The 60,948-nt window shown below is 37.7% G+C and overlaps 1 protein-coding gene across 1 annotated transcript; it reads left to right on the forward strand.

Annotated features, from left to right (window-relative positions):
• The first annotated feature begins 9,032 nt into the window (after positions 1 to 9,032).
• On the forward strand, positions 9,033 to 59,795 carry RUNDC3B (RUN domain containing 3B). The gene is made up of 11 exons (XM_086614664.1): positions 9,033 to 9,136; positions 15,937 to 16,052; positions 23,699 to 23,832; positions 25,409 to 25,494; positions 29,594 to 29,683; positions 32,845 to 32,925; positions 34,355 to 34,523; positions 40,420 to 40,577; positions 56,592 to 56,738; positions 57,109 to 57,224; positions 59,650 to 59,795. Exons 1-11 carry the CDS (start codon positions 9,033 to 9,035, stop codon positions 59,793 to 59,795), a joined length of 1,347 nt encoding a protein of 448 aa, XP_086470790.1.
• Positions 59,796 to 60,948: the final 1,153 nt, after the last annotated feature.

Genomic DNA, 60,948 nt, shown 5'->3' on the forward strand with positions numbered 1-60,948 from the left:
GTTCATGACTGTCACCCAAGTATGCTCTAAAAAGGCATATGGTAATCTGCTTTCTTCAATTTCTTTCATTCCTTCCATAGAACTAAGCATCAGCAGGATGTCAAAAAAGAAGGTGAGTGGAATTCCATCTTCTAAAACATCCTCAAACCTTTCTTTTAAAGAATACTGTAAAAATTTCTTGTAAAACATACGGATAAGCAATAATGCTGAAGTGCAAGATCTACAAAAAATTTGACAAATTTACTTACACTGAGAATTCATGTAGGAAAGAGTGATTTGCAAAGGTGCAACTGAAACTCCAAATGGTACCCAGCAGGTTTCACTACAAGGATATTGGTAAATAAAATATACACAGATATGCAGATGATGCTGCCAAAAACAAACAAACAAACAAAAAACAACAACAAAAAAAACAAACACGAAAAAAACCCACAACACCCCAAAAACCCCAAAAGAAAACCCCACAACAAAAAAATCCAAAAACCTTTCCAAACACAAATTTTTAAAACAATATGCCTTATACATATACACAAAGCTAAGCAACTGACTGAAATCCATGAGATGTGCTCGAAACTATTAGTACACTCAAAATTATCCAAAAGTGCAATAGTGGAATGTATCATATCTCATACCAAATGCACCACAACCAGTTTGTGTCCTGCTCCTAACTGAGGAAGTCTTACATGATATCTGGACATCGAGTTCGTTTTCTCCTACTGCAAATTACAATACAGCATCAACTTACTGCAGGTTAACCCCTGCCAGCAGCTAAGCCCGACACAGCCGCTTACTCACTTCTGCCAATTGGATGGGAGAGAGAATTTTAAGGGCAAAAGTGAGAAAAATTGTGGGTTGAGTTAAAGACAGTTAAATGAGTGGAGCAAAGCAGGGCATGCAAGCAAAGCAAAATAAGTAATACGTTCACTACTTCACATCAACAGGCAGATGCTCAGCCGTTTCCAGGAAAGCAGGGCTCCATCACTCGTAACAGTTACTTGGGAAGACAAACGCTGTAGCCTCAAATGTCCTCGCTTCCTCCTTCTGTCTCTGAGCTTTCACCACTGAGCACGACGTCATATGGTGTGGAACATCCCTTTGGTCAGCTTAAGTCAGCTGTCCTGGCTATGTCCCCTCCCAGCTTCTTGTACACCCCCAGCCTACTTGCTGGTGGGGTGGTCTGAGATACAGAGGAAGCGTTGGCATTGTATAAACACTGTTCAGCAAGAGCTAAAATATTGCTGCGTTACCAGCACTATTTTGGTAAGAAATCCAAAACACATACTGGCTGCTATGAAGAAAATTAACTCCATCCCTGCCAGATTCAGTACACAACTAGTACAGTAAGTTTGTTCAAGTGAGACTAAACCTTGTAAATATTTAAATTGTTCAGAAGTGAACAATTTAAAGTTGCAAACTGTGCTGAGACACAAACTCACTGAGAATGGTATAAAAAGTCTGACTCTTAAACACAGCAAAATCGAAAGCAGCACTCAGCAAGGCACGTAGCTGCGGCAATCGTAAACTCTGTGGCTGAGGGCTAGATCGAGGGGTAGGAGGCGTGTTCCTAAAGCCAGGGAAACCCAAGGAAGAGCCAAGAGCCGACAGCTCTCACGAGAGAGGCGGACATGGCTTGGGTGTTGCCAGCAGCAACCGCAGGAGGTTTAAGCAGCCAGGGAGTGCGAGGGACCAGGAGTGTTGTGTGCAGGGATCGAGAGGACGTAGCAGTTGGCACAGCAGGGCTGCACACCCTGCTTGTGGACAGCCCAGGGAAATGCTCTAGGTCTCTGCCATAATGGTGGGCACTCGCCTCAGTTAAAATCAGTGTTTCTACAGAGAAAGCCCTTGAGATGTCTGACACTTCCACCCAGATGGAACTGGTAAGGAAGGAGACTTCAGTACGGATGGTCAGTTGCAATGAGTGTCAGACCCTTCTCCTGGAGAAAAGGTAAGTACCTGCAAAAGATGTGCACAGGTCGATGAACTGTTCCATCAGGTGGCTGAGTTGCAGGAAACAGTTAAAAGGCTGCATAGTATTAGAGGGGCTGAGACGGAGATAGATAAGTGGTTTCAGAACTATGCTCCTGTGGTGACACCACAGAAAATGAGGTACCTTGGACCCTGGTGACCCACAAAAGCAGGACTCTAATTCAGTCCCCACCCTCTAGCATTACAATCAAAACCAGATATGAAGCTTTAACAGCTGTAGACACCTACGAGCAAGGTCTGCAAAGAGAAACTGTACCAGCAGCACACAGTGGATACCACAAAAAGAAATGATGAGTACTTGTAGTGGGTGACTGTCTGTTAAGGAGTACTGAGGTGTCCATCTGCCAGCCTGACAGGGAGTCACAAGAAGTGTGTTGCTTTCTGGGAGCTAAGGTCTGAGATGTTGTCAAGAGGGTGGCACAACTTGCCAAGAGCACAGACTGCTATCCATTGCTGCTCTTTCCTGTGGGCACAAATGACACAGCAAGCCAGAGGTCTCAGAGACAACTATAAATATGAGTGCACTATCAACATTCTTCTCATAGTGAATCCCAGACTAAACCCAAAACACAGAGCTCCTCTAGCTGCTAAAAAGAAGAACTGACTCTATCCCAATTAAAAACAGGACAATATCATAGGAATAACTGAAAGATGGTGGGACAACTCACATGACTGGAGGATCACAAGGGATGGCTATAGCCTGTTTCATAAAGATAGGCAGGGAAGAAGAAGAGGAGGAGTTGCGCTCTTTGTGAAGAACCTTGAATGTATAGAGGTCAATGATGGTGATTGTGGAAGTCCTATTGAAATACCTGTGGATCAAGATCAGAGGTGTCATCTCCAAGGGAGATCTTATAGTAGGCATCTGCTACTGACCTCCAAACCAAGACGATGAGGCCAACGAAGCTCTATTTGGGTCACTTAAGAAAGCTTCAGGTCAACAGAACCTCGTTCTTATGGGTGACTTCAACTACGCAGAAATTTGTTGGAAGAACAATACAGCAGCCCACGTCATCCATCAAGTTCCTGGAATGCACAGAGGACTACTTCCTTATAAAAATGTTAGATGTGCCAACCAGGAATGAGGCCCTGCTGGGCCTGCTACTCACAAACACAGAAAACCTGCTCTGTAACATCTCGGTTAGTGATAGCCTTGGCTGCAGTGATCACAACATTGTGGAGTTTGGGGTCCTGCTGAGCATGCTGAAGGTTAGTACTAAGACAAAATCTTTCAGATTTCAGAAGAGCAAACATCAGCTCTCTCAGAGCTCTGCTGGGAGACATTCATTGGGAAGCTTCCATGGAGGATAAAGGAGCTAGCGAGTGCTGGGAGTTTTTCAAGGACACTCGGCAGGAAGCACAAAACCAGTTCATCCCTTTTAAAGGTAAGGGAAGTAGGCAGAGAAAGAAATCCCCTTGGCTTAACTGTGAGCTTGTGTCTGCTCAAAAACTAAAAAGAAGCATACCAGAGATGGAAAAGGGGATGAATACCCATTGAGTACTACAAGGGCTTTGTTGGGGTGTGCAGAGACACAGCTAGAAAAGCAAAAGCTCAGCTTGAATTGAAATTGGCCAGAGATGTCAAAAACGACAAGAAAAGGTTCTTCAGGTACATAAACAACAAGCAGAAACAGAAGGAAAAATCTGGCCCTCTGTTAAACAGGAGAGGTGAATTAGTCACCAACAACGTTGAAAAGGCAGAGGTTCTTAACACTTTATTCACCTCTGTCTTTACCAGCACTGTTGGTTCCCCAGGCCTTGGGGAAAAAAAATCTCAGGCTTAAGCACACACAAACCCACCATCAGTGAAGGAAGAGTTGGCATGTGAACTATTACAGGAGCTTGACTCCTAGAAATTGATGGGCCCCAACAACGTCCATGCGAGAGTGTGAAGAGAACAGGCTGATGTTGTTGCGAGGCTGCTCTCCATAATCTTTGAGAAGTTGTGGAGATCAGAGGATGTCCCAGAAGACTGGAAAAAGGCTAATGTCACCCCCATCTACAAGCAGGGCTTAAAGGAGCATCCAGGAAATTATAGGCCGATCAGTCTTAATTCAGTCCCTGGGAAACTTATGGAACACATCTTCCTGGGGCTATCACAAGTCAATTGGAGCACATGACTGCAAAAAGCCTGCAGGGGTTCACCAAGGGCAAATCATGCTTGATAAACCCCCGACCGCCTTCTATGACAAAGCAATCTGCTTGGTTGATGTGGGATGAGCAGTAGAAATTGTCTACCTGGTTTCCCACAGCCGCCTCCTAGAAAAACTGATGCATTACAGTGGTCTCTGCGGTGGGTGGGGAACTGGCTGACAGGCCGCACCCAGAACGTGGTGGTAAATAGCTCCTTTTCAAACTGGCAACCTGTCACAAGTGGAGTCCCCAAGGGATCAATATTGGGCTCAACACTGTTTAGTATCTTCATAAGTGATCTGGATTATGACATCAAGTGTACACTGTTGAATTTTGCTGATGATACCAAACTGAGTGGAGAAGGGGACACTTTGGATGGGAGAGCCACCCTGCAGGAAGATCTAGATAGGCTGGAAGAGTGGGCTAACAGGAACTTCATGAACTTCAATGAGGAGAAGTCTTGCACCTGGGAAAACTTAATCCAGGAGTGCAGTACAGGCTGGGATCTACCTGGCTGGGGCACAGCTCTGTGGAAAGAGACCTGGGGAGTCCTGGTGGACAAGAAGCTCAATGAGTGAACAGTGTGCTGCTGTGGCAAAGCAAGCCAACAGATGCTCGGTTGCATCAACAAGGGCATCACCAGCAGAGATAAAGATGTCGTTATCCCACTCTACTCAGCACTTGTCAGGCCACACCTGAAATACTGGGTTCAGTTTTGGTGTCTGCTAAACAAAAAAGATGTGGATAGGCTGGAGAGGGTCCAGAGCAGGGCCACAAAGATGACGAAAGGACTGGGAAGGCTGCTGTGTGAGGAAAGGCTAAGAGAACTGGGCTTGTTCAGCCTTGAGAAAAGAAGGCTTAGGGGAGAGCTTATTGCCATGTTCCAGTATTTAAAGGGTGTCTACGAAGAAGATAGAGACTCCATTTTTACAAGGAGTCACACAGAAAAGACAAGGGGTAATGAGTATAAGTTGCTCCTGGGGAGATTCCAATTGGACAAAAGACGAAAATATTTCACAATGAAAACAATCAGCCATTAGAATAACCTCCCCAGGAAAGCGGTGGATTCCCCAACATTGGACACTTTTAAGATTCAACTGGACAGGGTGCTGGGCCATCTTGTCTAGACCATGCTTCTGCCAAGAAAGGTTGGACCAGATGAACCTTGAGGTCCCTTCCAACCTGATATACTATGATTCTATTCTTCTATTTTCCAATATGCTTATGCCTTCAGAAAATAATTCAAGTGAATGATTTCTGTCAAATTTGAAAGGAGAGCACATATCACAGCTTTTTTAATTAAGAATATCCTTAATAGAATTTTTGTCACTTCGGTTACTCAAACAATCTGTTTAAAAGGCATCTTCTTATTGACTGAAAGCCAGTAAATCTGGAGAAACAGTTCTGAGTCTTCTTTCATTGAGATGTAGTGATTTTCATAAAGGATTGCTATCTGTAAATCCAAACCGATTTCAACCAATTAATATTCCTCATTGCTGCTAGACCAGTCATAGCTGCTGTGTTTATTCATATAGTGACACTTCAAATTCCTGCTTCAGTAATACTGTTTCTGAATATTTTAAGTAATGCATTCCAGTTTCACACAGTTAAAATCAAGCAGAAGTGAGTTCCCAGTAGGTCTGATTTTGGTTGAGTTTTTTTGTATACTTTTTTAGGATCACTTACTACTCATGCCCATGCCTTACAGAGGCTGACTTATAAGTGAAGCTGTATTCTGACACACAGAGCTATTGGTATCTTATTAATGTTTTAAAGCTAACAACACTGTTAGAGGGAACCAGTTGAAGTCTGTGCATCAACTCACACAGACACGGCAGCGTCATTAATACCGTGCATCCATATTATGCACTCTGTATTCAGAAACTTTAGAGCTGAAAGTACTTTTTCTTCTGAAATTAATTATAGGAATTATTCTATGATACAACTGTCAGATGTGAATCAAAACAGTTTAGGCTAGAAGTGGTCAACAGAAGTAATTTCTCTACCTGCTCAAAGCAGGACAAACTTTGAAGTTAGATCAGGGCATTCTGATTCTTCATCCAGTTAAGTTTTTAGTATCTCTGGGACAAACATTCTACAGCTGCTCTGAGCAATCCCTTGCAGTGTTTGAACATCTTTGCTGTCAAGAACTTCTCCTAATATCTATCCCTTGTTGCAGCTTATGACAATTGCCCCTTGCCAGTTTGCTATGCACTCCTCAGAAGAGCCTCACTGTTACCACCATCCTCCCATTAGGTGGTTGAAGACAATAACATTTTCCCTTAGCCTATTTTCTTACAGGGAGGCATTAAAGTTGCAAGAGTTACCACAGTAAGTTTCCTCATAAATTTATTGAGCTTTCTTAAGTCTAAGGCAGCTGATGACATTCAATTTTTTTTTTTTTGTATTCTTTTGAAGTCTTCTGGAACCTTTTTACAGTTCCTGTTTTGATGAGACAGAAGTAGAAGATAAATTATATTTGAAAGAAAGCAATGAACTTTGAGAAAATTAATTTACTTGAAGACTAAAACCTATCAATATTGAACCTAAAGCTTGATCCAACAGATGAGTCTGATTTCATTGGAAATCTCTTTCAAGTATAAAAATAAACTTGCAGTTTCTGGAAACAAGGCAGAGGAGAAGAACAGAGAAGATACTTTTTTTTTTATATACATCGAAAAGTTGTCCTGTTGTTTGGGGTTTTTTGTTTGGTTTTGCATTTGTTTTTTTGTAAAGTATTGGTAATTATGCAGTATGTTTATCATAAATTCAAGAACAATAGACCTTGCAGCTGACATCGCTCGTCTGCAGAGATTAAATCTACTTCAGCCTCAGCTTGAATTTAATCAAAGGATTACTCGAGCTGCACCAATCTCTTAATAGAAGCTACAGAGACAATGGGCCTCAACAAAGACTCTGAGAAGCAGAAATAAACCTGAAGGCAGGCTCTTCATTTCTGAGAGTCAACAAGTAACACATTCAACATTTTCCTTTGTCTGACAGAACAAGTGAAGAATGATTGCTTGTTTCAATCTTGTTCTAGTAGAGTCATTTCATCAAAAAAAATTGTTACTGTTGTTTTCGGAGTAGAAAGTATAACCTTCTTCAGGTTTATCTGTGACCCTGCTTCTTTTATACTGTTTCTGGAGACGGGAGGAAGAGAGGCAGGAAACTGAATGATGAACTACTTAATAGAGAATTTGAATTACAATGTGTTTGGCAAAAAATCCACCCCAGCAAAGATGAAGCTTTACCTTAGGGAAGGCAGAACAGTTTACTTAACATTCGGTAAAAAGTTCAATGTAGAAAAAGATTAGTTCAAACTTATTCAGCTACATGCCAAGTAGGGTGAGACTACAGCGTATCAAGTAATGTATGATCTTGGAAGTTTTGGTAAGCAGTAACAAAACTTGAAACAACTTATGAAATGTCTTCTGATAGAAAAAAAAAAAGAAGATACATTTGTAGGTTACTACATATGAACAATCTACATTGAAATCTACTTTTTAAAGTTCCTACATCAACAAAATTCCTCTTCAGGTAACGTAATCGGGAGTCAATAACTGGGCACAGTTCTCTGTTTGATAGTATCTCGAAGAAATAGCTTCATATCTACAACTGATATTCTCTGAGGAACCATTGTCCAGTGGGGATTTGCATCTCAATAAGCAGAAAATTTTATATTTAATGAATAGGAATGGATAGCTGACACATTTAGGAATATCATACACATAACTCAGTAGAATAAAGAGTTGCACCACTATTTATGTCACCATTCATCCTTGTTGCACACAAATAGTTATTTTCTTAAGTAGAGAGGGAACTCCCTCCCAGAAAACAAATTAATCCATACAGCTTCACGTTTCCCCAACTATGCAGAGAAATCCACTCCTTCACACCCCACAAAACACAATTTACCGCTAGGCTTTCTTGAGAAGCGTTGAATCATCCCATCTCCCAGTGACTTGAAGTCCGTTTCATTCTGTCTCCTGTACAGCTCGACACCAAGGCAAAGCCTGATACCCAGAGCTCTTCTCAGCGTGCCCATAAATCACACCTTTGCTCAGAGCAAGGACACACGACTGTGCTTTGGTTGCAGAACAGATTACCGTTTCATTCGCATATTCTCACAAGCATGGCCCCCGAAGGTTACACAGGTTGCAAGGCAGCGTCTACCAGTTCAGAGCAGCTTTAACTCAAAGCCTGACGCCACCGCAGCCTACAACGGGGTAAGTTCTCACATCCCAAACGGCAGCCCGCCGAGAGGATTCGTAACAACCAAAACAAGCCCAGACGCTTAGAGGGCTACAGGACTCACTCGGGCACCCTGAACTCCACAGACACGAACCGACTGAAGGGACACAAAGACTAATGAGGGGAAGGCGACGTTTGGCAGAACGGGAGCGCAGAAAGCCTCCCACGTACACCCTCCTCCGCACCTGGAGGAGCGCGCTCTCTTCCCCCCCGGCCGGGAAGGCGACACGGAGGCGGGAACGCGGGTACTGGTGCCTCTCCCGGGCACCCCTGCCAGCGGCGCGCGCCCCTTTGAAGGGCCCAGCCGCCGGCGGCGGCGCGGCGCCGCGCCCCTCCCGCGCGCTGATTGGCTGGCGGCGCCGGCGCTCTGCGGCGCTGTGATTGCGAGGCGCTGGGGCCGCCCGGCTGCTGGGAGCGGGGCGGGGGGGGCTGAGCCGCCCCCGCCGCGGGGACCCCGGCGCCTCCTCGCCCGACCCGCCGCCTGCCTCGGAGCGCTCCTCTCGCGCGGACCGCGCGGCGGGAGGAGGAGGAGGAGGAGCGGGGAAAACACGGGGGCCTCCACCTTCGCGTGCGGCGGCGGGCGCAGCATCCTCGGCACAGGGAGGCTGGGAACAAAGGCTCCGCGCCAGCCCCGGCGGCTCCACCTGCCCCTAGCGGAGATGGCGTCCCTCGGCTTAGGGGGGCTCAACGTCTCCGCCCGCAGGAAGAGCGTCCCGTCTCGCAACGCCGCGGTGGAAAGGCGGAACTTGATCACGGTCTGCAGGTGAGCCCCTGGGCCCTGCCATGCCCGAGGGGGCCGTTCCTCTCCTCCTCCCGCCGCTCTGGCCGCTGCCCGCCCTGCCCAAGGGGGCCGTGCTGTGCCCCCGCCCCGCGCAGGTGACCCGCGGCGGCGCTCGGGGGCGGGAGCGCGGGCGGCAGCCCCGCCGCAGCCGGCGGCCGCCCTGTCAGCGGGGGGAGGCCGGGGGGGCGCCGGCCTCCTGGGGCGCGTAGCGGCGAGAGAGGGCTGCCTCCTCCATCCTGACTCAGCTCCTCCGGCCGCGTTTGCGGGAGGGATGTTCCCGCGGCGGCCGGGGGGCAGGGGCACACCTGGCAGCGCCGCCCGGCGCGCCGGTGCATCGGGGCGTAAATGGTCTTTTTTCGGCGGGGGGAGAGGTTTGTCCTCAGCACCCTGACTGTGCTCCTGGGCGCCAGGCGTGCGCCCGAGCGAGGCAGGGCACGCTCCGCTCTCGGCGGTGTTCGGCCGAGGTGTTCCTCGCCGTGCGGGTCGAATTGGTGCAGCGCCGCTTTCTCGCAAGCGACGCGGTGCGGCCGCTTTCAAAATTCGGGCTTAATACGTGTTGGACGTGAAGTGAAACCTAAACCTGTTCTTCCAGGCTGCTGTGGAAGCAGCTAACCGTGTGTTCTTGCGAACGCGCTGGTGCAGCAAGAGCAGCCCCGAGGAGGTGCGTTCAGGGGATATTTTTGTCTCCAAAATCTAGATCAGGAGATAGGCAGCATAGGCTGGATCTAGTGTATCCAATTTTTTTTTTTTTTTTTTTGTTATCATCTTAGTGCTGAGCTTATATGAGCTTGATAATACTTCCTCTGGCTTTCCGTGTAAGCGTTTCCAATGCTGTCGTTGTTGGATTCATGCAGCATTTCCAAGTGTGCAGCACTGACCCGTTACATCACGGCAAACTTTTAAATACAGGAATATGGTGGTAGCGATGACTCCCTTAGTTCATTTGTTTCAGTTACTAAATTTTTAAGTTAACAAACTAATTTGAATATTATCTGGCGAAGGTCTTCAACAGATTCATATGGGCTATGAAATTATTTTAATTCTCACAAATTTTAATAATGTACCAGGACAACTATTAAATAATTTTGTACCCTCACCACTTAATGCTGCAGCAGTGTTTTTAAAAACAGATTAGGACCTCATATTCTTCCTTCTTTTTGCTTTTATTGTACATCGTTAATGGGTTTTACAAAGTGTAACTGTATCATCTGGCTACTGAAAGGAATTTGCTTCAATAGTCTTTCAAGTCCTAGTATCTGAGTTTAAGAGTAGCATCAATACTATTGTATTTTCCCATACTTTTATGCTTACCTCTTCTCTTTCCTGTGAAAAAGACATGCAACAAAAGCATAGAAAAAGAAGATTTTTATCAAACTTGCTGAAGCAGATCAAATAGGAGAAACAGAAGTTTTCAGTTTCACTGTTGTTACAGAGATACAGATATTATCAATCTGCAGGCTTGGGATAACACGAGTTTTATCAAGTAACAACATAATTGTACAGGATATAAACAGTTCTTTTTAAAGGAGTGTATTGTGTTCTGCAGAGCTTGCTGTTTTTTTCTGCCTCCTTATCTGAGAGGAACTCTTCTGTACTCTGTGCTGTTACATTTTATTTTTCAGTTTGTTTTTTTTTCGTGTCCTTGTCCTACAGTTGAAGTGATGTTATAACAGTTGAAATGATGTTGTAACATATTTAAAGATGTTTAGTAATCTGAGAGAGTTCAGTCAAATGCATATGAAACAGAGCTACTTCAGAAACTACTTGAAATTGGTGTATTTTAATTATTTCCAGTAAAATAATTTAATTTTGCTATAATCTTTCACAAAACCTGAAGTTCCTGGTTTGTGAATACACCTTAAAATATGGAAAGGATTATGAGGAAAAGGGATTTGTTTTATTATGATATACCTGCATTTGTTTATCTTTTTATTCTTCTACCAGTGTAATAGTAAATGTTTAAAATATTTCTGTGCTTTACAGTAGTTATTATATATTTTCTATTATTGAAAAATGTTATTTGTTAGGAATAGCCAAATTAGTATCAAAGCCAGTAAGATAATAGTTCTTTCCAATCAAAATCCTATGAGAATGTGAAATAGTTCTAGTAAAACTAGCTCTAATGACTTGATTAAATTACATGTGGATGATATGGCTTGCTACCTAGTGAAGGTGAGAGATGACAAGGAAAATATTCTTCTGAGTTACCATCTGTTAACAGTCCCTGATAATTTAATGAACCATTTTTGTTGAAGGTTCAATTTAGCAGATTTTTACTTAATAGTTAAATCAGGCTTTGAGGTTTTGTTATTTTCTTACAGTGATGATGTCTAACTCCTTATGCAGATGTGGATAGTTTTTAGTATTTCCAGCTTTGGAAGGAACAGTTTGTTTCCACTGGAATGCTGAGTGGCACTGTAGCCATGGGATGTAATGTAGTTACTTAAGTTCCATAAACCGATTGCATGTGAAAATACATGGTTATGTTTGTGTAACTGCACAGCCATGATTTAAATTGCAATATTTTTTAGGATTTTTTTGTTTGACTAAGTAATACATGTTCTAAGCTCTGTCTCCCTACTTGTTTTCCCTGAAGTTTGATGCCTTCCATTTTCCTATAAGTGGTGCTGGGGTTTTGAAGTTGTTCGGGGTTGTTCACATTGTTTTAATCTGATCTTCCCTAAGATTCATAAGTCAAATATCCATATAGATACAGAATTACAAAAAAAGTAGAGATAGGCCTTGGAACTGAGGGTCATAGGTTAAATACAGGATGTTAACACAGAATTGAACAACTGTCAGGAAATGTATTTTTTAAATAGTGATTTTGCTAATACGCATAAGAGCTGTTGCAGTGACATTGACCCTTACCTGGACTGTCTGGTTTCATGTCCAAGCCATGTTCTCCAGCATAAGGGATGTTAGTTTATAATCATGGGACTTATTCTATATCAATAGTTTTATGTTCTTTATAATGACATTTTAATGACATTTCCCAAATTGCAAGCTAAGTAAATTTGACAGAATACATCCATTCGTTTGAAAACTGAGAGGAGCAGAATCTGACAATGAAAAGTGACAAATTCATATAGCAGTCAAATTTTCTGCCTATTTGCTTTTTGATTAGAGACATGTTACTGTTTTGGAAATAAGCCTATAGACCTGGGATATATCCATAAAAGGTTTGACTTTTGTTTGGAGTTATTCAAGAAATTCGGGAGACCTTCTTGTGCATCTTGCAAAACAGCGGAAGAACCTACCCCAAAAAGATTGCTATAAATCTTTCTTATTCAAGATGTTTCTCTTGTACATAATTCAGAAGGTCTTTTTAAGGTTGGAGAATGTTAGCGTTTCTATATCTTTTTTTTGGCTCAAGCAAGACTAGATTCGTGACAGAGAAGAATATGTAAGAATATCAGAGTTCATGAAGGTCATTTAGAAACACTGATACTGGAATCTTTCCAATAGCAGTTACCATCTGAAAAAAAACCCCACCAAAACAACCCTATTGTTGCAGTGACACAATGGGAAATGATTTGATAAAAGACATTTTTTTAAAGAGCTTTGAAGCAACAGGTATTGGAGCTATATTACTCCTCTGCTCCTACCGAAAGTTCATTGTAGAAAATTTCAAGTTTGTTTTCAAGCCACTTTACTTTCTCACACCCTTCTGTTACAATTTCTCTGTTAACCTCTGAAGTGTAGGTAGGCTGTTGCTCTAGAGTGTAGTGTTGCTGTAGCAGTTCAGTGGAGAGAAGATGAAGTTGGGAGCAACAAAGAGAAACAAAAGAGCTGCTCTGACTCTACCTACTTGGATATTTTTTCATCATAGCTCTTGTGTACTTCAGACCTGACCTTTTCTTTCTTGACTTTCAGTCCCCAAGAGGTTCTGCATAACTGTGCAAGAGCATGGGCTTACTTTTCTGGGGGCTGTGCACTGGAAACAACATATGAGGCGTCTTTCATGACTGAGTAACTTTGTTTACCCAATGCTCTACAGTGTAACCTTTTTTCAAAGGCATCACTTCTACATACCTTAAATCCTTTTTCCAATCTGCACGGTAAGCATGGTGAAGTGTGAAAATCTAACATGCAAAATGTGTTTGTGACTTTTAAGTTACACTTAAAAGATGTGGTTGCCTCTCTGTAGTACTGGAGAAAAAAAGAAAAAAACAAACCAAAAACCAACCCCCTCAACAGAAGTATTTGTCTAAGATTTTTTTTAAATCTCTCAAAAAATATTTCCAGTCAATCAGATTTTGCCTGGTAGCACTGTTACCTTTCTGGTCTATGGGAATAAGGTGTACATACTCGCACTCCCTGTCAGTTCTCATAAAAGCCCATTTCAGCCAAACTTGACATAGCTATAAAGATTGTTTAGCTTTGTGGTGAAAATGTAGAGTAGAGAGCTGGAAATTAATATTTCTATGAAGGGCGTGGTGGTAGTAATGTAAGCACTTGAAAAGACTGCCTTACATGATGATGAGCTGTTAGACTCTCTTTTCTAATCAGACCCTTGGTATTTAAAAATTGTTGTACCCTTAAAAACTAGACATAGTTTTTTTTCTTTGATTAAATTGCAGAATGCTTTAAAATTAAAAAAAAAGAAATTACTTATCTGTGATTTTTAGAAGTGTATGTGAATTGCTCTTAAGTGTTTTTTCTTGAATGTATCTCAATTTCCAAATATGTATCCCATACAATATTAGCCAGTGAACTTTTAAGTAGGACACAGAATAGAGAAAAAATAGGCATAGTTATATATCATACGGTAATTTGTTTTGCAGTTTATGGATGATCCTGTCATGATCGTGTCTGAGTTTTAGGATGATATTCCTATATATAGTCCAGTACGTTACAGTAACTTACAACTTACTCTTGTGTATGTGCCTGTGAGTGAGTGATGTACTGCACCTTCTCTTTTTTCAGACCTTCACAGTGTGGGAGGAGTTGAGATCTTGTTACAGTTAATACTGACTTAGTCATGGCATTGGTATATTCATTCGTTTTTTGAAATTATGAAGTTTTTTATAGATATTTTCACAGCCCTGGGATAGCTTTGAGGAAACAATCATTACCACCATTAGAGTAGTCAATAGCAATGATACTGACTAGGTAGTCGTTTACTGGTGGGCATGCATGTCTTTCACTCAAAATCGGTTAAAAATGTGGAGGAGTTCAAAACTGAGTCATAACTTGGCAGTGCAGAAGCAGCTTCCTCCCCCACCCTTCTCACTCCTAATTCCTGTCCTGCCAAAACCACTACAACAATAGAAGCCTGCAGGAAAGGTAGGATGGGGAGTCTTTATTTAGAAGTTTAGTTAGTGTAACATAATTGAGTCGAAACTCTTGAAATACATTTGTCAATTCAGTTTGATCATAATTAGTTTCATTTAGTAAATGAGCATCAGGCTGTGCTGACTCCACTAAGGATGCAGTTGTTACTTTTACAGTACAGAGAATTTGAAAATAATACTGCTAGTTTAAGGAGTCTCATTCCTGCCCATGCCTGTATAGTATGCTGCTTCTGCAGCTCTGCTATAGAACTGTTTGTGTTGAGATACTGTGAAGCATATTTATTATGAATATATCAATATTTAAGAGTCACTCCACCCCTCCTCTCAAGTATCGAAAATCTAGATCAGCTCATAGTGAATCCCATAAAAAGCAGAACTGGCGCAACTGAGGGAGCGGTGTGCTCAGGTATAGGGTCTGGGATGAGCAGGCAGAGTGAGAACTTCCTAAGCTGGTACTGTTGAAGTTTGGGTGTTGTGAAAACAACCGCCTCAGTCTCTAGTATGGCTTCATTAATACAAATAAGGATTGTTGCAAAAAAACACAATAAATGCTTCAAAACAAGTGTTACTTTCAAAGTCGAAGACACATGAAACTTGCCTTGAAACTGAACAAGGAGCAGAAAGGAAAATAAAAATGGATTCTGATTAAAATGGCAAAGGCAAGAGAAAAATCAGTTTTTGTGTTGCTTCTTGAGTTTTAAACTATCTTCTTATTCAAAGAATGAAATTGAAGTGCAGGTGTAGCTACACACAGCTAACTGGCTAATTGACTAGTTACATCTTGTCTGCTTTTTACAGTACCTTGATTCAGCCTTTCCAATTTCAAATATTAGATCATTTAAATTTATAGCTTTTCTGGCATAATAATGAAGTAATATGGTGCTGAATATGATTGCTCCCATTAGCAGGGAAATCAACCTATCCAAGTTAATCCACAGGGTTAACAGTGCATAAAAATTCATTGTTTTATAATGTATTTGGATTATTCTTGCATTAGGATGAAATTACAATGTTCTCATAATAGGATAAAGTTTATACTTCTGGTTCTTGAGTATGCGTTTTGGGAATAAAAGGGGCATTGACGAAATGTCAGGCAAAAATCATGATGTTTAGGATTACAGAGAGAAATTGATGTTGGAAATTGATGTTGGATGCTTTTGAGTGCTTGTTTTTCTACAGCTTTATTAAAATAGTTTAGAGAAGAGGAAAATAATTAGAAAATAATTAGCTTACTTCTACGTAGAAAGGGCGTGGATTTTTGTTTTCTTTTTGTTTTTAAGGCTTTGTGCCTAAGACCGACAATGACGACTGTATTTCCAGGCTATTTCTCAATGTGGTGTGTGTTCATGTTGCTCTGACTGAACTTGAAATCATCAAGGTGGTTTTCTGGTTCTTTGCTTGTTCGGTTTATACAAACTACTGTCCTGCTATAGAGGACCAATAGCTGTCTATATAGTGTATGATCGTCCTGTACTTTTGCTCTAGGTTTTCAGTCAAGACTCTGATCGACCGTTCCTGTTTTGAGACTATAGATGATACTTCCCCTGAATTTAATAATTTTGCAGCCATTCTGGAACAGATTCTAAGTCATCGACTGAAAGGTATGTTAATTAACTTCCTTACTAGTGATGTTTTTGCCATGAGAATTTGTTGGTATGAAACCAGTGTACATCTGTAGAAACTCCTTGATGCTAAATGGAAGTGTGGGCTTTCTTTGTGTGTCTGTCCCTTTGCTGTTGCCTTCCTGATTGTTTGCGTTACTGTGGAAGAGTCAAGGAAACGTTTTTTGCGAAACATGTTTCCGATGTTCTTGTTGGAAGCCCTCTCAGCTGGTAATTAAGCAAGTGAATGTTGCTATGGTGCTGAGCTCTGTCTGCTTTTCTGCTTTATGATAAGGCTGTGTCCTAAGAGTCTGAGTCTGAAAGACAATTGTAGTGTTTTCTGCTTTAACAGAAGCTATAGAGAGCGTTACCTGTGGTGCTGCTCCCTGTTCTTTCTCCCTTCCCTGCTTTTGTTGCCTTCTTTTCCACATACTGTGTTTAGATCTTTTCATTCCCATCCCCTCCCTTACCCCTAGTGAAGCTGGTTTTTGCTACTGGAATGTAATGGATCTGGATTAAAATACTTTTGAGAAAGGTCAGTTGTTGATTTTCCTCTTGTATGAGAGTCAGATGTTGTTCTAATTCAAGAAAATGTCTGTTTGCATTTTCTGATTGTTCTAGAGGAAGCTGCTTTGCTAAAAGAACAGAGCGTACCTTAGCAGTAACAGTAGCTAGAAAAGGACTTTGAAAGCTTATCCTCATTTCTCAGTTCTGTGTACTGTTTCTGAAATTATTTGAGGATTATGAAGGACATCATAATCATCTAAATATAGATGCGTAATATGAAAATCTACTCCTTTTCATACTTCTGCTTTTTAATATTCATAACTAAGCTTTGTGAACAATATGGTGTGTAGGCTGACATTTGAGTAGCACAATTACTACCTGCTGTCATTCTGTCAGAGAAGGGGAGGGGAGGGAAAAATCGCACAGTGGGGTAGGAACATAGTGTTTGTCACTTATGACAAAGATTATTGGAGTGATTATGGGTACTTAGCAACTTGACACTGCAGGGAAATTGCTCTGTTTTCTCCTTCTCCCCCAGCTTCAGTGATGTTTGAGCAAAAATCATTATGATTTCCCCCCCCCCCCCCGCCCTCAACATTCTTCTACTTCAGAGTGTATTAGGCAGGACAGGCAGTACAGAGAAGAAGCCTTGACAGGTTAGCAAATGGGTTACAGGCAAATGGAATTTGTAAGTAAAAAATTGTTTCAAATAAGAAGGAAAGAAAATCAAAAAGCTAAATTGTTTTTTCAGTCTTCCCCTTGTAATTACCAGTATGATTTTCTAAGTTTGCAGAGTTAAATAAAAATATGGAAAAAAGCAGCAACTTCTGCATCATATTGCAAACAGGGAATATTTTGGTAATAAGCTAGATCGCTGCCAGTAATTGTTTTATTCTTTAGAAACTTGAAAGGCAAATTGAGATAATAAATGTACCATGACAATTCAAATTTTAAGACAGTATATTTTATACAACACAGAAATTGCATTTTATTGATGGAAATGACTAATATGTTCTGAATGTGTACTTCATGTCAGTAGGAGCACACTAAAAGAAAACTGGTGATTGCAGTGGGTTGTATAAAATGTTTTAAAGGAGGCAGAACATACCTGATCTGTTTGTCTATGGTAAGATAAATGCCTTCACTGTATTAAAGTTGTCAGGATAATCCCATGGTAGCGTAGTTAAATGGATGACCCAGATTTGAGAGTTTGAGTAGTATATAGACCTTTGCTTTTTTAAGGCCATGGCAAATAACAATTCTTAATCTTTAACTTCTTTCAGAAGTACTGGGTGAGGAAGGAAGAATTAAAAAAAAAAGCATGTAATTTGCATTGTAAAAGACTAAGTTTACTTTTATTAGAATACTTTTACTGACAACTGTCTTTTCTGACACCAAATATAATATGTTTTTAAGGAGCAAAGCATAGTGTTGTTGGAATATAATGACTGTTGCTGCTTATTAGTTTCGTGTTCAGATAGGACTCACACAAAACAAAATGGGAGGAAGAATAGCCAATTTAAGGGGGAAAAAAGGTTCAACTACAGGGATTAGAATTTTATGATTTTCTGGAAAACATTACAATTAAAAATTCTGAAATAATATCTCTCCAATCCTCATCCTCCTAGCTGTTCTGCTAAAAATGCCGGTTTTAGCAATATGAGCACCATTTTAAAATTGATTTTTGATAGGTAGCTGATCTGATGTTGCCACCTCCGAATAGCAAAAGGATCATGAAATAACCTTCATAGTAGTTTGGGTGGTTTTGTTGGTTTGTTTTTTCTTTTCAGAATCACTGAAGAATTTAGTTTGGGAAGTGCCTTACAAAGTCATCTGGTCCAACCGCTTACTTGAAGCAGAGCTGACTTGGGTTGCTCACAGAATTTTCCAGCTGAACGTTGAAAATCTCCATGACATTTCTTAAACTCAGTGCAGTTTGCTACAGAATTATTCTCCCTCTCCACTTTGTGCTTACCTTTCCTGGATATTAGCCATGGTCCTCCAACCGATCCTGTGGTGAGCCAGACCAGGAAATCAAACAGGCAGAAAACTAATGACTTTCCCCATGGATGCCAATTTTTTAACCCAGCTGTTCATTTTCTTAGAGTGGTTTAGATGTGGGTGTTTCTTGGTAATAAATGAGGTGGCATAAATATATCAGCTCACACAACAGAGATCTGTGACGCTGCTTGAATGCCAGATATCTGTTCTTGTGGTACAGGAGACTTAGCAAATATGGCACCAAATAGTTCGAAAAAAATAACATAAATGCCATGACCAAAAGGTCACATCCGTACTGCCTTACAGTTACATGTACACTAGTGCAATAAGTAGCAGTCAGGAACTAGAGCCCCCGTTGTTAGAAAAAGCAGTCTGGCTCTCAGCTCTGTTTTAAATTGCCCTAAGAAGAGCGAGGGGTTTGAGTAAGCTGTATTAACGTCTTTTCAGGGATTGCAAGCCATTGACTGCCTTCTCCTCTAGAGAGTGGAGAGATACTTATTGCTGTACTGTGTAATACTGCATGTGTAGTCTATCTGGTACTCCCTAGAAGTGCTGGATTTATTGTGAATGCAGCGCAGACCAAACACCGTAATGCGGAGGATATAAAGCATGTGTTCCTCTTGTCATTAAAGTAAGTTGTGTGGCATGCCTGCTGGCAAGATATGATACTACTGGACAGGAAAACTGAAGATTTTGAAAAGGTAGGAGAGGAGGAGTAACAGAAAAAGATGAGTGACTATTTAGTCTTTGGTCCTTCTCAAAAATAAGAATTTGGCATAGTTTTATAATCCAGCAGAGAGTAAGTGCCTATTCTGAGTGGATACAGAGACAATGTATTTGAAAGTCTCTGGACCCAAATAAGCCTATAGTCCTGAAAGGGATTTTACAAATTTGTATACAAATGTATGTGTGTTTGATAATCTTTAAAGCAAGCTGGGTAAATTTCAGAAGCCATTTTTTTCCTCAAATAATTGTTTGGAATTTGTTCCTTTCTTAACTGTTCTGTATAGTGGAGGATTAAGCTTAATGTTGTAGCTGTCTTGGTGTTTTCTTGTTTTCACTGCTGGGTACAGATTTTTCAAGTAAATTTCCTTTTTATCAGATCAGCTAAGTACGTATAGTTAGTGCAGAAATAGTAAGGGCATCACAGGTATATCCTAGCAGATTTAAAACTTGAAGTCAATTCAAAGTGATGTATGTATTATCTTTACTGTATCACAATGTTGTACTGTTTTCTGCCTTTTTCTATCACTTTAAGATAGTTTTAACTGAGTTGATACTCAAAACATTAGTAAGTATTGTACATTTTTATGGCCATCATCTCGAATGTATTTCTGAAAACTGTTGTCGTGTGTGTATTTTTTGACCTTAATATGTTTTCATTGTAATATCCTTCACAGCAAAATGGTTTTCATATACAAACTGCTAGCCAATATGCATGCTTAGAAATAGTTTTTGGTGTAAGTTCTGTGACTGACAACATATATAGTGCATCTTGCTTGTGACTTCCGTGATTTTTGCATGTCATGGTACTGTGAGTGTACTTGTCATCTATACACTTACTTGCAGTTACCACCATAATGACACAAAACAATATGCTATACGGTGGTATTTTGGCACTTTCACAAGTTTGCCTTTCTTATACGTGCATTTAGAAGGTATCATAAACTTGTCAAAAGCTTCTGCTAGAGTTGCTCATGGAAGCTGCTTGTCTCTCTCTGATCTATGTTATTCCTAATTTTTAGTGACTGTGGAGTTCATTTGCTTGCTTTTCTTTTTTGTTTTAGAAAACTTACTGAGTAGTAAGCTTCCAGGGTGATCAGTGCTGCCTGAGTGGAAAAATAAATGTAATAATTCTCTTTTCTCATTCTATAAAATGTTCTAATTTCATGCATCATCAATAGTCTGGTGGTAGTAATGGTAAATGTGACTGTACTAGTGATGTCACTGGTGTATGTGGTTCAAGTTTTTTGCACTTCTTCATAGTAAAGTCAATTATTAAATAATTCATTTCTGAAGCAGTGAAAGACTACCTCTTATATCTGCAGTCTACAATTTATCCCTTCCTATACAGTTTTTATTTTACTTATTTATTTTGAGCAGGAGAAAAAAAAAGCGCACTTACTACTTCCTGCTAATTCATAGTCTCTTTTTAAGCAATAAATTTTAATATTATTTTTAATAATCAAAATTCACTGAATCTTAATAATTTAGGCATAAAGGAGAGAGTATGAATTATATGAATGAGTAAGATGCAGGTGGTAATGCTGTGCATCTTGAGAGAAACAAGTCTGCTGGATAAAATAGTTAAGGTAATGGAGATATAATGGGAGTGAAAAAGGTAGATTAAGGAAATAAAAGCTGAAGGCACTACTGTCATGAAAAAGACAAAGTCTAAGCATATAGCTGCCGTGGCCCTTTATTTGATGCAATAATGCTATTAGCAGAATAGCTTTTGTTACTCGATTTAATATTTATACACGCGTAGTGACCCTGTTACTGGTTTTGGCCAAAAAGAAATAGCAGGGCTCTTGTGGAATTTGTGGTGTAGCTCATTCTCCTTTGTCCTATATGGAGAAAAATCTTAAATTAATTTGTAATTGCCTTGGAGGACTGGGTTTATGAACTTACTGTAAATTTTAATTTTTAATGACCCACTCTGTAGGCCCAAATTTAAAGAGCAGGTATCACAGAAATTCCTCAAAGGACTAGCATGCCAGTTTATTACTAACAAGTTGTATTAAAATTTTTTTGGGGGATAGAAGAATTTGGTGTGAACTAAATAATACAGGGAAATCTGGAGAAAACCTGCCTGTACCTTAGAGCATACTAGTCATTACGACTTAGCAGCTGTGAAACTTTGTAGATATGAAATTGGACTGTGATTGACTAAGAATCAAACTGTTTAATGTCTAATTTGTGAAAAATTTCTTGGGCGTGAAAAAAGATCTGCAACAACTAGTGTTGTGGATGTTTGTATCTGCTTGTCAAACTGGAGCAGAAATGGGTTGATACAAATAAGTGTGTAGCAGTATTCAAAATGTAGTGAATAAAAACTTTCAACAATATTGTTTCTATTTGCTTTGCAGTTCTGTAGACGAGAATTGGATGAATTTGAACAATGATTAATGTTAAACACGCAGCTTCCATGCTTACTAACAATTTTGTTTTGCTGGCAAACCAGTAACATCATTCTTGTTAGAACAACTGTCAGCTTCTGTGTCTTCTGATGACATATAAACTTCATGGCAAAGACCATATTCTCTCTGTCCTTTGGTCCTCCCAGGAAATCTACTCTTTCCTTAAGAAGTCCTTTGACAGAATATAAGTTGTATATAAAAGTAGCTTTCAAGTTATTCAAGGAATTGTTTTGAATTAGTGACTCCAGAAAACTATAGAATGAAACTGGTTTTTGCAGAATATATTCTGTCTTTAAGATAGTTAGAAAAATCTGCAAAAGTTGTTTTATGATATGCCTGCCTTTATTATTTGGCACTGAAATTAGGGACTCAAAGTCATCTTCGCGCTTAAGTTGCGTTTAATTTTGTGAGTATAATCCCTAGGGCATAAATGTTTCTGATACAGTAAAGAATATGAAAAACATCTGAAGCTTTTAGTGTTGGTAAATTGCCATTGAATTTTTATTGCTGTCTGCTACACTTGGCATTTCAACAAAAATAGTAAGTTTGTAAGAGCACTTACCTCATGGAGGTACTTTTATTTTAGTCCTTAGAACTGAGAAGATATGAATCTAGAGAAACTGAAACACCTTGAGATTTTGGTTTTCCTTTGGCACATTGAGTAGTATATATTAGTTCTTCCTGCTTTCTGTTTTGTTTTGTTTTGTTTTGTTTTTTTAATAAGTCTTTTATCAAGCTTTGAATTTAATAAATAAATCCATGTGGCAAAGTAAGCAGATGGACCACGATGTCAAGTTACATGCAACCTCTAGGGAAAAAAAAAACATCACTCGAATTTCTTGAGGTCATAGGGGACAGATCTTTGACAGTACTCTGGCTATGCTTGAGCTAGCTAAATCATGCTAGATAAAAACATCCTTGTCATCATATTTTGGCATTTTATTTTCCTTATGTATGATTTGCAGTATCAGTCTAATATATTCTTTCTTGAAATCTGAGTTTTCCAACAGCGAAAGAATTAGAAGTCTTTCTGATAAGTTAGTAAAGCTTCAGAAGTACAACTTAAGACTTGAAATAAAATAAAATTAGCTTTAAAATAAGATCTCATTTTACATGGAGAAAAGGTTTTGCACGTACGTAATAATGGCAGTCACCAGAGGGCAATGTTCATCTTACTTATTGTGTACCTGTTTGCAGTTGTATGCTGTTCAGTCTGGAAAATGAGGTTGAACTGTTGTATCTATGATGAAATTTATTTTGTGTGGAGCGGTTGTAAGTAGTATGTAATTTTGCCTTTCATTTTCCAACTGCAATACATTGCAAACTGGAAAAAAATATGAAGGATTTTGGTTAAAGCTCCAGAAGAGTTATTGATGTGCTCAATTCATTTTGGTCAGCTTCCCAAGGAATGTTCTGTGTGTACTCAAAATAAATTGTGGCTGCAAAGCCTTTTTGATCATGCATCAATTTCTTCTTCAATGAAAGCACATTTTGAAAAATTCCAATCTGCTCCTAAAATAAAGCTAACACTATCACGGCATACAGTGGTCTGTTATGTGTATTAAATTTTTTTTTTTTTTAAAAAAAAGAATCTCTCTTTGCTTGACTATATTAGTGAAAGGCGTGGTACTATCTAAAACAAATAACAGAAATACTACTTGTATCATATTTTTAAGTCACAGCAGTGTGTGCTCTATTGTGATTTAAGAGTCCCATGAAGAACCTCTGAGTATTATTGTAGCATATAACAAGGAAAAAATCAACAAAATACACATATGTACACAAAACCCCCAAACTTCTTTTTGCATTGATTTCAAACCAGGGTGAGCTGCATAATGCAAGTTTTTTTTACACCTGTGAACCAGTTTTCAGTAGGAATTTATGGACTTGATAGTATAAAATCGTGTCAGTGCAGGTAACCTATAGGGAAGTATTTTAGTTATGTTCATCTGCAATAATCAGGAAGAAAGGTTCATAAATCTTGTATTTTGATTTAAGGTCAGATCACCTGGTTCGGCTACGAAAGTCCTCGTAGTTTCTGGGACTACATTCGAGTAGCTTGCCGAAAAGTGTCTCACAATTGCATCTGCAGTATTGAGAACATGGAGAACGTCGGTTCTTCTAGAGCTAAGGTAGGGAAAAGAAAGGTCAAATTGACTTTTTTATTCTGTTGTCTGTGTAAAATATAGGTGACATTTCTGTACCCCAAAGAAAAAGATACTACTAAGCATAGCATGCCCCACAAAATTATTCATTGTTTGAAATAATTATTTTTATATGTTTCTAGCAAAAATTTACTTTTTAAAAAAACATTTTTAGATCTGAGTATTTCCTTTTAAATTTATGTTATTCAGTAGAATAAATCTCAAATTCTTTGTTCAGTGAGCATATTATAAAATTACTGCCTTCACATTTTTGAATTTACATAATTTTTTTTAAATGCAGTATGTTGAGGGAAATTAAGTTAATATGAGCAAGCCTGACAAATATTATTTTAAAATTGTAGAAATCTGATTTTTTTTTTTTCCCCCTAACCTAGGTATAATTTTATTTTGTATATAATTTATGCACCAATAGAAAACGTGTGATCAACTCCTGAGTTTGTTGGTGTGATTGTGCGGGAAGCCCTTAATAGATTAATTTGCTAATAAAGATCTATATAGAAATGACATCACAATTCCTGATTGTAGGTGTGATGGAAACATTAAGAAAGTAACAATTTAATGTGTTTATATGCATGTGAACTGAATAAGAATAAGCTTTAAACTGATCTACTGTTAAATCCTGATAGTGTAAGACAATACAGACCAACACATTTAAAAAAAAATACTGTTGGACAGAGATTACAAGTTCTTTTTAATAGATTGAAATGCTTTTCAATAATTTGTATTTCTGTGTAAAGCAGCCTTGACTGATAACTGAGAACCTTCTGACTTGAAAGTATGAGTGGTATAAAAGGATGCACAAATCAATGTTCTTAATTCTTTTTATTCCTAAATGAACTGGACTCAGTTATTTGAAAAAGTAGCTAAACTGTTCCATGGCTATTTTTAAAATCCTGTAGTTTCAGATTTTTATTTTACTCTGGATTATTCACAGTTGGTGTCATTGGTGAGGTGGAAATATTTAGCTTGCTATATGCAAAAACTTCACAGTTATTTTTTCAGGTGCATGTCTGTGGTTAATACAATTTAAGTTATAGGTATTTATGCAACCACCATTTTCTTCGATAAAAGATAATGCTTTGACCAAGCAGCACCATGAATCTAGTAGGTTGTTCTGATGATTGATCATTCTAGCAGCCGATCTGATGATCCACAGTAGTGCAGAACAGCTTATTTGCTATGTCTGCTGTTGCTCCTTTCTTCTTTTGTATAGGCTGTTTTAAATTTTATATAGTTAACATATCTCTGATTTGTGTGAAAGCTTTGAAACACTTGAGATTCTATGGCAAAAAGCTATTGACTGGTTTTCCGATCCAGAATATTACATTCAAATTTGGAGAACTTTATTTCACAATAAATTTTATTTGTAAAAATACATCTTCTGTTTTCATTATTACCATAATGAAGTACATCAATTTCTGTTTCATGATAATTTTGTTAATCCGTTCATTTCACCCAGGTAAATCAACTGTATTTGTTTTCAGATGTAAAATTAAGTGTTTCATTCTATAATACTTAAATTTTTTTATGTTTCTTCTTGCAGGGTCGAGCCTGGATCAGAGTAGCACTTATGGAAAAGCATTTGTCTGAATATATTTCCACAGCTCTGAGAGACTTCAAAACAACCAGGTCTCTCAGACTTTTATTTTTGCAATATTTTAGTAAATGTTGCGTAAGTGAGGGGCTTAGATTTGAAAGTGAATGTTCCTCTTGATTGTATAGGAAAGGATGTCACTAGTAAAACAGCTGAAACCTGGTAAAAGGTATTTGGAGTTGGTATCAATTGATTGGATTTTAGCATGGGTTAAACAGCAAAATGAAAAATCCCTTTGTGATTTTAAAAATGTGGAAATAAGTCTAGAATTCTTGAAAGGTCAGAAGAGAAGGAAACCTCTCTAAAGAAGGAACTAATTTTGAAATTGTCATGTGATAAGGATAGAAGTTGTAATGTTTCTTTCAAAATTAGGTATGGTTGACAGAAAGCCCTAGAGACTCAGTAAAAAATAATTTTTATAGGAATTTTTCTTGGAGAAGAAAGGAAGAGAATTCCAGGAAACTTTTGAGAAATAAAGAAGAACAGAATTAGTGATCAGGCATAGCTAGGATGCTTGATGTAATATGAAAAATGTGTAACAGATTTTTATTGTACCTTCTAACAGTAAAAGCTGTTATGGACAAGAATATGCTTTGTGATAGAAAATACTCTGGCAGTTTTGGACCGTTTCTATATAATGTGATTCTCATACGATGCTTCATCCTGTAACAAGTGTGTATTGTAGATTCATGATGAAGTCATCTAAATATGAATGAGTCTGTAACGTGTTGTGGTACCTTATGTTGAACTCTAAAAGCTTTGGACACACTGAATGGACTATTTAAACAGTAAGAGTTTTCTTTGTAAGGACTTCTGGTCATTTAGAATAGTATTTCTGTTTGTAATACTATTTGTCCACAGATCTTCATATATTTTGCCAATATTAAGGTGACTTTGAAACACAACTAGCTAAACTTCTCATTTTATTGAACTTTCCAGACCTGTTGTTGTATATTTTACCCAGATTTGCTTGCATTTACAGTAGATACAGTAGATACTCATAAAACAAAGATTTTTGGAAAATATTTACTCATATTGCCTCACACTGAAAAGTCACTTGGGTTTTTGAGGGGGAGATGAGGAGGAAGACGAGGGTCACAAACTATGTAGTTAAGTAGTAAATTCTTTGTCCATGTTTGATAGTGCAGTTTGTTTTCTGGTGGATAACAGTGGTATTATTTTATTAGCAGTTTTAAATTCATTTATTTAAACATGTTAATGCTTCATATGTTTGAATGTTCTTTCAGTGGTATAGCTTTTGGAAACAACTTCTCTTGCATTCCAAACATAGTGAGTGCAAAGTTTGTTTTGAAGTAATACTTTTAAATACATCTTATGGAAATAAAAGTTACAATTTGAGATCTTGGCAGAGCGGATTTCAAATTCACTAGCAATAACAGACACGCTCTTTTTCCCATGTGGGATTTTGGATACCTAATAAGTGGCCTGATTTTTTTTGGTGATGCTTTGCACCATTTATTTGGCATTTTAAATTATGTTTTGTGCTATATGTATATTTAAAAAATATTTATATAAACTATAAATATCATATGTTACACGTGTGTATGTAGAATATGAGATTCATCCATCATACTGCTAGCTCTTTATAAACCTCGCTGTTGTGTTTAGATGCCTGATCTTAGAGCTAGTCCTTTAATGAAGCAGCACGTTATTAGTGCTGGATCTGCATCTTACACTTGGAAGGGGGTTGTATTAACCATATGAAACAATTACATTTCTAATGAATTGGTCAGCACAGACTCTTAAAGTAGACTATTCTGCAGTGAGGTGTCAACTGCATAACACTGAAAGCAGATTTGTGAGTTTTCCAAGGGCACTGTTGTTCTGGCTGGATTTCTCTTGCTGGTTTAAGAAATGTTGCCAGAAACTGAATCAGACTGTCAAGTCCATCTAGCTCAGTATTCTGTCTCAACCAGTGGCCAGTTTAGCCTTCTGGTGCCCTTCCTGGAGTCAGAGGATAGAAAGCTGAGTCTGTACATCATAGCCTCAGTGTCAGGATGCTTGTCTTCCCAGAGGAAGTCTTCCAGATTTCTTGCTTCCACTAAGAACATCCAAGGTCTTGAACAACGCATTTCCTTGCAGCAAATGAATATCTGTTACGAAAATGCAAAAGTGGATCTTCTGGCAATATGCATTATAATACAGTTCAATCTTTGGAGCTGTGCCCCAAAATGTGTCTCTTCTGGATGTTTGCCATGCAGCTAACTCAAGCTCCACTGAACCATCCCAACGCTTTCATGCAATTCTTAAGAGATGGAGCTTTTGGTAAGGCAGTGTCGCTGGTATTTGTCTGAAAGATAGGTTGCTTTCAATAGCCTAGCACCTTCTTGCAATCATATATTGCTAGAATGTATAGGTGAACTGTGCATCTCAGTTTCTGGTAAGTGACCTTTAAACCTTGCCTTTGGTACTGGATACCTCTTGGTTTCCCTCCTTCCACGTGTAACGCTCAGGTGAATTCTAGTGACCTTTCTGCCTCTGCTTCTGTGTCCTGGTTTCAGCTGGGACAGAGTTAGCTCTTCTTTTTAGCAGCTAGAAGAGCTCCGTGTCTTGGTTTTACTCAGAAGCTCACTCTGAGAAGAAAGCAAGTTGATGTTTGAGACTCCAAGGACTTTTCAGTGTGCCGAAGTGCAGAAGCACGGCGGTATAAGGGGGGAGCATAGCTGGGACAAGGGCGACACGATTCCCCTTGTGATTTGTGGTGGAACTTAAGATTGAGGGCCAAGCTGGCCAATTAGCATTCCATATCACGCAGCGTCATGCCCAGTATAAAAGTGAGGGTCAGCCGGGAAGAAGGGCTTTTGCGCTTTGGCTCTTTCGCCGCTTTTGCTCTTTTGCACTTCTGCGCTTTTGCTCTATTGCCTTTTTTTCCTCTCTCTCCCAGTACTCCCACTCTCGGAGTACTCTCTCTCTCTCTCTCCCCCCCTCTCTATTTCGGGGCCTCGCGTTCGTCCGGGATTGCAGCTTCGGGACGAGACGGGCTTTGCATACGAGGGGGTGGTGAGCATCTACCCTGTGTATTATATCATCTGTATTAAATTGTTCTTATCTCAACCCATGGGTATCCCATTTATCCTTTAATTCTCTCCCTCATCCCTGGGGCTGGGGGAGGGTGAGTCAATGACTGGGGGGGGAGCGGTTTAGTTGCTGGAGCAGCCTAACCCACAGCATTCTGCCAAGACTCCTTTAACACAGAAATTGTGCTACTTTGCTGAACAGACAAAATGCCTTTTTTACAAGGCCATACATGACAATGGTGGGTCCTATTTGCCTGCCGTGTGCATGGAAGATTTCTGTCTGGAAGTAGCTTCTGCAGTAGCTGGGAGAAGAAAATTAGAATATATGGGAGAGAATGGGAATGTGGTGAGGAAATGCAGATTTTTAGAATCGTTGCTTTATTGCTCACTCTTCTCAAGCAGCCTTCGTATAAGTCTACATATACCAGGGTATGTGAAGTGTGTTTTGAGATCAAGCCATGAAATTCTAAAACTTTGACCAGCAGGTGTTTTACAATTTAAAATGTTGTTAAGAAAACACTTATTCTTCAAATAATGAAAATTTTAGATCTCAGAATAACTGGATGCAGCATGCATCTTCCCAGCACGCAGGATTTTAAGAAAAAGTATGCTACCTGGAAAACAGCTGATTTATGGAAATATTTTTTAAAAAAAATAATCAGCTACTAAGACTGGAGAATGAATGTTGAACATCAAGAGAGCCTGAAAGTACAATTTTGAAGGATAAGGTTTTTTTCATACGGTGCAGTAATGATTTCTTTATGTACGTGACACAAATTCTTCCTTTTGGCAGTAAAGTGTAAGATATCTTCATCATTTTCTTTGTATTTTGTCCAACCCGTTCTACTATTTCTTAGGGCTAATATTGTGAATTCTTTTTGCTTCTATCTAAATTTTTATGTGCTCTAAGATAGTGGTGTTTTATGCTGTGCAGTCTATTGGTTTGCTTTATTTGAAATGAAATATGTATGCCCCTGGGGTTCACGAGTTGTTTTTATTTAAACTGGATTTCTTTAGTTTTCTTTTAACTATGAGAAACATTATTATTATTTGAGAGAAAATAGTATTAACTGAACTAATTTCTTTTTTATTGAAGGAGATTTTATGAGGATGGAGCAATTGTTCTTGGTGAAGAAGCAAATATGCTTGCTGGTATGCTGTTGGGACTCAATGCAATTGATTTCAGGTATTATATTTGCATTCTTCATAACAAAATGCTCAGGGAAAGTACTTATAAATCAGTGCATTATGGAAAACATTGTTAGATTCTCTTGATAGTTTGAAAGACAAAACTTAGGTGAGGGGGAAGGAGGAGAAGGAGGGAGAGAGAGATCTTGAATGGCTCTTCTAGGTAAGAACAAAGTTATGCCATAGTTTATGTAGCTGCATGATTAAAATCCTGAAAGCAATCAGAGGTATAATTGCAGAAGATATATCAAACCTATTAAGCAAAGCTTGTAGACAATTGAATCTTTTAAAGTTATTCTTACACTGTAAGGAAAACTGTGTGATTAAGTACGTGATTATGCCCTGATACCCAGTGACAGCATTGCAACTGCATATGTAGAAGGTGTATCTTTAACTTTAGCACTTCTAGATTTTTAAAACTTAGCCTACAAATTACTGTTTAATATCAATTTGTGTTATAATTAACTGGAGCTGAACTGCAAAGTATCATCAGATTACATGAATTTACCTTTGCAATCTCTAGGTAGGCTTTTGTGTGCTTTGTTATACAATTAGTTCTGTATTTTGGGGTAATGAAGGTCCAAGCACACCCTAGATAATATAAAAGCATATTGGTGTATATATAAATGTAATAAATAAATATATTAAAAAAACATCAGCAAGGTGTAAAGACTAAAGTGCTTGTGAAAAGATCAAACATGGCTGGTGCAAGGCCCTGTTAACGTGCCTGGTTGGGCCCGCTTAGCCTCATACAGAGCCACTGGGGAAGGCTTTCCTAGTACAGCGTAGGGAAAAAGAGAGCGATAATGCTTTTCTCCATTCTCCTGGCTGTACGCCGTTAATATTTACCCCGAAGCAGCATTAATGCTTGTCACAAACCAGTTTAGGAGATAAACTGGCAGAAAAAAGTACATAGTCTCACTGGATGCACTGACTGATTGACTGTTGCCAAAAGGCCTTTGGAGATTTACTCCTGTTTATGTAGTCTTATACCAGTTTCAAGGCTTGCTGGATTCTTCTGTGAGCCACCTTCATTTGTTAAAGAGTAGAAAAATATACCCAGTAAGAAGACAGGATAGTTCTTTTGTTGTTAGCTAGTTTGGTTCACAGAAGCATCCTATTAGTGGCAGAGATGATGGGACCATAAGGCTTATAGAAGAGAAGGAATAAAAAGGATTGAGCGATGTCATAGAATGGTTTGGATTGGAAGGGACCTTAAAGATCATCTAGTTCCAACCCCTCTGCCACAGGCAGGGACACCTTCCACTAGACCAGGTTGCTCAAAGCCTCATCCAACCTGGCCTTGAACACTTCCAGGGATGAGGCATCCACAACTTCTCTGGGCAACCTGTTCCTTTCTGGTGACAGTGAGCATTTAGCTCAGCTGACTGTGTCTTGGTGGCCTAACTAGCTCATTGTGGAGTCAGATAAGTGCCAATACCACTGTAAGGAGAGGAAAGAGAATGTCTGGTTGGGGTTTTTTTTAAAAAAAAAAGAAAGAAGAAATGGGAAGGGAGAGGTTGAAAACACAGGATAGCTTCTTTTGCCAGTATTTAGTCATTAAATTGGCTTAACTGCATCCTCAACATATGTTCTGGGGGAATGGAATTGTGCTGCAGGATAAGAGAGCTAGCCTTGTGTACAGCAAATTTTATTAGTTTAAGCTTTACACTATGTGAAATTAAACGGCTTCTGTATTAGACTATACTTGGAAGGACTATAGCTATACATGAATAAGAAGCATAGCAAGAGTAGATCTGCAGTATGTAAATCCTTCCATAAATAATCATCAATTGTCTGTGTTTGACTCACATAAGCCTCAGTGATACATACTACTAGTATAAAAGCTTAGTTGTATGAGTGCGCTTGTTCTTCCTTTGTCCTCTGATTTCTAATATAAGCATATCTATTAATAGTATTCAGAGTAGTGATTGGTTCTTGTTGGGGACATTTAAGTTTCTGTCAATGCAGCTTTTAAGAGCCTAGAAATTTTCTGGGCAAAATAGGAGCATAGTGGTACAGGAGCATTTTTATTTTGCCACATGTAATTCATAATATTGTGGTTTGAATGGCTAAGAAGCTGTAGCCATTCTTTGCATGTTATATTTGAGATTTTTTCTTTTCCATTTCAAACAGTTTCTTATAAATGTTGACTGGCTTATCCATGTGGAACTCTAAATAAGACTTTGGGGTGGAGATGGGGGAACCCAGGTGAGAACAGAATCTGAATATTTTCCCCCTCCTCACAGCAATGCAGTGTTATGTATCTACTTCAAATAGTTGTGGTTTTGCAGGGGTGTTTTTTGTTGTTTTCTTTGCTTCTCTTAGGGGGGGGAAAAAAAACCCCTTCAGATGTGCTTCCCGAATACCACTTAAGTGACTGCATGGTCAAAAACGGCACTTTGCAATTAAGTTAGCAAAAGCTGTGTCTTACTAGAATCTGTTTTTTGATGACAGAGATAAGAGGAGTGAGGAATATAAGCCTTATGGAAGTATAATTAATTTTGTCACTTCTATGATAATTAAACATGATTCAAACATAATCTTTTATATCTAGTACAAAAAGAATACAGTGTAGATGAGAGCTTTATAAAGCTTCAGCCGTTTAAGAATGTTTTCTGAAAGTTAGTTTCGTTAGTGTTCCTCATCTTCCTGCTGCCCAACACCAGGAAGTATCTGAAAGGAAAAAGACTGAAATATTTCTGAGAACTGATTTTTGACTTAAAGTTAGGATGGTTACATAAGCAGTCTGCAAACACTTCGAACAAGCTTATATACTGAAAGTTCCAAGCTTATTCAGAGCTCTTCCATTTCTCTTGCTTCAGCTGACTTTTTTTCCTGTTATTCCCTTGCAATCCATCTGTATTTTTAGAATAAAAGCAAATATTTAAAAATCAGGGTTTATACCACTTGCCCTAATCTATTCCCTGATTACGTGAAATTTCTGTTTGTTGGGGTTTTCATTATTCTGTAATGTGCTTAGGGACTCTCATTTAATATTAAACAGTCTAGCTCGGCTGAGTAGGATTTCAGCGTTAAATACTCTAGGCCTTTCTTATTACCAAAAAATTAAGAAAAATCAAATTTCACATTGATAAGATTCAACTGTCATTTGATTTTTTTTGTTATAATCTTATCATTGTTTCTCTGTTTTACCAGTTTTTGTCTGAAGGGTGAGGGACTGGATGGCAGCTTTCCAGCTGTCATAGATTATACGCCGTACTTGAAGTTCACCCAAAGGTACTTTTTATCATCACACCACTTTTTTTAGTTTTTTCATTGGTAAAATTTTACTTCATACTGAACCTCTCTTCCTTTCACATTCAAAATAATATCTATATCTAAATACAAAGTTGTACACTCAGCTACCTTGCTCTTTCAGACCGGTGTAATTATTACATGACTCATCAGAGTGAGTCATGCTAACTTTGTTTACTTGATTTAGAATCGCAGTTCAGCAGGAAAGAAATTTTTTATTTCCTTTGAAGATCACCAGAGCAAATTGTCCTTTCTCTTAGGCCTTTTCTGTGTAGCCATAAACTTAAAGTAGTTATATAATTTTTAATTACAAAATATGCCCTGGTAAACGGTAAGATATGACAGATAAGCAGTATGCAGTATGAGCAGTTAGCACATAATAGAAAATCATGACCAGTGGCATATATAATCTGACTTTTCAGCTCCATTTTGCTCCTCTGATCAGCCATATGATTGATAATAAAAAGAATGATCACTATCTAACAGATCAGATAGCAATTTGGTGTCTCCAGATTGATGGGAAATTGATGGGATGTGTTCTATTGTTAGGTTTGCCAAAATGGAGAAAGCAGCTGAGAGTTGGGAAGTCTTGAAAATATACAATTGAACATGAAACATCCTAGTTATTCTCCTGAAGTTCTTATTAACGTATATGTTAATGACGAATTGTGTGGTTCAGTTAAAGCAGAATTTGCATCATGGCAGGATCATGGGGTCGCAGGAATTGCTGCAAAAAAACTAGTAAATGCTCTTAATGTAGAGGAAAGCATATTGTAAGGGAAGATTTCAAATGGATATTGAGATAAATTGGAATTCCTGTCTTTGAGACAGATGCCTGAATTCTCTGACATACATTGATTCTGGATGATATGGAGATATTTTAACAATGAAACTGCATACTATGTAGGGAGATACTTATGTTCTGTAGAATAACAGGCATGCAGTCATTGCTATAACCACAACTATATGTTATCATTTAAATTTGTCATGATTTAACGTAACAATCACATTTTTATTTTTCTGCCTTTTTAGAAACAAATACAATTTATTTTCAGATTCCACACTTTGCCCTGAATTTGTGAAGGAAAGATTAAGTCACCACTTCCTTTGATAGCATGTTGTAATGCATTGGCCTTTTGTATTCCAAGAGAGTATCCCACGTAGTTGTCAGACTTGCCTAAGACAACTTGGCTAAGCTCACAAGCAAATCTTTGCGCATTCTTTAGGTGGCTATACAAATAAAAGCTTGAAAATAAGTTGTATTTGGTGACCTATCCTATCCCAGCATTTTGATTCATTTCGGTTTACAGAGCTTTAGATATCTTCAAGAACTGTTGTGCTTTAATTTCAAGGGGAATTTGCATTTTAACAAACACAGCTTTTCTCTTGGCTAATAAATATGATCCTTCAGTTCTGACAGCATCAGCAGTGATGAAGAAGAGCTAAGAACGCTGGGCAGTAGTGGCAGTGAAGGCAGTACTCCGGAGAACATTGGTCCCCCTTTCATCACAGATGAAAACAGTTGGTACAACAAATGCAAAAGGGTAGAACAGAAGTACCGGCTTGCATTGGAACAGAAGGTAAAAGATTAGTTTTGGGAGGGGATAATGGAGCCAAAGCTCATCACCAACCAACTGGTGACTTATCCATTTAAATAAAGGCAGAAAAAAATATATTAAATATTATTTAGCTTCATGTAAATGGTCTTAAATTTTACAGTCCTCAGAGTATCTAATTATCTTTGCTAATTGATTTGAGGAAAAGAGATTTGGGGAGAGGAGGAAGAGAATAATAATAATAATAATAATAATAATAATAATAATAATAATAATAATAATAATAATAATCCAGAGATTAGATTTCACAATCTGATGTAGAAGCTTTGGCTCCTTTTTTCAATCTCAGAGTTACAGGCAGTGTATCTCTGAAGCTGTTAGGTTGCAAGCTTGAAGTAAACATGACTGTCTACGCGATTTTCCTCTTCCTTAGAGGCCGTAGACTTTTATTGATGTAGGTAGGCTGCCAGTTGAAGGCTTTTATAGTGATAGTGATGTTAAGGTTTAACCTTTAGTCCTACAGTAAACAAAAATTATCAGCAAAGTAATCCATCTAGGAATGAAAAGCAGAACTATCTTCTCAGCGATACTGAGATGAGTTTTTAGAAAATACATAGTTTTAAGACCTGCTTCAAACTAGAATGGGAAAGAGAAAAAAAAGTGTGTATGTGATTTTAATAATTTGGGTGGCATATTGAATGTTATTAGAGAAACCAAAGGTAGGTTCTCGCTCTACCACCCGAAATACGGTAAGTTAAAGGTGAAGCGAAGTATGTCCAAACTTTTTAGTATTTTGGTTTTTTAAAAGCAAAGTGCTTGCCAGTTTTTCATAACAGCATATTATAACTACAGAGAAAATATTGCATGTTAGCTAGTGGCAGAGAGAAGGGGGAAGACTGTTCACAGACACTAAAGAAATAATGCACAGAAAAAGAAAGGAAGGGTCCAGAAAAATTAAAGAGAAGAAAAATGAAAGACATGGTTAATGTTTTTAAAGAACTTTACTAGTATTTTTTCCTAACGTCAGAATTTGATTTTGCTGAAACTCTGAATACATAGGAAAGGCTGGAACTGCATAAGGGTGCTTGGAGGTGTGATTACTTCCCTTAGTTTAGGGCATTAAAATCACGGGAGTATCTCTCTGCCTTTCTAGTTTTACTGTACTGAGAAGAAAAAATATTTAATTAAAAAAAAAAACAAAACCCCAAAAAAGAGGGTCAGATGGGATCTAGAATGGATCTTCTGTCAGTTGGGACTCAGTATATCAACTGTGGGCCAGGTCCTGGTGCTAACTCAGTCACATACATGTTTATTCCAAGAATGATTGTTGGCATGGTTTTGGACTGGGACGACTAGAACTCTCCCAGATTATTTCAGATCACGGTCTGTGAATCAGTGTTTGTCAGTGATCATTCCAAATAACCAGTATGACTTCAGACATGGGCCTTTGGAACTTTGGGTTTAGTATAGATATAGCCAGACTAAGAAAATACACCTGAGAAGGAGGCCTGGCTGTGTTCAATTCATTAGGGTAAAGGTAGCTATGGATTACTAAATGGTAGTCTTAATACAGAATGGGTAGAATTAAAAGTGGTTTACTTTAACTGGGTTCTCTCACATGCATTAAGGTTTTTTTTAAGTAACAGTGAAAAAGTCAGACTTATTGTGGGATGATAGATGTGAAAAGTATTTTTTAAAAAATATGCATAGCATTATTTGTTTTCTATTTTTGGTCCTTTATGCTGCTTGTTTTTGAAACACGACCTTAAATGTTGGTATCCATGTTGCTGGTACAATCTTCTCAGCCAGTGTAGTATCACTTTCCATATGTGTTCCTTGAGGTTCTCTCTGGTACAGAGGATGTTTCCCCTGCTTTTGTAAACCAAAACGGGCCATCCAAAAGGAATCTCTTCAAATACATAAGCAAAATGAAAACCTTTCCCTCCCCACCCCAACAGTCCTTGAAGCACAGGAACATAACACAGTGTTTCATCCTTGCGTCCAGACAAAAATATAATTGATTTGAATTCTGCTCTTCCCTCTGCTGCCCTCCCCACCCTGAAGATTGTAAAATATTTTGGGGCTTAATGAGGAAAATGTCATCAGCTCTGGAGAAGCATTAAAGAGAACAAAATAGGATCTTTATTTTTCTTGGTACATCCAGGTGGTTCATTTCCAAGGCTAGCCCATGAAGGATACTTCATCAAAGTTGTGACAGACATCTGTAGGAAATAATATTGAAACATGGTGTCCAAATCAACTAGCTGGAATCACTAGATAGCTTTACATCTACAAAAGCACAAAGATCTTCAGTGGCTGTAGCAGCAAATAGAGGTTTTGGTTTATTCATGAGTCTAAGATCCAGAAACATTTCTATTCCATGGGAAGTTATTCACTGATCTGATACTGAGCATTTCAAATTTTTGAGCATTACTATTTTAATGAGTCACATTATTCCTTGTAGCATTCTCTTAACGAACTGCTGACTAATGTAGGGGTGAATTCAAGTGGGTTTTGTGATAACTCTTTGAAAACTTCGGTGCATTTGATACGATTTGCAAAATTATAGCTACTCTGGTGGCCGTTGACACTTTTCCTAATTGTCCTCCTTTAGAATGCCTACTTGACAATTGCAGCAGCAAAATAACTTTTTTATTCTCACAGACAGAAAATTTTCTATTGTCTAATTTTCATTTGGGATGTGCCTGCCAAATTTTTATTTAATTCACTTCAACTACGCTACCTCTGTTCTATTATAACTTGAACAAATAACTATTAAAAGGTTCAATAGACTATGGAATAGAGCTCCTTTCCTGAGTGTTTCTCTCCTTCCCTTTTTTGGGGCTTTTTTCATGGCAATAAGTTGCAGTAACAATCAAGTTTCACACAGTGCAGTAGACAGCAGTTAATCTGTGACAGGGTGTTTCCATTCATACAAAGGAACTTTCTGTGTGTTGGGAAAACTGGATGTTTGTGACAAGAAGACCAAGTTGAAAATAATGTGTTTTTAGTAACTGATACAGTGAGTCTGATAGATCCTTCTTTTGTTCCGTCATTATTCACTTTGCACAAACAATGATAACTGATAGATCCTTCTTTTGTTCCGTCATTATTCACTTTGCACAAACAATGATATCTGATAGATCCTTCTTTTGTTCCGTCATTATTCACTTTGCACAAACAATGATAAATTCCTTTTGTGCCTCCTCCATAAGCATGTGCAGTCATTAGTAGCATAGGTGAATGAAGTTTACCAGGGCCACAATATGATAAGCAATTGGGTTTCAGCTGAGATAAAGGTATTTGTATCTTCTGTTTCGTTTGAATGGTAGGATAGAGTCAGGTTTTGTTGTAGCAAGGTAAATCCTAGTATTGCTTTATTGAGTCAATAATGCTATGCTGGTTTTGGCCAAGAATCCTTGGTTATCCTACTATCCTATCTTGGATACTTGCCTGAAGTAGATATGGAGGGAAGAGTAAAAATAAAGCAAATGTATATGCGCTGTTTTTTCTCTAATGCTTTCCTGGCCAACACATATCAGCTCAAGGACTCCCTGAAGCTGATAGTGTTTGTCTGTTTAGTAGCCCGTGATGGATCTCTCTTCCAAAGTCTTGTTAACTATCTCCTTGACCTTATGGAAATTTTTAGCATTCAAATCTCTTTTTTGGCAAAGCGTTCTGCATATCTACCATCTGTTGTGTGAAAAGTCACCTCCTTTTCTGTCTTTTGAATCTGACTCCTACTAGCTTTGTTTCATGGTGCCTAGCTCTTGTATTTTAAAAATGATGACAGTCGCTTCCTTTCTGCCCTCTCCAGGCCACTCTGAAAACATGTTCAGTTTGTCTTTTCCAAGTTGTCTCTTGTCCAGATCAATGAGTCATAGTTTACACATTTGTTACTTATGTGATAGTTATCTCTTCCCTATTTTGGAACGGTGTAAACTGTTCCCTTTTGTGTATTAAACTCCTTAATTCTTTGTGTACTGTTTGTACTGGGGTTTTATATGCTTTCGCTGGTGGGATGATGTATCTCCATGTCATTATAGTTAGAGATATTTACTGTCCATAGTATTCTGTTTCTGATACTGATGCTTCAGATCTAAAATATTTTTGTAATATATTCGTTTGACATTTGTGGGAGGCAGGAAATTTGTGTATGTCCTCATGCATCATTTAGTACTTTCAAAGCACTACTTAGAGCTCCAGGGAGTACCTTAACAGTAAAGATAACGGTAACATTTGATGGGGCAGAACTGAATACTGAAAGCATACTGAAAAGCTCTCACAATTCCTTGGAACTTGTACGGAGACTAAAATAAATTCCTATCAAATATAAATATATCTGTTGGATAGAACTGTATGTAATCATAGAATCATAGGATAGTTGTGGTTGGATGGCACCTCTGGAGATTGTCTAGTCCTACTCCCCTGCTCAAAAAAAAAGGTAGACTAGAGCAGGTTGCTCAGGGCCTTGTTCAGTCAGGTTGTGAATATCTCAAGGATGCAGACTCCGTAGCCTGTCTGGATAACCCATTCCAGTGTTCAGTAATAGGAAAAAAAAAAAAAAAAGTTTTTTTTTCCCCCTATATTTAAATAGTTCCCTGTATTTCAGTTTGTACCCATTGCCTCTTTTCAGTGCGTACCACTGGGAAGAGGTACCACTGGGAAGAGTCTGACTCCACCCTCTTTACATGCTTCTGTTAAATATTGATACACATTGATATGATTCTCTTCCTCCACCTCTTCCTTCTCCTCCCAACCCTGGACTGAGCAAACCCAGCTCCTTCTGCCTCCTCTCATATGAGACATGCTCCAAACCCTAAGTCATCTTTGTGGTGATGAATTATATTAGTAGAATTATATTAGTAGCGTTTTACTGACCAGCTAATGTGAAACCTGTTTTCCTACTCAACAGGACTATGCGTGTTCTCTGTCTATGAAACTACCTTTTATTATTTTGTTTTTAATATGGGCACCTATGAAAGAGTTACATTTTTTTCCACAGGCTTCAAGGAATATGCAAAATTTTGTACAGTATAGGCTTATTCTATCCAGCTTTAACTAATAATTGATAAGAAGTTGCTAGCACCTGACATGCTGGGACTCTGCTTGAAGAAGAAAAAAGAAATAGCTCCTTAATATTGTACCCAGACATGTAATTTGTGAACATGCTTTATGACCAGCCTGCCATCACAGCTGCTGTTAAATACATTGTGGATTTTTGTAAATGACTAAGTAGTTGGAGTGTGATTAGGACTGCCCCATAACTTTCATAGTATCAGCTGGAAACACGATGCCATAAACACACATGCACATTCCAGCTGTACATATCCAATGTTACTAAAAGAAGGGACCTTCACCACTTGTCCTACCTTACGCGTTACTGTAGATGAATATTTATTTCAATAACTTTGTCATTTTCATGTGTGATGTGGTATTGCAGTTTTCAAAGTAACTTTAAAGTAATGTCGAATTCTTTTAAAATAGTAATTCTGGATCCCTTTCATTAACTATACAGATCCATATAGATACATTCTACTCTTGTCCTTACACAATATCTAACATCCTGCATCTGTTAAGCCATAGATTTCTGATCTTTTTCTTGTACTAGTGACTGTTCCACGTTGTTTTCGAAAAATGAATTAGTGTTTTATGCTGGTGGTATTCCTGTCTCATTGGTTCATTCATTATTCTGTTCCTCTGCAGGAATATAAATAGGAACGTGACTTTCTTGGTACCTATTAGGAAGCATCATACTAATCTTAAGTCAATTTAATAGTCTGTTTAAAAATAAATAAAAAACAAAACAAAACCAAAGCAGAACTTGTATACATCTTGAACCAGAAAAATGTGAACATACATAACGAAAAGTTTTTTTGATAGTGTGTTCTTTAAGGCTATCTAACACTTGTATTTCCAGGGTTACCTTGAAGAACTGGTACGACTCAGAGAAAACCAGCTATCTGAATCTGTCTCACAGAATAAACTGCTGTTACAAAGAATTGAAGATATGGATCTCGCCCATAAAATGGAGAAGGAACAGCTGGAATATATCATTGTGGAACTGCAAGACCAGCTGTAAGTTAGTTTAATGGAGAAATGTTATTAGAGCAGTATTACTTAATTTATTTAACTTATTTAATTATACAATAATCTGGTCCTGTGGAAATGAGTCAAACTAAAAGAAACGTATATATTTTAGCTTTTTTCCTTTTTTCTTTTTCCCCTGACAAGTCTTATATTCAAAAATGGGTCCCCTGAAAACTGTGATACTGTGAGAATAATTCTGAGATATTTTTGGTTGTTGTTTTTTTTTTTTTTTTTTTAGATCTGCAATAGCTTACAGTGAACGTGCTTAAATTTTTAACACATTTTTATAAATGTTCTTTATATTTTATTACTTCCAGCTTTAAGGCTACCCTTAAAACTAAAAATATTGGAAGCAACTTCCTTTTGAAGCTTTGTTTTTAAAATGTTAAGCAAGAGAGGATAAAGAAATATTTATTTTCTTTGCATAGATTCTATTTTACTTGTGTGGGACTCAGTAGAATTTCATCTCATTATCCTAAAAATATTCAAACAGATGAAATAGCTTTCTACTCACTCTTTCTTCAACACAAGGCAAAATGCTAAAACAACAGGAAAATGCTTAACTTTATAATAGCATATGTGACTTCTAATGTGATAAACATTTGAGTATCTTACGGTCCTTGGGTAGTTTATCCTCCCAGCCCTGACTGTTGGGTAGACAGGTGTTGGGCTTTTGCAGAGACGCTTCCTGGTAATGTTTAAAGACCCAGATAGACGGAAGACTCAGCGTGTGGTGATAAATTGCCACAAGACTGCTATAGCAGGCATCCAAAGTAATTGTATATTCTGTTCATAAAATAATTTATCTTGTATTTGTTACCTTTTATCTGGAGTAATCTGTATGTGTCTGAACCCTGAAGTAAAATTGAAGTCATCTGTGGCCTTTGAAACAATCCAGGAGGAAGAGAATATAAAGATGTCTTTGGGGTACTTTGGTTCCCTCTGCCTAATGTCTCACAGACACCACCCAGAAGGGTCTTTTCTATGCAGTAAAAAGTACTTCTAGCTGGTAAACAAAGCTTGCTTTTTTTTTTTTTCCTTCTCCTCTGTCTTGTGGTAGATCATTTTATTGCCAGTGCTTAAAATGGATTTTATTAAAATCCTCAGGAGTACAGCATTTGCATTTTATTTATGCCATCTTTATGAGGAAGAAAAAAGATGTTTTTCTGAGTGTTATTTTTTTTTTCCCTGCCTGTAAGCTTTTCAGAGATACCTGTTCCTGAGTTCTTTTCTGAACTTACTGATATAGCTAATGATTCATGTTATACTGCTTTGGCTTCCCTGATTATCTAGGGGGGAGGTGTAAGCTCATTTAAACCCACTCTGATACTTAGCAATTTTGAACATTCAGACTTACTGTTAATTTTCAGCTGAGCTGTATGCAATCAGACTGTTCTAAAGATCTCAGTCCTTAGGGTTTGATCTTGTTTGCTGGCTTTCTTATGTAAAGGCTCAAATTGTGGAGCAGTTTCTGTTGTATCTTGACTGTGTGTTCTGGTATAGCTGTTATGAGACACTACAGTCAGGAGCCTGGACCACAACACATATTTGAAGAGAGAAGTATACTTCTGTGTTTTAATGCTGTAAGCCTAGCATGCCTCTCGGATGAACTCTCCTTAAAGTGTGTTAAGAACTCATAGTTCCTTATTGGGGAGAGGGAAGAAAAGAAATATTCCTAGCAGGTTTCTGATGGTGAACAGCAGTCATAATTAACATCTTGTAATAATTCTTTCATACTTGTTTTTTCCTTTTTTTCATACTTGTTTTTTCCTTCTTTTTTATTTTTATTTATTTTATTCTGAGCAAGAGTTACCTGGCAGCAGAATATGTTGTATCACTAATGTGTCTGCAATGAGGCATGAGTTTTGGCCAATTTCTTTTTATGGTCTAGACATTTTAGAACATGTTCATGTAATTCCATATCGTAGTGTTTTACTCCCCTACCATTAGCAGCATTTTGAAGTAGTGAATGTATGCTGTAATCTTTTTGAATTCTCTACCAGCAGCTAAGAGCAAGTTTGGGATTGTAATTCTGCCTGAGGCTTATTACATTACTGTTTGTAAAACACTTTGAGATCTGATTTAGTATCATTTGCTGTGTAATGGAAACTACTATAAATAAACATTCTATATTTTCTTTTTAATGATGCTTTTCTATTCCACTTACTGTTGTTGTTAAGGTAGCAAGTTTTGCAACTTCAAATTTCTGTTGAATAAGCATTTGTTGATGTTTCCAAAATGGTATTTCACAGGCGTGCAAGTCAAAGTGGTTTATGTATATTCTCAATGGATTTGGGCAGAATCCGAGTCTATGTCTATGTCTGCCTCCTCCCCACTTCCTGCCCCTGGAGTGGCAGGGTGGGAGTAGGGAATAGAGATCTGACTTTCTTGGCAGTGTAGGCTGTTATTGTTGCTGACTTGAAAACCAGATAGCACTAGTGATCAAGGCGGCCTTTGGGTTATGAATTAGGTTACTTGCAGATAAACTTTTTGATATTGATGTTTAGTAATGAAGTTTCCTGTAAAGCATGAGATAAATATGGAGATAGGAGATTGGAGAAACTTGGAAGTAATTTTTGTTTTACAGCTCCTATGCAAAACTTAATGCTCTACAATTTTGAGAAAACTTTGCCTCACATGCTTGAGTATCCAAACTACAATGAACAAGACCGTTTTCAATTTAGTTAAAAGCCATTTCATGGATTTCATGAATACCAATATCTGGAAAATAGGGAAGCTGAAAATTTATCAAATTAATTATTCACAAAAGAAAAGTGTGGGGTTTTTTGGTCTCAACTTAATTGGATTTCTTGGTAATACGCCCACCCATCTGGCGACTGGACATCTCACTTTGCTCTCAGGTGTCTGATAGCAAATCAAGTTAGAAAAGTGAAAGTGCAATTAACCACCTCATCATCAGTCAGACACAGCTGATAAAGAAGGTTCAGACTATATACTATGAAACACTTCTGTATCAAGAGGGTGATCAAACAGAACAGTCTTTCCAGAGAGATGGTTGATGCCTCATACCTATCAGTGTTTAAGAGACATTTGGACAATGCCCGTAATAATATGCTTTAACTTTTGATCAGCCGTGAAGTGATCAGGCAGTTCCACTAGATGGACTAGTCCCTTCTGACTGGAACTATTGTGTTCTGTTCTAAGAGCATCTTGGTCTTTTACCACACTTCCGGCATCTCCAGATGAAGTGATTGCCTAGTGATGTGCAACAATTGTAATAATGATGAGGCATATTCTATCTTTCATTTGCTTTCTTCAGAAGTGTTTGCCATCACTGGGATGTGTTTTTGCCTGGGACTTGTAGTAGAACATTAGAGAACAGTACTTTTGGCTGCACTCTTTTGTAGAAATAGCGTATTTTTACAGTGAAGGTGGGGCAGTTCTTAAGGCCTTAAAGTGCTTAAAAATAACAGCTCACAGGAGTGAGTACAGCCAAGAGAAGCCTGTGATCCATGGTGTGTCTAACTGAAGAAAACAGTTTGAATTCCATAACATTCAAAATGTGATGGAGAAGGGATCCTAAATCATCAAGGAACTGTATCCTGGAGTATTCAAAACTCACAGAGGCAGCATTTCTCTTCCTGTAAGAACTTGCAAAGAAGTGTTGAACGTCTTTTGGAGCAGGGAGACATTTGATTGCACACCCCATCAGTAAAAAGATTCTGAGCACACTCCCCCTAATATAGGTATAGTTGTTTATATACTTGTACAACTGTACTAATATATTATGTCCATTATAAAACATATGCAAAAATAGACATTAAAAAGGATGAGATAAAGATGAAACAAACACTATTTTAATTTTTTTTTCTATTTATTAACAGCACAGAAAATATTTTCTTCCTGTACCCCAAAGGATTGTCTTACACACCCACTTTGGAGATCACCACTTTGAAGGACTAGTTAGCTCAGTCAAAGAAGTGACTGGGCAAAATCTGGAACTGTTTTCCCACAACATCCTTGCATTAAAACTCTTTATCTTAGCTTAAACAGGCTTTTTTTTCCCTCTTTGGGTGATTCTTAGTCTTTCTTTTGGCTTACACACTACCTGTGTCTAAGGCAAACTGCTGATCTTTGTCATTTTAACATCCAGATTTTGCATCTGAAATTGATGTTTATATATGTTAAATATTGATATATGATTACAAGAGAGATTCCATCAATTTACTGAATAGTGACTCATCTCCTGCATGGTGACTCACTGATGTTATAAAAGCTAATCACTTTAACAGAAAAATCTTTTTAAATTAAGTGATAAGGAAAAAAGAAAGGATTGTATACAAAGGTAAAAAAAAAACTCAAAATGCTTTAATTTTTTTTTTCTTTTACTGTGATTTTTGTTGAAATGCCTATAGTGATTTACATAATATTTGCATGGATTTCCTCCTAGGGTGTTTTTCAGGTTTTCAGGCTGGTGTGCCCAGTGTAAAATGGTGCAGCCCTTTGTCCCAACTGGTGCAATATTTTAATTTATTTTTTTTTATTATTTATCACATGTATTGAAAATACATTTCTTAGATTCAGTGGCTATGCTATATTTTATACTGCTCTGTTTTTAATCTGCCTCTGCTGTTTCTTCCTTTATCCCTGTCTTGTTCTGCTGTTTTTTTGGAGAGGCATGATCGAAGGAAGGAAATCAAGAAACTTTTCTATGCTTGGAATTCTGTCTTTGGTTATGGCACAGATAAGACTCAAATTAAATTGCAGGAACACTCACATCTTACATTGTATTAAGCTTGTCTATAAAATTAAGAATTTTTTTTGTGTTTTAGCAAATCTTAAATCTAGATTTATTTAATTTGTCTGGCTGTTACTTAAGTATTGGTCAGTCTTTTCAAGGCCCAAACAGTGCTTGTACTCCATTCTTAATATCTGATAGATCCAGCAATACTGCAGTTCCTATCTGGATTCAAGTATTCAAATGTCTTTGTAAAGACAGGAAATGACAGTATAGTTGCAACCCTGAGAGACTGTTTACATCAGTGACGCTCTTTAATTACAGTAAATGTTCTGCATATGTTTCCACTCCTGAGTTGTACACAGCTTTGCTTACAGTTGTACACTTACGCTTCACTATTTTCCAGGTATTGGCTGTTGGAGTACTCTGTCCACACACCTATTTTTCCCTATGTTAGGACTGCATCCAGCTCCAGCTACTGCATCCTGACTTTCAGAGAAGTCCATCAGGTCATTCTCAGCAGCACCTGAGCATAGTCACAATCGTCCTGTGAGAGCAGGATGCTGGAGTAAATTCATGCATGTTTAAGTCCAGGCAAAATGAGCTGCTCTGTTTCAAACACACCATGTCACATCATATCTATTATGGAGTACTTAAAGGAAGATTTACCATATTCTTTGTAGCAGATAATTACTTTCCAAAGATTAATCATGCCTCATTTGGTTTAAAAACTTGGTTATGAAAATAGTATCTGCGCTTTTTCCTTGCTTTGTCAAGATTCTGTTTATAAATGCTCTAGAGCCTTCAGAGTGCTGCCACAAATATTCTGCTGGAGAGCAGCCAGGGAAAGGGGAGATGAAGGCACAAAGTTGTAGAGGGTGTAGGCTATAACTGTGCTGTCAGGGACAAAGCAGACAAAAGCTTGTCCAAGGAAATGGAAGCAGAAGGGTCTGAGCAAAGGCTTTGAAATTTAGTTTTGTGTCTCCTTGTGAGTAAAACTTTGAATGTGGGTTGCCTGACTTTGTAATCCTCCCTCAAAAACTGAGTCATCTGGAAAGCTGCACCATTTCTTTAGCACACTTACCATCATTTTCAGAAAGTCCTCTTGTAAGATGACTTTTTTTTTTTAAAAAAAAAAAGGAACTGAATTCCTCAACTGCGTAAGTACAGTAAATCCAATCCAGCTACAACAAGTAGCTGCTTTATTTTCTTACTGAAAGGAACTGGAAGATTAAAATTTAATGTTTGATCTTCTTGGTGAATTTCTTACCTAGAATGTCAAAACTGAGAATGCTAATCCTTCTTCCCTTTTAAAGCTTTCATGGATCCTTGCTATGAAACCATAGTTCACATTAGCCATGCTTTTATTTGTAATGCTTCCTATATGTCCTCTGGCTCCCTCAAGTTTGCAGCAGCAGTTTTAAATCCTTAGTATTACAGTCTGGTCTGTTTCCAGCTCCTTCTTTTCTCAACTTGTTTGTGCTTTTTTTTTTCTTTCTTTTTTCTTTAAAAAACACTGCAGTAAGAATATTGCCTCTTTTGACAGATTTTTAAACTATTTTGTTTGTGCAGTGTTTTAGATCTTGTTTTTGTGGAATTCTTTCTTTTGAAGCTTACTGCAATATTGTACACCTGTTCTGTTTTACAAAGGTGTGGATAGACAGCAAGAAGGAAAGTTCTGTTTTCAGTGAGGTGGAAACCTGTGAAGACACAGGAGTTTCCTTTTTGCTCAGAAGTATAACTAGGAAAAGCTCAGCTGGGTGTAGTACGTGGACAGACAGACTCCTGCAATTCAGAGCGGAGCATACGGAATGAGGCACAGCAAAGAAATATGCAGAATCAAACAAAATTGCAGTCAAGCCTCTAACGTAACAGAGGACATGCTATTCTTAGAATCCAGAGGGATTGCATGACTTTATTGCACAGCAGTGAGCCAAAAGTTTCTGGATTGATAGCAGCCTGAAGAAACGGACTTACTCTGCAATATGTGGTAGGTACGGAGGGATTTATTTTTAAACCCTTATATTTTAATATCTCATTCTGAACTTTTAAAAAGGGAGTTTCAAAGGTTTATATTAAAGTCAACCTTAAATTTTAAAAAAGTTAAAAGCTTTTGAAGTTATTGGTGTCTTCAAGCACCAGATGTGTTGATATATTTACAGGAAGATGCTGACTGACTCCGAAGTGAAAAATACTCATTTTTGTAAGGAGTGTCTCCTCTCTGCTCTCTTTCTTTTCTTGTTTCTTTATTCCCTACCCTCCCTGCCCTTAGTGAGTCAGAGAATCATAAGGACTTCTCTTTGACTGTTTTGCATATTTCATTATGGCATGGCAATGTGTCCTCTTCTCTGAGTCTCTCGTGTAATAGTAAAATCTGTTTTTATAGTGGCATCCTTTCTCTTTTCTCCCATAGCTACACTTCTACGGATAAAGGCATTGAATAAAAGTAGCAGCCTAGAAAGCTTTGAGTTACTTGGACATTAGTGTTTCATGCATTCCAAATTCCAGAATTTTTACCCAGTGTAGAATTATAAGGTTGGGAGCAGGGGGAAGTAAGGCCTTTCAAAATAATAATGGGAAGTACTGAATCTTTGAGGCCATAGTGCAATCCAGTTGCAAATGATGCGTGTTCCCGGTAGGAAGCATATTGTATGGACCATGGAGTTTCTTCCTCTGTTAATATTACCTGAACTTACCTGAAGAGTGACAGAAGAATACTTGCTTTGAGATAGCAATGCTAAAGGACCTACACAACAAACATTGTTTTCCTCCTTTAATTCCACAAAGAGAATTATCTCATGTCTAGAACAGGTGAACCTGAGGCTTTGATCTCATAAGAGGGTTTGAATAACTTGATACTCACTGTGAATGGAGAGGATAGAGAACATCAGCTAAAAAATAGGGTAAGTCAATCATGGTGCAGAATCATTAACTCCTGAAGTGCAATAATAGAGACCGAATTTGAATCATAGGATCGTAGAATGGTTTGGATTAGAAGAGACCTTGAAGATCATCTAGTTCCACCCCTGCTGCCATGGCCAGCGACACCTTCCACTCGATCAGGTTGCTTAAAGCCTCATCCAACCTGGCCTTGAACACTTTCAGGGATGGGACAGCCACAACTTCTCTGGGCAACCTGGTCCAGTGCCTCACCACCCTCAGAGTGAAGAATTTCTTCCTTAGATCTAAATGAAATCTACCCTCTGTCAGTTTAAAGCCATTGCCCCTTGTCCTATCACTGCAAACCCTTTTTGTAAAAAGTTCCTCTCCAGCTTTCCTGTAGGCCCCCTTTAAGTACTGGAAGGCTGCTGTAAGGTCTCCCTGGAGCCTTCTCTTCTCCAGGCTGAACAGCCTGTCTTCTTAGGAGAGGTGCTCCAGCCCTCGGATCATCTTTGTGGCCCTCCTCTGGACCCACTCCAGCAGCTCCATGTCCTTCTTAAGTTGAGGACCTCAGAGCTGAATGCAATACTGCAGGTGGAGTCTTACCAGAGTAGAGGAGCAGAATCACCTCCCTCGACCTGCTGGCCATGCTTCTTTGAATGCAGCCCAAGATACAGATGGCTTTCTGGGCTGCAAGTGCGCATAAGCACTCTTTGTGCTTTACCCATTTAAATAAATAAACCTACATTACCATTTGCTTCTGAGAATCCAAATTTTTCTTGCTGCATTTCTTAATCCTTGTATTCATTTACTCTAAATTTGCATCTATATTCTGGAAGATACTGACAGGAAAAGCTAGTATTTGATAGTGCTTATACATACATGAGAAGAGTTGAACAAAAGTTATTTTTATATTCTTCTGATATTTTTAATGCAAGTTACATGAAGTTTGATACTAAACTAAATGGACTTTAAATGACAAATAGTAAAAACATAACCAATTTTTGTGACAGTGAAAGAATAATGCCAGATTAGAATGGTGAGGAGACGCTAGTTTTGTATTTGCAGAAATATTACTTTATCATTGATATACTGCAGCAATCTTTCTGAGATTCTTTAGGCAAAAGAAATTGATATTTAAATTATCATAAATTTCAGTTTTATTTGGCTATATTTATTGGTTTAAACAAGTCAGATCGAGAATTACATTTCATCCAGTAAAAAGGAATAGGAAAATCCATTTTATACTTTCAAAACAAAATTAAAAGTTTCTCTAAAATACAAATAGTTTGATCAAAAAAAAGGTGAGTTACAGGTCAGTGTGTGTACAGACACAGTCACATAAATGTTTTGTTTTGGTTTGTTTTTTTAAAAAAAAATTGTAAATTTAGGATACAACTTGTTTTTCTTTCTTTGAAATCCAATTTTAAGGCTACAACTCTGTGTCTTGGGTTTTTTCAGTGTTTTTTAAAAATAAAACACAAATTATTTCTGGAAAGGCTTAAAATAGAGAAAGTGAAATGTCTGAAGTTATAACCAAGAAAACAGTGTAGTGTTACCTGATTTCTTGAGAAAGAAGCTTTTATTAGCTGCCTTTCCATTTGGATAGCAAGTGGTTGAAATTTAGATTGATGCTTTTTCTGTTTGTCATTGAGATATTCTTATGCAACCACTTAATAATAAAATTTTCAGTATTTTGTTATCCAAATTATAACTCGAATTATACTCAGAAAAGATTTTTATTTGACACCTGTTTTCACTTCCCGTTTCTCCATTTCTACTGTTCTTTTCTCCGCGTGTGTGGTTTTTTGTTTGGGGTTTTTTTCCCTCCTCTCTCCTTGGATCAGATTTTTGTCTTGCATTTTTTCCATTCTGCAGTCGCCTTAGACTTTGAAGCTCTGTCTTATTGTTCACATAGTTTGGTAGTTGCATTAATTCCAGTTCAGCTACCAAGAAGAACTTATGTTACTCATGGCTTGCTGGTTTTTGGATTTTTTTCTTCCCTTTTTCTTTCACCTTTTTTTGGTCTTCTGTTCTTCAAAGTAAGTCAACATTTCCATATTCACGTTTTTGTGATTAAAAACATGGCATTCTGAAGGAGGCTTATAGACAACTATTTGCCAAATCTAGCATATATAGAAGATCCATCTTACAGTTACAATGTTCGCTATTTCTGCTGAAACTCTTGCTAGCTTAATATGTGAGTGGAAGTTTACAAAAGTAATTGTTCTGTCTGCTCAACGTTTCCCAACCATTTTGTGGTCCATACCGCTGTTTTTACTGAATCCAAGGGAAGCATGTTAAAATGGCAAAAAAATTATTGAGAAGACCACTGGTTTTGGTGAAGTTTTCCTGATCTGTCCTGAAGGAAGATCTTGATTTCTGCCCCCTCCCCGTCTGATAGAAAATGTTGTTTTAAAAGGAATTCAGCTATAGACAGATGATTTGTTTTCACAACTATCCTTGAATGACAAGCTCTGTTTGAGAAGATATTTACTAAAGGCAAATTTGATAGTTTATTAAAAAAGGCTGTTTGCTAAGAGTCCTCCAGTTTCCAGCGAAAAGGATCTGATAGTTGAAGAACAGAATGAAAAGCTGCTCTTTACTTTTTTAATAGCTGGGTTGCTAGTCAAGTTCAGTATTTTTCTTCTTTTCAGCAAAGACCTACTATTTGGAGAAACTGATTGTGTTGTGCCTGTTACCCTCCTCCAAAGGAATCAGGCCTTGTTATCTGTCCATGGACTTGAAAAGCGTCAGTCACGTGCTGCAGTAGTATTTTAATGAGCACACACAAAGTTGACGTATTGTAGTGTGTTTTGATCCATTCCGGGTGTCTGTATTCTGAAATGAAATTCCCACCGTAATTAGACTAGAACTCAGGAGTCAAGCTGACAGTATTTCTGCCAATATAAACTTATCCAAGTTACTCCAAAGGTCAAGGAGATCAAAGGCTGTACAAAAATGATGACAGTAATTTTATTACTGGCAGATGTATTTCCAGATCCCTAGGAGATAATAAAGGAGGACTAAAAACATTGCTGAAGAAGCTTCAAGGGGATCTGTTCTGTGGCACAACTAGTAGCATTGCTGTTACACATGAAGATTTGTTGGCCAGTCAGAAAGAGTAAGAAAACGTGGTGCAGTAGGACATGCCTGCTTTTCTTCAGTAGAGCGACTGCCATTATAAAGTCTGCTGGGATCTAACTGCTCTGGCATCTAATTTGGGGAATACTTGTGTCTGTGCAAAAGGCACAAACCTGAGAGGTGATATATTGCAGCATCAAAATCTACTGGTAAGTAACTAATTTTCATACCTGCTGATCTAATTTCTCGAAGTCCAATGACATACCAGTCCAGACAGCTCCCCCTCTTGCTACAGTACTGACAATCCGAGAGTTCCCTTTTATTTTAGAGTTGCTCTTACAGTTTTTAGTTATATTCATGTATGCTATCAATTTGAGTTTGCATTTCATACATCCTGTCCTAAATAAAGATTTTTAAAGCTTGTTCTTTCTTATTCAAATGTTTTTTATTTTTTTTAAGCTTTTATTTTCATTTTTACTTTTTACTACTCAGGTAGTTCTTGAACTGGAGCACTCATCTGATATAATTCCCTTTCTTAGGGAATTAGTCTGTTTGGTTTATTTCCTGTCTTCATCTGCTGGTAGGAGGGCAAATTGCCAACTGGACTGGCATTTTCTGGATTTGGAGAAATTAAACTTGCAGGTAAGAAATTACTGGTTTTTCATAGGTATAACTGGAAACAAAACTGCCTTTTTGTTTATTAACCAAAAATCTGTGTAAATGGGTCTTTCAGAATAGGCTTCCAATGGCAGGAATCTGGATTTGATCCAGGGGAAACTGGAAATCCAGTCTAGCTGACATGAGACCACAAATTTTATATGATTACCAAGATAAAGCTTTTCTATATTAGCTTGGACTAAACTTTTTATATCATTTTCATTTTGCATACAGAAGCACCATGTACAGCCTGTCTTTTGCCCCCATTCCCTGCTATGAATAACCAAATCAAGTCAGGTCACAGTTTCAAGCTGCAGAAGTCTTAGATGTGTTAAATCAAATGAGTAATTTCTTATCCTTTCAAGAGGTAGCTGAGCTGCCAAAAGTAATGCTAGTGCAAACAGAACTTGTTTGTAGGGTTACCTTATGAACGAAATTAAAAAAAAAAAAAAGCTGCTTTAAAAAAAAAAAGTTTAAAAATCGGACATTTCATTGATCCCTTTTCATGGCAGCTCCTACGTGATTGTACCAGAACAACTGAAAGGGCAGCATACTGTGGAGCAGTGATATTTTTAATTGCATTTTATTATTATATGTGTACCATACATCATGATATTCTTCTGTGCTTAATAAATAATCTCAAAATAATAAATCATGAAATAAATATCTCAAATAAAATGACAAACATTGAGGAAATCGGCAACTAAATATTCTGGAGAGTAACTGACAAAGGCAGGGCCAGTGAACACTAGTGGAGAAGGATGTTCATCGTAAGACTTCACAAATCTCACTTTTCTCTACTTCTTAAATATGCAATTAAAGGACTGAAAGTCAAAAGCATGCAGAGACATTTCTGGGGCTAGCTATAGAAACCTGATGTTAATACTCTGGCTGTTGCTGTTATTCTTGAATAAAAGTAAGTGAAACTGCAGGCCTGGTGGGAGCATACATATCTGCACTTCAAGCAGACACTTATTCCTAACTTGGAGTATGTTAGTATTGATCAGTTAATGAATCACTGGTATTCTTTTATAATCGGCAGGAATTCATTAGCAAGATGTTTTACTGAATACTTTTCTTTGTTTTCTATGAGGAGCTTAACTTAAATAGTGGTTCCTGATGTAGAGAACAAAAAAATATAAAAGTAAGCTAAATATTTATTAGTTTTTAATGATGTATTCTAGTATTAAGCTGATGTTCTCATCTCTTTTGCTGTTTATTTTTCCTAGCAATTTATTAGTTGCAGTAGTATTTTGAATTTGTATGGAGTTTTTCTTTTTTTAGACACTAAAAAACCAAACAAAACCACAATTTAAATGTCATAACTTAAATAAGGTGTCCTGGGCTGACGTGGTAAGACTGTGTTTTATACTTATATATGTGCATTATGCAAAAATCCGTGCCATGAAGTAATGCAAAGGATATTTGATCATTTTAAAAGCAATTTTTTGAAAATACATTGTGTCTCCAGCATCACAAATGCTTCTCTCCTGTGATAAGTCCCAACAAACATTTCACTGGGTTTGCCTCACTTACCACTTTTCAGTATGAAAATAGCAATTCAGCAATTACTTCCAAAGGAATTAGAAATATTCTCTCTCTGTCTGCCATCACTTCAGTATTTCTTAATTTTTGTAATGTTTTTCAGAACTTTAAACATGATATGAAGTTATCTTTATAAAAATATTTGTTGGAGGACTGCTCAGGGCACAAATGTTGAGAGCAGGAGAAAAATAATTATTTTCTTTCTGCAGATCACAAAGGACAGCTTCTGCTACTTTTTGCCAACGTAATTATAATGGAAATGATGGTAGGTAGAGAAGATACCAGTTAGTGGGTGGGGGGAAAAAGTTCACAGGCTTTCAGACAACTAAGAATTTTTTCATGCCTTTCATTCAACCCCTCTGCTCTCATAATAAATTTTACGTATTCTCCCTACTCTACACAAAACTTTCTGCACTCCGCAGTCTCACCATGCTAGTCCAGGATACCCTATTCAGCCATATCTCACACACTACCTTTCTTTAAATTCAAAAACTAATAATACAGTCTCTTACTAAGATCCACTGTATTCTTCATGTACCAACTACCTTCCTGAGATTATTACATTCAGAAGCCATTGTTTCTATCTTCTTTTTGGCTTTCAAGTTTTCTATTTCCAGTCTGAAGAAAAAGAGTCAACAGCTTGTTATATATGCTCATTTGCTTGTTTTCATTCAAACTTGATCATATTTTCTTCTTTTTTAACTTCTCTCTTTAGAAAACCCTTTTGTCTCTCTTACTTTTCCTCTTCCCTTTTTGGAATGTCCTTGCTTTTACTCCTGTATTAAATGGCTTAACATATTGTCTCCAAACCTTATCTTGCATCGTCCTTAAATCATCATAGCTAGAAAACCAATAGAAGAGTATTTTATTGAATTTTATTTAAAAATAGATCTGCATGCTTGTGATCTTCAGTGTTATTCTTATGATTTATTATGGATTTTGATCCATGTAAGTTATGCTTATAAGTTATGAGGTAATGTCCTGCATTTTTGTTATTGTTATTGTTCTAACTTCCTATTGTCTCTACTGAATACTGTGTTTGGATTGATTTTATATATTAAAAGTTATTTTTACGTATTTTTAAAAGTTCCAAATAAAAGCATAAAAGTTTTAAGAGGGAAATAGTTACTTGTGTCTCCTACTTGATGCCTAGTTTTCCTCCTAAGCATGATGGAGTGGTTTAAGTAGCGATCTACTGGAACTGTCTTTAAATGTTGTTATGCTAAAATCTCTGGAGGAGTTTGGTTAGGCTTTGTTTCAGAATTTCTTTGTCCACACAAAGGGTGAAATTTCAGGTTACTAGAGCATAAAGATTTGCGGAAAAAGCCTCAACACAGAAACCTACATAAAATGCCAACATTCCACTATTGGCAACTTGTCTGTAGATGTGTGGTTTTATTGTCTTTGCTTAGCATGTTTATTTAATAATAACTTAACACTGCTGCTGAGTTGTGTGGTGACACCATACAGGAGTTGTTCAAATGGGAATTTATATGTACATGTTATATGTGTATGAATTTGCATTTAGTTACTGCGTGCACAAAAATTCTATGAAAGTATACAGGAGGTCCTTCTGATGTAATGTAACTGGCTAACCTCACAGAACTTGCTAGGTCAGTGTCTCAGTTTCCTAAAATCAACAAGCCTTTAAGAGACTTGTTTAATGCTTAGTGTGCCCCATGGGATTAGGGGAATTACATGGGGAAGTGAATGCCATACAAGATATTTGAAATTATTGAGAGCTTTGGGTTATCAAAGTGGTTATTTCTATAGAGCCCTTAGAGAGGAGGGTGAGCGAGGAGATCCCCAGGTTGAAAAGTCAACTGTTTACTTGCATGAACACTAGGGGAATTCGTCATCTTGAAAAAAGTTCCTTGAAAATAGTTTTGTTCACTGTGGTGCTTCACCACCTTCTCTTGCAAAATTGCTGTGCATCTGTCTCCTCTGTCAAACTCAGCTACTAAAAATTCCTTACTGAGCTCACTACTGTCTTACCTCGTTTTGTGGGAAATTTTGGCTCTTTGGGCGGCATTATGTGCCCTTACTGAAGTTCTTGTCTAAATAGTTCAGGTACCACTGAAATAAAACTGCATTGTAAAAATAGACCTGTTGACGATGTTATTTGTGAAGTCACATAAATGTATGTGTACCATGAGTAGTTATTTAATTTGCTGTGCAGTTTGGCATTTCAGATAACAGCATGGCATTCAGCTTTGAACTGAGTACATTTCATATGGAGATACGTAACATTAGCTATTTGCTTCAGGCCAGAGATAGTCAAGCTTATTGTAGGGCAGCATTTTACTATTGCCTAGTATTTCATTGACTGGAGGATTTACGGGTTAATAAGCATATTACTTTTGTTTCAAGAGTTATATACAGTTATATGCCTTATACAGCAGTATAAGGGTAGGTTGGAGGTTGCCTTATGCAAAAAAAGCTGATCTTGTCTTGATGCCTGAAGAGCCGTGTACTTTCGTTATTTCTGTATGACTTTTGGCAGATGGTTTCCAATATTGCTGTATTAGCTTCCTCATTTCCAGAATTTTAGAAAACTGGTCTGCTTCATGGGAATATGAGGCAAAATCAATTTGAAGCTGTAAGGTACTCAGCTAACATGTTTTCTGTACTTAATAACATAAATTACTAGAAACTGTAGGGTGGTAGAAAACAGAATAGCTATGGGTTATATTTTACCTGGAAGCATATAATGGAATTACCATGTCTGTTTTTTACCATTCTGCAAAAGTATTGGATGGGAAGAGGAAGGGCGTGTGTTCAAACTGAAAAAAAAAATGGAGAGGGGGAAAAAGACATCATGTTCCCATAGTTGGTTTGCAAATAGTTGCCTGTTAATTACCATCATGCTGGCAGAAAGAATCTTTAGAACGCAGTTGCTTTTTTATTGGTTTTGCAGAAAGATTCGAACTTCAACTTTTTTCTGTTCCTAAATACATCTCAATAGGTTTCTAAGTTGCTTCCCCTAGGAAAAATGAAGATTTTCAGATGCTTTATGAAAACTGCAATCTGTTGGTTGCTCGAAGTAGATCATCAACTTGGTCATGTCCTGTTTTTCTTTCTGTACCTTAAGGAATTGCATTTTATAGACTGAGATTTACTGCTTTTTGTATTCACAGGACTGTGCTAAAGAATAATGACTTGAGATCAAGACAAGAATTAACTACTCACCTCACCAATCAGTGGCCTTCCCCAGGAGCTCTGGATGTCAATGCTGTTGCCTTGGACACTCTACTCTGTAGAAAGCACAATCAACAATGGGATGAGTAAGTTGAATATTTATATTGATTCACCTTTAGAGGAACATGAAAACTCAAAATCATACATTTCCCTTAGCATACTCTGAAATGTATCCTATTATAATTACCTGCTACAATGTACAAGGATCATTTGGCAGAAAAAAATCAGTTTCTCTCGCTTAGCATAAAAATTTCCTTCCTTTGGATTAATTAAAACAAAAAAAATATTGCTTTAGGAAAAAACAGTGGGTTAGGAAACAAACAAACAAAAAAAAGTAGAGTTTAAGAGAAGCAAGATTAACTGCCTAGTCTTTCTTTAGGAAACTTTTTAAGGAGAATCGAAGATACCTAGTTAGATCTTTAAATGTGTTACTATTAAATATTACTTCCTTTGCAGGAAAAGTTTTCAAAGTCTGGACCAACTTTCAGCAGAAGTTAGTCTTTCTCAATCCTCTCTGGATCCAGGTCACTCACAGGATGGGAAGCAGGATGGAATGAACTTGTTAAACGAAGGTACAGAGCCAGTCTAGTGGCTTCATTTTACTTTGTTCTTCATAGCTCTGATCTTCAGTCCCTGTGAGATGAAGCTTAAGTGTGAACAAAATATGCATTGCACAGCATATTTTTTCATTTTTATGCAAATTGTTTCAGTTTCCCTAAGGACTATACTCCATGTAAGTTTGGATTTATGAAGATGCCTCCCCCACCCTGCAATAATTATAAGACTTCATGCTGTATTTAAAGCTAAGTTTAAATATGTTGTATATCTTCCTTCTCCATCACAGAACCAGAGGCAGCTCAGCTATAAAGAGGATCTTTTGTCATCTCTTTGCTATAACTAACGCAAATCTTTTGAGTTCTTTAAGATTCCTTTTTTGTTCCTGAAAAGAAAGATTAAAGGCACTGGATTTGCAGCTACCGCTGTCATTCTTGCATCTTGCATTCTACAGTTATCTGCAGAGATGCAGCCTGTGTTTCTGTTGAAATAGAGAGAGGAGCATGATATGAACCATGCTAGGATATAGATGTAATAGACACACACCCCCTCGCAAATCTGTACGCTTATCGAAGTTTAGCGGCTCCATCTTGTGGGCAGTTGTGAGAAGCCGAAAGATGCTGAAAGACTTCTGAAACAGAAATATTTTGAGTACAGAGCATAAATTGCTATAAAAAATCATTTTTGTATCTCATCGAAAGTTAACTTTAAATAGACTTGACAATACAGAGCCTTAGTAGCTCATAACTGTAAAACTTCTTGGTTTTAAAATATGAAGGATGTAAAATTCAGAACTTTTTTTAAAACTGTAAACAGTCTTAAAATGTAAATTACTGCAAGTTAGCTAGAGAAAGACCATAGAATCAGCATGGCTATTATGAAGAGAGTTCTTGTGCAGATCTACTTTAAACTGCTTTTTTGCAATATTAATCATTTGAAGTTATGCTTTGTTTTCTCTTCTGTAAATTAAAGTGTGGCAAAACCACTGATAATAATAGTTTAAGTTTTGATTTCAACGCTGTGCCTTTAAAGGTAGCACAACATCTCACTTTTAAATTAGTGAGGTTCTTCAGTACCTAAGCCTTAATATAATTTTGTAGGACACGGCATGTGATCCTGCTGTTAAAATACCTGTGGTCTAACTCTCAGTATGACGATTTTCATTAGAAGTAGTAAACTTTCACATTACTATTAAGCCCACTCGTGTAGTCAGATTTTTAGCTTCACGCTTGCTGAATTCAAGGGCTGTGCCCAAACAGTGTTACACTGCTCTCTCTGTGTTTTATGTCCTCAAATTGAATGTAGCCTTTAATGGGTAATTTTTATAGGAATAAAGATTTTTCTAAAAGTGAAGACTTTTTAATGGAGCTAACCTAGTTCATTCTTTAGTGAAAGCTATTCGGTCGCTTGAAAAAAGCTCGGTAGAGGCGAGACCTAAATCTACTGGAAAATGCTGATAAGAACCATAAACAATGCAAGAGAACTACATGTCACTTGGTTTTTTTTTTTCATAATGAATTGTTGGGCAGAGCACAGTCTGGGTTGTTTGGTTTTTTTCTTACATCCTTCTCATAAGAAAAACTTTTCTGTCAAGAACAGGAGGCACAAAATTAAGAAGTGCTACTTCCTAGACGTGATATTAAAAAAAAATCTGGTAGACAGGTTTATCAATAAAATCTTGTGCCTGTGACCCTTTTAAGTTCATTTTAATCTCTACTCTAAGGTGATCTTTTCTACTCTTCAGGTCAGCCAGGAGGATGAAATAGATGCTGGTAGATCAAATTCTTTATAATGTAATTTATTAGTGGAGTTGGTACAAAATAACTTGAGCAGATATTCTGAGAAGGGAAAACATAAAATAAATAGACAAATTGTCCAGTGCAGTCTTATACCTATAGGTAGGTTTCATGTTAACTGTCAAGTGTATTTGGACGACTCGCACTGCCACTCCTGCACTATAGGGCTTTTTCCAGTGGTCGGAGCCTAATGCACTTCAAATTACCAAGGTTTAAAAAACAAATTCTGAACATCTTTATTTTTAAAGAAATATATCCTGATTCCAGTTAATTCTACTCCTTTCTGAGAGGTTTAGAATTACATCTCTGGTACTCTCATTGTATTAGTAATGTCACTGCCATTTATATATAGTGTATTCAGCTAGAACCAGTGCTTGAACTAGTAGCTTCAGTTCACCGTGTAGGAGACTGACTACAGCCCAGCCTGGAATGCATGGGTAGGGATCTCTTTACCACCTGGACAGGGAAGGTATGGCATAAGTTATATGCCTTTCCAGTTGCATGTATGAAGTATGCATATGCTGAAGCAGTAATAACAATTCATAGTAGCGTAGATGAAACAGTTTTTTCTATTCCCTCATTTTTTTGTGGTCAGGTCATCTTGTGCTGTAAAAATTAATAGCTTAATTCTTGTTTTGCTTAACAGGGAAGGAAGACACTCCATCGTTGCTTGGTTTATGTGGCTCCCTGACATCAGTAGCAAGCTACAAATCTCTCACAAGTTTGAAATCGAGTGAATATCTTGCAAGTCCCACAACAGAGATGACAAGTCCAGGCTTAACACCGTCTTGAGACAGACACAAGAAGGAAGAGCTTTGTGTTGTATGCATTTGGTTTATGTTCCATGAAGTGACTTGCAATGAAGACTGCTAGTTCTGAGTTAAAAAATAAGCTGCTTTATTTTTTTCTTTTCATGGTTACCTGCTTAATTCACAAATTCTGTCAGTTTTCATTCAGACTTTTTTTTCCCCTCGGAGGACTTTTCAGATTTTCTATTTTAGTCTTGAATTATTTAAAGCTCTTGGGTCAGGTACAGGACATATAATCTGATGCTTATGACTGATTTTTAAAATGAAACAGTTGGAAATCAGTCCTCTACTTAACTGCCATGACCTTGGTTTCTCCTTGCAATGGCCTGGCCCTACTCTAGCCATGGCGCTTCTCTGCAGTGCTTCAAATATCTATCAACTCTCGCAGAACAGACAGGGAATCCTTAAGGCCAGTCTTTGTAGGCAAATAAATATTTTACCTAAAAATCCAGCTTTTCATCTGTGTATGTTGCGTAGGACCTCAAAAAGCATATTTAACCTATCAACAGCTCTTCTCAAGTTGACCCAATGATAGATTTTGCATTCCTGTTAGTATCATGGCCCTTAGGAGATGTCTGAATCGCACCGAAGAATCACACTGAAACACTCTCACCAGTTCTTGAAGTTGCATGTGAGTAAAAAATGTAAGTTGATCATCTAAATCTAGCATATTTAGCAATTTGTAAATGTTGAGGAAACTCACTGAATGCTTTTGAGTGACCTGAGTTACAGATAATCAAACATTATACGAGAAATTTCTTGGTTTATCGGCCTTGCTGGAAAGACAGGGACTAAGGATGGTGCGGTTAGCACCTTGGGAAGCTTGGATTGTGTGTTTATTGGCGAGATCCCAAGGAGAGTGAAAAAGGGGAAACAAAGACAAGGTAATGACAGTATTCTCATGTTAAAGATTTTTCTCATTCCTGTAGTAGTGCAATAGGTATTTTTCTTGATTAGGTAACACAGCAGAACTTATTTAAGTCAGTTTTCTCAAATTACTTGCCATTGATTTAAATTACTGATAGAAAACAAAAAAACAGGGAGATGTTTTTTAAATGAAACTAACTTTCCAGATTACCCTACAGTTTCAAAGTTTGCAAATTAATTTTTGAATTGCAAACTGTATTCTTAATTCT

The sequence above is a fragment of the Tauraco erythrolophus genome, chromosome 7 (genome assembly GCF_009769465.1).
Source record: "Tauraco erythrolophus isolate bTauEry1 chromosome 7, bTauEry1.pri, whole genome shotgun sequence".
NCBI classification, from domain to species: Eukaryota; Metazoa; Chordata; class Aves; order Musophagiformes; family Musophagidae; genus Tauraco; species Tauraco erythrolophus.

What these genes read in the sequence shown, in the direction of transcription:
- RUNDC3B (XM_086614664.1), top strand. Translation starts at nt 9,033, where the DNA reads ATGGCGTCCCTCGGCTTAGGGGGGCTCAACGTCTCCGCCCGCAGGAAG. An exon ending in TCTAAGTCATCGACTGAAAG is followed by an intron (nt 16,053 to 23,698) that starts GTATGTTAATTA and finishes TTTTGATTTAAG; the next exon opens with GTCAGATCACCTGGTTCGGC. An exon ending in AGAGACTTCAAAACAACCAG is followed by an intron (nt 25,495 to 29,593) that starts GTCTCTCAGACT and finishes TTTTTATTGAAG; the next exon opens with GAGATTTTATGAGGATGGAG.